This window comes from Pistacia vera, unplaced genomic scaffold (assembly GCF_008641045.1).
Source record: "Pistacia vera cultivar Batoury unplaced genomic scaffold, PisVer_v2 Contig310, whole genome shotgun sequence".
NCBI lineage: Eukaryota > Viridiplantae > Streptophyta > Magnoliopsida > Sapindales > Anacardiaceae > Pistacia > Pistacia vera.
In genome coordinates, this window is record NW_022196125.1 from 892,335 (window position 1) to 964,423 (window position 72,089).

Sequence of the window (72,089 nt, forward strand, 5' to 3'; positions counted from 1 at the left end):
TTATAGTTCTATATATATTGATAAAATTGTTGTGCCTCCATAGTATATTATTATTACGATAATTAAATTTAGTAATTAAACCAAAATAAAATATAATTTTATAGAATGCCTAAATGTTTTTATATTCATTTATACACATAAATTAAGCACTAAGAGAATAAAATTAATCCTCTTTAAAAATGAAAAATCTTCCCTGAAAAACAGATATGCGATGTTGAAGTAAAACTGTAAAATTTTATAACTAAAACTTTCAAGTTTCAACATTGGATTCTTAAAAATAAATACTTAATTAAATTTATTATGGTTGACATTATTATGAGAGGGGGCTTTGAATTTGGATGTTCTAAAACTTTAATTACTGAAATTTTATCTTTCCTTTGAAGAATATCTTTAAAAAATTTTAAGTTCATTTGGGCCTCAACTATTATATAAATGAATTTATCCATAATTAAAAATCATTTTAGAAATTATAATCAAAATATTAATAGAAATTAGAAAATACAGAAGAGCTGCTAGTTCCACAAATTTCTTAAAATAATAAATAAATTGGTCTTCTAAATGATTTAAACTAGTTTTCTTCACATACAAAATGTAGAAGTAATTGCGCATAGTTTTCTTATTAATTAATAGTTTAGTTACCATTTGTTTAACAACAAATTAACCATCTTTTGCCAATTGTAAAAAGAAAATTCAGGAAATGTGTTTCTGAAAATTTATTATTAAACCATAATATTATCGTAAGAACAAGTCCAGCACAAATATAGGATTATTGACCAAAAAAAGGCTCCAAAAATTATCTGAAACCACAAAAAAAAAAAAAATGTACCTAACTTACCACCAATATTCCTAGCTCCCTCCTTTCTCTCTCTCTTTGCGTTTGTGTGTTGTTTGAGTATGCCTCTCTCTCATCGGCCTTCTTGTTCTTGGATCTCAACGTTCACCAATGGTGTCACCAAATGCTAAAGCCAAGCCCCAAAGCCCCACTGCGCTGATGATGACTGTCAAACCACCACAACCGCCTCCTCCACGCCAACCTGTGTCCCTTGTACAACCCTCTGAAAGGAAGAAAACAATCTACTAAAGTATTTCGTATCTTCCGCTCTGTTTTTCGATCATCCCCATCGTTGCACCAACCATGTGTAAGATGTCGGTTACTCCTGGAAGCTATCTGAAGGTCAACGAAGCAGCTCAACCAATGGCAAGAAGGTTACCGGGACATTTTTGGGTACCGTAAAGGTAGGGTAAGTTTTTCTATTCAAGAAAACCCTAAATGTCTTCCTTCACTAGTTCTTGACTTGCCATGCAAACAAATGTTTTGCAAAAAGAAATGGGCACAGGTATGGTTAAATAGCCCTAGAGTGTGACAAGCGGCCCGAAAAGATAAGACCAAGCTATTGGAAAACCATTATGGACCACGTATTGTAATGGGAAAAAACTGGTTATGGAGTCAAGAGAGAGGCCTTAGAGGATGATTTGCAAGTCATGGAGCTCCTGAAGCCCGTCTCCATGGGTGTCGGGTCTTGCCCGGAAATTGCAGGTGGAAGGCTCGGACGGTGAGCTAGCCTACATGCGAGCCCATTTCGAACGGTCGTGGGCTCTAAGGATTCAGAGACTTATTACATGCTAAGCCCAGAAGGGAATATGGACCTGAGCTTAGTATATTTTTCGTGAGGATTTGACACATGAACGGGTTAATCTATCATTCAATCAAACGATAATTAGGTTTGACACGTTTTAGTCGTCGATTCGTAAACGTCATGAGGTATCCTCTTGAAAGCAATGGAGATTATTGCCAAGAGATAATAGTGATTGTAATTTGTAAATGTGTAGGTCATGGGAAGACTAGAGCAGAAAATTGATGGATAAGACACCCACAAGGTGTATTAAAAGATGACAAAACAAATTGACGGCCTACTAATTGCTAATTATACTGATATTGCTTAATTGTCATTAATTTTTGTTTGTCAAAATAAACAATAACCCACTACTTTTTTGGGTACTAATTGTAGCTTAATTAATCACTATTATCAAAGGAAAAAAAATATATATCAAATTCCTTGCTTACAAAAGAATTCTTGTTTAACAATTTCAGAAGTTTCACAATTAATTGCATAATTATTATCATTCTTTTCTTTTTCTTTTTCTTTTTCTTTTTCAGTATTTTAATTTCATGTTCTAATCGAGTGATTGCTTCTCAGTTTGCTACCTAATCATTTGATAATTTATTTATTTGGATTTTTGACAGTGATAATTATCTTTTTTATAGTTTTATCTACCATTTATGTAATATTATATAATACTTCTTATTTATTTCATTTGTACAGTTAGTTTTTTGCAGTATTTCTCTTTTCACTATCAAATCCATATTGTTCTAATTATTGATATCGATTGTATTATTTGTCTATTTACCCACTGTAGCTCAACAGTGAAGGCGAACTAGAGGATTGTAAATGGGTAAAATTCATAGTCCCAGTTTTGATTTTTCGATGAACGCAAATAGCGTATTTCTAAGATTTTCTTTGATGGTCATGATGATATGTTGTTGTAGGATAATTCTCTTGAGAATTAGTCGATGTGCACGTAATCTGATCCGAACACCTTATTAAAAAATATAATAAATAAATTCGTGAATGTCCACTATGTTTTTTTAAAACATAGTTAGTTGACATAATTAAAAACTAAAATTCAGACAAAAATATTATGACTAAGACTTTCTAACATGTACGCTCATAATTAGCATATAGGCCCTCCCACCCACTTACATAATGACTAGAGCGCTTCAATTTTTCCAAATCGATAAGTATCCAATTAAAATTAAAATTAATGTAACACTTCTAAAATATATGATTATAATCCTATAAGCACATAGAGGCTGCAGCTTTCTATAATTCAGTGAAAGCGCTTTGTGTAAAAGCACTTTTTCCAGTGTCAACAGCTGGGAATTGCAGGTGTCCAGAGTATCATTTTATAAGTGCTTCCACGGCTTGATTTGCTGAAACCCTAAAAAGGAATTTCAATGGGGAAGCTTGCTCAAGATCTCAAAGAGGATTTTTCAACTTGATTGAAGCGGCTAAATGTTGCAGAAGTGCTTCTTAAGGTAAGCCCCTTTGTTATATCAATACTCATACTCTATTTTGTGCTTTGATATGTAATTTAAGTTTTATGTTCAACCGATTTGATATATTATCAGAGTCAAAAGCACTACAGTAAAAACAAAGATTTCTTAATGTTTTGATATGGTACGCATCAAATAATGTAAAACGGTTTATACGTTTTCGAACTAAATATTTTATATTGTTAGATCTTAATCAGGGCGGATCCAAAGTGTTAAAAAAAAAAAATTAAATACATTATTCTATTTACTTTGACTTTGGCCCACCCTTAATTTTTATCGTAAAATTTAAAAAATTGTGGCCCACTCTCAATTTTAGAACTGAAAGTCTTGGCCCACTCTCTCCTTTAGTGCTAAAAAACTTGCTCACCGCCCACCTTCAATTTTTTAATGAAACGTGTAAATTACAATCTTCCTTTGCAGTTGCAATTTGCAAACCCTCGGTAGTTAGTGCGGTGGTCATTGGCATCTTCCACAACTCTTGTGCTGGATTGGTCCTCTCCTTAATTCCTCTTCAAACAAAATTCTATCAGTTAATTTTTCTCTGGTTAGTATTTTTTTTCTTTGTGTATAGTGCTTTTTTGTTATTTGCGTGTATTAGTATAATGCATTGTGCATTGAATTTTTTATTGAGAAACCTTTTAGGAAAAAAGGGGACGTTTTTAGATTCTAATATTTTTGTGATAGGTAAATGATTTTTTTTGTGATCCCAAAATTTGGAAGAAAATAATATATAGATAATAGAAAAGAAATATAGATAGAATCAAGGAGGGTTTTATTTTTATGTATTGTTTAAATCTTTAAGACTTTAAGTTGATGATAAAAGACTTTAGTTGGAAAATTTAGAATTTCTATAGTTATTATAGAATGCAGTTAGTGAGTTAATTTATTTCTTTATATTTTATATATTTTATTTCTTTGTATTTAGATATGGAAAAATATTTTAAAAGAAAGTCATTGCTGAGGCATCTCAACTTTGTTCTGGTGTCAATGATCATGAAAACCCAACCTTTTTCAAGAAAAATTGCTTCAAAGTTGACTTGGAAATCTTCCTTTTAATCCTGGATTTCGACCAAGAATTACGTTTTATCATCCAATGTTCGAGACCAAGTCGAAAGCTTATCTACAAAGGGTCCTTGTCAACCTCGTAACCATAAGTTTCCCAAATCAAAATCTAGTGATCATGATGGATTTTCCAATGTTCTTGGTTTGACAAATACCTTACTGGTTGGAATATAGTATTAAGAATGATGCTGCATATTGTTTATGTTGTCATCTTTTCAACCAGATAAAGGTGAGCAAAGTGGTGGTGATTCTTTTATTCTTGTGGTTTCGCAATTGGAAGAGACTTGAAAAATTTAAATATCATATTGGAGGTCCTAACAGCTATCATAATCAAGCTATGAAAAATTGTCAAGCTTTGACGAACCAAAAGCAGCATGTAAGTACAATTATAATAGAAATCTGACCAACAGCGAGAAGATTATCGTATTCGGTTGAAAGGATCAATTTCTGCTAGTCGGTTTCTTCTTCGGCAAGGATTGCCTTTTCGTAGCCATGATGAGTCTGTTAATTCAGAATGCGGGAACTTTTCTTGAACTTTTACACTATACAGCTGAGCAAAATGAAGAATATAGATTAGTCCATTGGAGAATGCTCCTGGACATGATAAATTGATTGCCCCTATATCCAAAAGATATAATCAATGCATTTGCAGTTGAAACCGTCAACAACTAATTAGTGATCTTGGAGATGCTTTTTTTTCTATACTAGTTGATGAAGCTCGTGATGTATCTAACAAGAGCAGATGGCAATTATCTTACGTTATGTAAATAAAAGGATGTGTTGTTGAGTGTCTATTGAGCATTATGCATTCACGGATACACTGCTTTGTCACTAAAGATGGAATCGAAACATTGTTCTCTAAATACAATGGAGCATATCAAGATTACTGGACAAGGTTATGATGGTGCAAGTAATAGCAAGGTCAGTTTAATGGGTTAAAAGCACTTATATTGAAAGATAATGAATTGCTTTCTATGTGCATTGTTTTGCTCACCAACTTCAATTAGCACTTGTACGTGGCAAAAAGGATACAAATATTAAGATACTTTTTTGAAAGTTTCTTTTGTGATAAATATTGTTGGATGGTCACCTAGACGTAGGGATCTTCTTATAGAAACAGCATTGAAGGTGAAAAAAGCTATTGAAAGTGGTGAGCTTTCAACAGGCAAGGTCTTAATCAAGATACTAGTCTTAAGCGACCAGGGGAAACCGGTGGGGTTCCCATTATGGGACTTTATTGAGCTTGATTAATTTGTTTTCATCTGTTATGAAGTGCTTGAGGATCTTACTGAAAATTCTGATAATAGAGTTGAAGCAAGTGATTTTGGTGGATTATATGACTTCTTTTTGATTTTGCTTTTAACCTGCACATAATGAAAAACATTTGGGAATCACTTTGAACTTTCACAAGCATTGCAAAGGAAGGATCAAGATATTATAATAGCTATGTCTTTGTTTCACTTGTCAAAAAGAAGATTATTGTTGATAAGAAAACGGATTGGATATCTACTTTGATGAAATTTCTCATTTTTGCATTGCTCATAATATAGATATGCCAAATATGCAAAGAGAAATTTGTTGCCGAGGGAGATCGCGGCGTAATGTTCAAGAGATGACAAATTTATTTCATTATCGTGTTTAGTTGTTCTATGCCATAATATTTTGCAACTTTCAGAGCTTGACAGTCGTTTTAAATAAGGGTAATACAAAATTACTTATTTGCATGGCCTCCCTAAATCCAAGTGATTGCTTTCAAGCATTTGATAAGGGAAAATTAGTTTGTTTTGCTCAATTTAATCCACTTGAATTTTCTTCTACTGATCTTATGACACTTGAACTTCAACTTGATAATTACATTGATGATATGCGCTCAAATAGTGATTTTTCAGAACTAAATGATATTACCACATCTTGCTCGAAAATGGTTGAAAAGAAGAAGCACCTTATTTACTCATTGATATATTTGCTCATCACATTGGCTTTAACCTTACCAGTTGCAACTGCAAGTGTAGAGAGGGCATTTTTCTGCTATGAAAATTGTGAAAACTCATTTACACAATCGATGGGAGATCAATTCTTGAATGATAGTCTAAATTCCATACGTTGAAAAGATATATTTGACAGTGTTGATAAGAGATGGTCATGCAACGATTCCTCAATATGAAGCCTTACCGAGGACAATAGTAAATGTAATTTTTTTTTTTTTTTTTTTTTTGTGTGACAATATTGACTAAAAAAATAGAATACGAATGTTTATAACAATTGATTTTTATTTGGCCCACCCTAGAATAATTTCTGGATCCGCCCCTGATCTAATATTAAACTTCTATGTATACTAGTTTTATTTCTTTTTGGGGTATAATAATAGTTTAAATATTTTTGGATAAAATAATTATTTATCAATGTTTTGTTCTTTTGATCTATACTTCTTCTTAGAAGCAGAATTAAAGATGAGGAAGGACCCCATTTTGAAACTGTAGAGGTAAGTGTATTTTATTTCGGAATTTAAAGGTATAACTTCAATTGAAAATTCTGAGATACAAGCGTTGAGCATTCTGATATTGTTAAACCAGGATCTGTATTTTTTATGTCAGTTATTCACTAAAAGACAATATTTTCACTATAAAACGGTTGTATGAACAGAAATTCGGATTTAAAAAATATATATAATATATTATTCATAGGACGTTTGGAGCAGAGAATAACGTTAAAGTTTTTATAGTTGATGATTAATTTACAGAATGTAGAAGTGAAAAGCAGCGGAATCAATTGAAAGCAGCAAGGGGTCCAAAACGTCCACTGTGCCCACAAGGTCCTCCTGCTCAAACCAATTGAGATCATTTATTTTTCCTGGAAGATTTACCATGCACTATTTTCCAAATTATCATGAAATAAAGAAAATAATTTTTTTTATTCATTAATTTTGGTTTATATGATTACCATCTCTACTCTAGTTATAGACTAAGAATTTTATCGAGTTTTTATTAACTTTAAATTAATCATTGTTAGATTTAAATTTAAATGGATACAATTTTATTTGTTTGTCTATTGAGGGGAATTAGATGTGTTTTGAAATGAGAAAGTGTGGTCAATCAAGTAGATATTATATACTTTGAGTTTATTCGGGATGAATTTAGCTTTGAGTTTCACGAAACCTTTTTTCATAGAAAAAAACCAAACTACTTGTGTTAGAGAATTCAAAGCTTCTTACTTGACTTAAGCTTTGGTCCGTTGTAAAATTGGATTATACAACTCCTCAGCTTATAAAAACTAGTGTCTCTGTGACATCGTTACAAAATGCTATTAAGTCAAATCTCACTTAAAATCAAAGGTAATAGTCTAAATCTACACGTGTAATATTTGCTCGAATTTATCTTATTATTATAATATTAAATATATAATGATTGGTTTATCAATGTATAAACGTATAATATTTGTACAATGTGCATTTGAAACTACATGTATACGAAATTTATTTATTTTTTTTTTTTTATTATTTATAGAAACCGTATCTATACAAAGTCCACAAACATTTCTTTCATCAACCGGCTATTTATCACATACAATAATTTTCCACCCATCACTTTTATGTTAAAAGCAGCCTGGCCAATCATGACTTACCCTTTCCCTTAACAACAACGTCAACGACTCATCTCTAGCCAGGTGTTCACCGGCCCCGCCACCTCCGTCGATCCACCTCTCACAAACGCTAGCCGACGACGGTGTATTCTTCAACTACCACGAAGAACCAACAAAATCAATTCATAAAATCCAAAAGAATCGCCACGTGTTGTATAAATTCTCTGCTTTTAGATAAAGCATTTATAAATTTTCTTAAGTTTAATTTTATAAATTTATTTTTTATTTTAATTGTAATTTTTAACTCTATCAATTTTTTAATTATTACATCAACAAATTTATTTCAGATATTATTTTATATTTTCATCTTTTATTTATCTTTAAAAAGTATATTTATTTAAATTTATTTCTATTTCCCAAAAAAAAACACAAAATACAGATATTTAATTATTTACATAAATAAAAATTCGAAAACAGAAAAATAAAAACATTTTATTGTTCATATTTCAGACATTATTTTCTAAAAAATGAGTATAAAATAATTGATAACACCTTAATTTGAATAATTTCTAATTTCATCCGAAAATAAAAAATAAAATAAAATTTACATTTATTACATCAACCATCATCTCACAAATAGTAGCCGGCGGTCTTCATAAATCACCACGAAGAATCCAATAGAACTATTCACAAAAAGCCCAAGATTCTCGGAATCTCTCCGTAATAACAAAATCAAAGCTCCTCTCTCTCTCCTCACTCCTCCCTATGCTTCAGTGGCGCGTGTGATCCACTGCCAACTGGGTTCCCAGAAGCCCGCAGTCTCAGTCAAGAACAGCAGCCGGTGGGTCCGGTTCAGATCCAGAGACTCAAAGTGGGAGAAGCTGAGAACGGGAACAATAAGATCGTTTTGCAGCAGCCGTGTGTGCACGTTGAGATCGTACGTTCGGATAAAGCGGAGTGATGAAGATGAAAAAGGACGGTGAGATGAAGTTTTCGCCGTTTTTCGAAACGTTGTCGGTTATATTGGAGCCGAAGAAGCAGACTTTGAGATCATCTCCGCCCGCCTCGCGATGGTTAATTCCGTTTAATTTTTTGCGAAAATCTTGGCTGTTGGATTGATTGACTTTGATCGGTCAACAAAACATTGGCATAGGGGTCTGGTATAATTGTATAACATTATATTATTGAGGCAAAGGCGCGAGAATTACAGTTAAAGAAGTTTTTTTAGTATTGTTTCTTTAAAAATTTGAAGTTTTTCCATCTAATATTGGATTTTAAATTACAATAAATTCTATATTGTAATGATTTATTATTATTATTATTATTAAAATTAGAATAAGCTTAAGTATATATGGTTTGATCCAAGACTTTTGGGATTCATGTAGGATTCCTTTGATTTGGGGGCTTTAGTCATATCTTGTGAATCTTTGGTTAAATAACAAAATTAATATTTTAATTAATGGTTTATACGTAATTACAAAATTTCTACTAAATTTCTCAGAGTAATGTTACATTTACACCACTTTTTATATAATTTTCATTACATCATGATATGATATAACAACCTCACACAAATTCTATTATAATATTAAAAATTCAAAATATAAAAATTTGTGTAGTTTTGGCATATGTCTTATCATGATATAATGAATATGGGTAAAAGAGTAGTGTAAATATATCATTACCTTTCAATATTATTTTGTTAGTTAATCAAAATTAGTTTCTTATTTTTATTATTTTGTTAGTTACAAGTCAAAATTGTATTCTTATTTTTTTTTTCTATTATCAACAAAAGTACGATATTTTTTTCGAGCGTTATGGATTAATTATCTCTTCTCTTAGATTGTATTTGTAGCAACAGTGACAGAAGAGGCGTGACTGGGATTCCTTGTTCGGAAAGATAGATGTTCAAGGATTGACAGAGCAGGAGGAGTGTGTTTGGGAGCTATAACATTTGCTGCCATTTTTGCCTGGTTCTCGAGCGCTCGAAATCGAGTGGTCGGATCTTTTCTCTAAGCTGCAACACTTTCATGATTCACTAATCGACCAGATTGTTGATGGTTTGTTTTACGGAACGAGATCAATGATTGGTCGGATGACATTGAAAACCCTAATATAACATTAAAAATTATCTAATTAATCAACTATGTATATATATAGAAAGATATGAGTTTCCCGTTTTGAAGGTTGTCTATAATATAGTATTGATATCCACACATACCTACTGCTAGTGTCCTTAACCGTAAGATCTCTTGTAAGTGTATCAGAAGTTTTAAGTCTCAGTGAATGATGCTTACATCCAGATTGGGAAGGTTTTGGGTTCGAGAGATGATGCTTATGTCAAGATTAGGGAGATTTTGAGTTGTATTGGGAAATCGGGTTAGGCGTTAAGAAAAAAAATTTATCGTATGAGATATATATTATATACTTTGTTATGAACTCTTAATGCTTGCAATTGAGATAATTATTTACTACAATGAGGAACTCTTACCTTGCGTAAAGTTGTCAGAGTAAGATAACATCTGTTTTTGAAATCTAATTACGGTTGGTTTGGCAATGATATGTGGTGTATATATAATATATAATATATATATTATATATATTATATATATATATAAGATTTTGGTTCTTCGTTTTTTAAGGTTTGTATCATATTGTATCGTTATCATGTGTTTGAACAAAATAATGTTTTATTCCAGATTGGAAGACTTTAATCTTTATGCTTCATGTTGAACTTTGAAAAGCTTGTGAGTAATGAGATTATAACAATTTTATGGGATCTACAAATATTTGAAATTAATTTCAAGGGCCGATCCAATACAAAAGATAAGTAGAAATGGAATTAAATTTGAGATATTTTCGTATTAAATATGGAAAATGACCAAAGATAGAGACAATCATATTTCATAATAATTTTGGAAACCCACAGTTGAAAATCTAGTAGAGTAAACGACATGTTCCCACCCAAAGATTAGCGCAATTTCGTTCCCCCCCTGGTTTCATTCAGTCCAATTCTCACCCTTCAATTAACAGAAATCATTTAATCAACGTTTAAAGAGTAAAATGATAATTTAAACTGCATTAATCTTAAATTAAAAATGAAAATTTAAGTTAACCCTTTACATCTCAAATTTCTTTCACAAGCCCCCTTCCACCCTTTCATCTGGCCGAATCTGACCCTTTCTTTTTCTTCTGTCCTTGTCGTTTGCTCCTTACAAATCTGGAATAATCTCAACAGTTGAGATATTAACACTATATCTATAAAAACATATATATAAAATAATTAAAAAGGAAAAGACACACTTCCATGGCAACATAACCATGAAAATCTGAATGGTATCATGTAAAAATTGAGAACTTAAATTACATTATTCATCCATAAAAAAGAATTCTGTTGTAGCCTTGTTAAGTACAATTTTTTCTGGCCGGATTTGCACCGTTCTCGTGAACCATCTCCACCCATTCAACCGCCAGTTCCGCTTGATCTAACCAGATTCCGCCACAACCAAATCCCCCCAACACTTCCATCTGAATCCTCACATCACCCTCACCAAAACCCTCCTCTTTTATTCTCTAATACCTCCAATTCCACTCATCTTTCCGCATTCCAACTCTTTGCAAATCGTCAATTCTTGTGTTTGATCTGTGGTTTGCTGTTTGAAGGGTTTTTGTGATGTGATGGTTGTCGTCGTCGGCATTCCCTGTCATTTCCAACCTTCCCATAGCCAACCCGCCCACCACCTGTTTGACAAATCCTCACCCAAAGCCACCACCCAACCCTCCCAAAACATTTTCCATAAAATTATTTTCTTCCTCAAGCCATCGTATAAATCTAACCTTGTGAACAATACCACTATCTTACTCTCAAATTTACGAGAAGAACAAATAATTTAAGAAATAAATGCGAGATTTTAATTCTTTTTTAATAGAGAATTTACATAGAACAGATGGTGTGCATAACAGGAATCATACTACAGAGACTTGGAATGCGAGGTGGCGGAGTTAAGATGAATTTGGGAGAGGAAAGATCAGTGAAATTGGAGGTATCAGAGATAAAATTCAAAGCGTTAAAATCACAGCAAGTCGAGAGAGAGACAATAGGAGGTTTTGTTAGCACAGCATGAGTCCATTGTGATTTGGGAAAATTAGGAAATGATGGGTTGATTGGATTTACTAAACTTCATATTATATTTTTATTAATTTGGCTGGATGGTGATAGTGGCTGGGTGGCGGTGGCGGCAGTGGCTGGTGGTTGGAGATGGGATGAAGTGACTGGTTCAGGAGGGGGTGTTGTTGAATAAATTTAAAAATAAGATGGTCTATAATTCTGCTAATTGGGGTTAAAGGTATTATTCCATCAAGAGTAATTTAGTAATAGCACTTATTAGATCCCAAAAATCAATGACAGTTTGTTGATTTAAAGTTGTGAATTTGGAATTTATGAAACCGCACGTAGATTCTCGAAACTTTGGGTGGGAACATGTCGTTTACTCACTCTAGTAACAATGAAAAAGACAAGAGTATATCACTTTATTTGTGTAATAATTATATTTAATTTTAATATTGTTTTCATAAGAGAGTTCATTGATTTTCTTTTATTTCTTTTTTCGAAAATATTTGCCCTTGATTGTATCTATCAATGTTATTGGGTTAATTCAATACGGCAACCCTCATTTCGATAGGATATTTTTTTTTATGTGAGAGTCTTTATTATTGCAAATAAAAACTATATTTACGATATTCAATTATTACACAAACCTTAATTTTTATTTTACATAATAAAAAAATTACTTTTTTTCTATGTATCTTCATTTTGTAATCCATTTTTTTCAGGGGCAGAACCAGTTTTGTTTCGGAGAGGCTGCAATTTTTTTTTTCAAAGTAAAACTATTATATTATATGAAAAACTTTTATAATATGACAAATATCATACAACTATTAGGGGATCCAACGAGTCTTACCCTTCCAAATTTGTTTGTTTCATTGTGAAGAAATGCTAGTTATTAAATAAAGTAAATGAAGGGTACATTCTAATGAAGTAGATCAGTATTGAAATTGTGCTCTACGGTGCTTTAAAAAGTAAAAATCCTCAATTATTGAATCTTAATTAATATTCTTAGTCTATTTCAATATAGACATTGACAATCATGCAAATGAATTCATAATTCTAGTTTAATAAGAATTGATATACGAATTATATTATAATATAAGAGTTTAAATTCCTATTCGATATGGAATAGTATGAAACAAGAAATTTGGAAATACATGAGATTTTTTAAAATAATTAAATAATTTAAAATATTCAATAAGTTCTTAGAAGTAGAGTATAGTATAATAAATTATTGTAGCTAAATGATTTTTTTTTTTTTTTTTTTTTTTTTAAGAAAAGATTAGATTGTTATTTCTATTTTATAAAACAAGATGAAATATCATCACAACCCCTACTTTTTTTCGAAGTAGTCACTTAGGCGATAAATTTTCCTTTTTAATCAAGCTCCCCCTTTAAAATGCATCATATCTATACTACCCTGAATATGTTATGCAACGGAAACATAAACTCTAACGCTAGCTATTGAATATATAATAACAAGTAAAAAGTATAAATAATGCCAAAATTAATATAAAAATAAAGAATACAGGAATTAACGAGGTTCGATATTAAAACCTACGTACCTCGGGCGCTGTAAAGAAAACTCCACTATCTCCAAACACTATTACAAACTTTTGGGCAATACAACAAATACCCAAACAAAGGGGAGATACAACAAAACTTGCAAACTAAAGGGTCCTTAAAGAAAGAACCCTAAACAAAAAGTATAATGAAATTACAACTTGGATTCTAATAACAATGGTTTAGGACAACTTATATGTATTAGGCCATAATGTTAGTTTGTCCCACATTGCTTAGGAAGAAAAGTAGAAAACTTTTGAGGCCTATATATAAGGATTGTTATTAGGCATCCTAATTGTATCTATTATACTTCTTTTGTTTAGGATCTTTCTTTAAGGACCCTTTAGTTTGCAAGTTTTGTTGTATCTCCATTTGTTTTGGGTATTTGTTGTATTGCCCAAAAGTTTGTAATAGTGTTTGGATATAGTGGAGTTTTCTTTTGTAGCGCCCGAGGACGTAAGTTTTAATACCGAACCTCGTTAATTCTTGATATTCTTTTATTTTGCATTTAATTTTGGCTATTTATTTATGCTTTTACATTCACCCTCACCCGTCTTTCTTATAGCCATTTATATGGTTTTTCCTCCTCCAGAACAATATCTAAGATCCTGCTGATACAACTATCCATTACCTCACTCTGCCACAGACGCCAAATTATTTTGGCCATCAATTTTTCAACATCATTTTTTGCATTTGAAACCGTTATCATCTTTACTGGTGTGGATGTTGGTGCCGCGGATGGTGATCCTCGACGATGAATCCTCGGACGATGATGCCATTTATGCCTTACTCAATTGGCTTGGTAAACAAATTCACAATACCAAGCTCCACTAATTATTATATTCAATAGCTAACCAACAAATCAGCAATAGTCCTAGGTAGTAGTAAGTGCTGAAATGATTAAATATGCACCAGGAAAATTCCCAGGAAACAATGGGGGGTCACAAAGGTCCCACTTAAAATCCAGTTTCCTTAGACTTTTATCGTCTTTTTGACAGAATTTTCCTAGACTTGCTAATAACAATACAAATAGCTACTCACGTGTCCTAAACCTTGGCTCTGATACCAATTGTTATGCAACGAAACATAACTCTAACGCTAGCTATTGATATAATAATAAGTATAGTAAAGCATAAATAAATAGCCAAAATTAAATGCAAAAATAAAGAATACCAGGAATTAATGAGGTTCGGTATTAAACCTACGTCCCCGGGCGCTGCAAAAAAAAACCTCCCCTATCTCCGAACACTATATATAAATTTTGGGCAATACAACATACCCAAAACAAGAGGAGATACAACAAAACTTGCAAACTAAAGGGTCCTTAAAGAAATACACCAACAAAAGAAGTATAATGGAATTACAACTTGGGATGCCTAATAACAATGTTTGTTCCTTATATATGGCTTCAAAAGTTTTCCACTTTTCATTCCTAAACGTGGGACAAACTAACATTTTGGCCAATCATATAGTCCCTAAACCTTTTTTTTCATTATCACCTTCTACCCATGTGATTTGCTAAATGAGCAATTTTTCCAACAGAATATTCACTTTGTTAAAGATCAAGAGGGTAAAATTGTATTTTCAGCTTTGTTGAACAAAGAAAAAATAACATAAAAATTGTAATAAGAAATAAAACACAAAATCAAGAAAAATTTAAAATATTACTGTGGTATATCACCATCTAATGAATTTATGTCATTTGTGAATTTCTCCTCTCCTATGTATCTTTAAATTAATTATTGGGCTGCGTGGGGGGCTGTGGTTGAGTGGCCAAGGGGTGGCTGTGAGGGCGGTATGGGGAGAGTGATGGCTGCAACCTGCAAGGGTGAGGGAACTAGGGGTGCCTCTCGAGAAAGGGAAATAGAGACAGAATGTTAACAGAGTTTATTGTCTGAGTCACAGTTTGCAAAATCTCAATCCCCAAGTCAGAACTCTATTCCCAGATTTTTTGAACATATAACTGAATTGACCATAGAAAGATTTATAGGACCAATTGTTGAATGGTGATATCATGCAAGAAATGATGAAGTTGGCAGAAAAATTTGAACTGCATGTTTACCGCCGTTTAGTCTCCCACTGTTCATGCAGAAGCAGCTTTTGGGTCCTATTTTGGATTGATTCAGTGATGCGTTTAGTGTATTAGGTTTGGCTAAATGTATATTACTTTATGCCTGTACTGTATTGTTGGTGTATTGTGTTTAAAATTGAAATTTGTAAAACCATTAGTGAAACAGTGCGGGTGTTTCGTATAAGTTTATCCCTGTTTTTTGAATAAAAACAGAGCATCATTTTCCCAGTCCGGTTCTCTTTCTTTCATCTGTTTCTCTTCTTTGTTTTCATGCAAAACCAACACCAATTTACAAAAGAATGAATGATAAGTGCCTATAAAAAGCGCCAAAAAGTAAATGATTTCCTTTTTAACCAATCTATAATTACATGGACGTGATAGCGCTAAAACATGAAGATTTTTGGTATAGCAAATGATTCACGTTCAAACAAGTTTCGTGGTGATGCGTTCAACCTCTTGGTGAACACCCACCCTCTCGGTGAACCGACTCACCCTCTTGCCACTCCTCCCATTTTTCTTCTAAGCCTCACCTTCAAGCATTCTGACAACCTGGGACATCTTAGTCTTTCCGAGGAGGAGCCCTGTGTGCAAAGAAGTGCAAGTTGGACGAGCGGCTCAACTTTAATATCAATGTGTTGTTCAGCAGGTCAGGATCAACAAGCATGTCCAATTTCTTCTCTTTTAGGAATCCTCTAACCTGATAATTATGCAGATGCATGTCAAACCAAGTATAGGAAAATTTCCAGTAAAAGCAAGAACCTTTACGATTTCTATAATGGAATACTGATTTGACAGTAGACTCTTATACCTAAGCCTATGAAGCTTGTGCTTGAGTTAACGCATAGAGTACTTACCCAATCAACAGCATGAACATCATCAGCTTCTGCAAGCCTAGCAAGATCTAATGGCCTACGCCCAGTGATTAGCTCTAAAAGCATACTACCATAAGCAAACACGTCAGTTTTCTCTGATGACTTCCCCGTGGTGAAATACTCAGGAGCAATATACCCAATGGTGCCATGTGCAGTAGTAGTGACTGGGTATCTTCGTAATCCATAGGTATTGCCAAACCAAAATCACCGACAACAGCCTCAACTCCTCATCCAACAATATATTTGAGGCTTTCACATCACGATGAATGATCTTTGGATGACAATGATCATGTAAATATGAAAGGCCCTTCGCAGACCCTAGTGCGATTCTCTTCCTAGTCGGCCAGTCAGTGGTGGTACTGATGGTGGTCGCTCTGCAGGAACATAACAAAACAACGTCATAGTTAGAGTTGAAATTTTAAAGTAGTAAAACAAAGCAATGTTATGTGAATAGCATACCACGTGATGATGCATGGACGACAGGGAGACTGAAGCATTCAACACGCAATTGTTAGTATAAGTTTGCGAGAGAAGAATTCATCTGGTTCCATTGGATTAGGTTGTAACACCTCAGCCTATTGTCAAGATATTGTGATTACCCACCTTTCAAATAATTGGTCTTAGAGCGTGTCCCCTTTGATTCCAATCCATGACTTCATTAGAAAAGGAATCAAGGGTACCAATTGAAGTAGCTGATTGATACTCCTGATTTCTTTCCAAGGATGAAGTCCTAGGTTAAATCAAGAGGAATGCACTTTAAGCCTCACTATTTAATAGGTGGGTAGGAGAAAATTTCACAATATCTTGACAGTGGCTCATTGTTATATAGATTCTCATCCATGGTTTGTGAATATACAATTTTTTTAATTTTCTGCAGAAAGAAGAATATTTTACATCCAACAAATCCTCAACATGAATGATTGGTGTTCCCCGGCAGATGCAACTTGTCTTCCTCTTTCAGGAACATCTCACAGTACAAATGCAATTTAAATGATGAGGAAGAACTATTAACAATACCTCTAGGCGTGATGCAACACTTCCATTAGCCATACATGGATAAACAAGCAGTCGCTCTGTTGGATCCATGCAAAAACCACGTAAAGGCAGGAGATGCCGAGGCACTACCATGCTATTTATCTTCACTTCTGCTTGAAATTCCAGCTCACCATCACGTGTTCGGTTTTTTTTAAGTCTTTTCACTGCCACCACTGTGCCATCAGCCAACCGTCCCTTATACACCTTACTAAATCCACCTATGCCCAGGATGTTCTCCTCGCTAAAATTATTTGTTGCAACTTGTATTCTAGCAAAGAAAATCTTTTCAATTGTCCTAATTGGACTTCTGGATCTTTATACTCTGTGAAAAACACACACCAAGTAAAAATGCAATCCAAATCAAACATAAGGTGAGTTTCTTTTGGAGTCAGACACTACCAGCTACATCAAAGAAATATCCTGGTGGTTTTCTTTGCCGCCAATATGCAAACCAACAGCAAGAGCAGCAAATAGTAAAGCAGCACCACGGCCACTCCCCCGCAATTGCTGCAGTTGGACTATTTTCTCCTGAAATGACATCGAGAACAAAAGAGTTCAGTCCTGTGATGCATGTCTGCAGTCCCATATTCATACAAAGTTTCCGGTCAGATCACAGATGCATTTTTTTTTTTTTTTTTTTAAATTTTTTAATGAAAACTGAGAAGATATAAGTAAACCAAAAGAAGAGTTGAATTACCACCAGGTTGATGCTAACAACAGAAAATATCTATTTTCATAATAGCATTTATAACCAAAAAAAAATGATAATCTTACAAAAACAAAGTCACTAGTGGTACAAGAGACGACCTGAGAGAAAACCGTTGCAGGTGGAACAAATGAGTGGTGGAGCAACTGGTGGAGATCCAGGGCAAGGCTTCCCGTACTGGCCCGCACAGATCTATTTATTTGCAAAACTGCAAGGGCAATCAGCAATTATGTCATTACTGCACCATTCATCCAGGCCAAAAAAACAAAAAAACTGTCATATCCTTTATCAATGAAAAACCTGATGGGAGTAACAAGCGAAAATGACCACTATCTGGAACAGGCCCTGACAGGCGGTTGTTTGATAAGTCTCTGCGGCCAACATTGGAAAATTAATGTTATATCATATAGCCAAGTTAGTACTGATAGGCAAAAAGGATTACGAAGAATAGAGAAAATATATTACTTAGGCACTCACAAAACTTCCAGAGACATAATAGCCGTCAAGGACATAGGAATTGGACCTGACAGGCTGTTATTGCTGAGCCGGCTATCCTTAGACATAACCAAAAACAATTTTTAGGTTCTAATATATATGAATAACGATTATTTATGAATAGCAGATTCAGCACATACACACATGCGCACACACAAAATGTTAAAGATTAAGTGCCTCAATTTTGTAGTGGATATATGCAAGGTTCTATGATATTGATGTGATCCAGAATGCCTGAGAGAACACAAGTAATTTGCAAGCACACCTTGAAATGCAAACTATCCTCTTAAAGTAGATCCAACAACTCTGGATTAGCAGGCCAGTACATTGACTATTCTTTTAAGAGCAAGCTGTATATTTTCCTGGGATCCACTAGCTAGCTAGTTGTGAAAGTATTCTCACAAATTAACCAGTTAAAGTTCCAAATTGACCTTTACAGTAATGAAAGGTTCACAACCTAAAACACTTTCTTAGCAGTCAATTAATGCATAAAGGTATTTTACATGATATTCTGGTCTACTAGAATTTGATATCCATATCTGTACATAAGATCTGTTTTTGTTTTAACCATGGTAATGGTAAAGTTCAGTATATATGTAGCTCTCGTTTAGAGAACCTCACAAACTTCTCCAACCAAATTGGAAATTTCATTGACAAACTTCAGTCACTCAACAATCAACTCACTTCAGTCAAGCTAACAAGTTCGAACTCTTATCAAACACTCAACATATCCAGAACGTAGTGTGAATTGGTTGACATTTCACTTTTACTAATCTTCTTCATGTACAATAAAAAAAACAATTTGTATATATCTACACATATGCCACATATTATGCACAAAGTTGCAGCTGCTGAGCAAGCAATAAGCTTTCTAAGAAAGAACTAAACAAAGTTAACAACCAAGAAAATGAATGATCTCAAATAAATAATAATCTTAACTTCAGGGAAAGTGATCATACAGGAAAAGCAGTTTCGTCAGCTTGCCCAATGAGTCAGGAATAGGACCAGTGATACTGTTCAGGTAAAGATCCAAGCTCACCAAATTTGTCAGATTCCCAAGAGCACCAGGAATTTGTCCAGTTATGTTGTTACTAAAAAGTTTCCTGTCATATGTAAGATCCATAGAAGGAAAATATTTGCATTAGTACACAATTTTGTAGCGAATTTTTATGTAATAATGTTAGAGATAAACTAAGTTAATAGACAGGCACGAAGTGGAGAATTTAAGTATGAATGACATTAGAAATGTGAAGGAAAAACTAAAGGTAAAATGTGTAGAAATGTTTTAAAAGAACTGTTGATGCACATGAGACTGCATCAATAGGAGCAATCAACAACTTTTCTGCTGAAAAATTGAACTTCATAGAATCATTGCAATCCAGGAGCATGAAGACATTTTAATTTTGAAAGAAAGCAGAGTAAGCAAGTGCTGAATCTTACAGCATAATTATTTTCTTATGGCAAAAGTGATGTCCTGAATCACGAGGGGAAAAAAAATTAATTTTGTGGGTATAACCTAATTTGTTGGATATGGCGGGTTAATGGGGAAGAGGTCAGCCAAAAAGGCCTACGGGCAGTGGAAGGCACAACACATAAGAGTAAATGCAAGCAGAATTAGCTGATATAAAATCTCTAAGAGTAGTGATCAGATGACCAATAGGATACAGGGTAATTCCTAATAAATGGGAAACTAAATCAAAATGTCTGGATGCCCACTCCTGAATCAGAAGATACAAATTAGATTACAGTCTCACATAAAAAGGGTGCTGAAAGATTGAGAGGCTTGTATAAACCAGCAGGCTCGAAACCTGTTAGAGAATACAAGAAGTAGTTCTGCATATAGTTAGCAGTTAGCTGTACAATGATATTGTATATAAGGGTACATTCCAGAGTACAACAAACAGTGGAGAAAATAATAAAACAGAAGAATTATTTTGTTCTCTGTTTTTTCTCTGTTAACAAAATTTATAAGCTAATATTTTGTGTTCCAAACGTCCAACTGGTGCCAAACATGTATGTAAATCCTAATTGGATTCAACAATATAAAGGATGGACCAATGGAATAGAGGAAATAGATTTACGCACTAGGGCAACTAATTAGGTATTGAGGCTTGAGCTTCAGTTAGCTGAGTATCAGTTTATCACTGGCTTTTTACCATGATTGTTGTTATGTTGACATTACAAAAAAGCTATCAGCAAAGGTTTTATTCAACTGAAATTATTTTCAATGTAACGAAAAGCACTAAGGCAACCCCATTTATGACTTACAGGTACTGTAAATTTTTTAGCTGGCCAAGTTCTGGGACCAATTCACCAGATAATGCTGCATTTCCAAGATCACTGATAGAGACAAAAAGATATTTGAGGAACATCATGACACTCATGCTTTCTTGTTCTTAAAAGAGATGTTAATTAATGGAGTTGCTTACACTCTTGTAACGCTGTTTCCACTGTTACATGTAACATGAAACCAAGTGCATGGATTCCCAACCTTAGGGTCCCAACTCTGCAGAACATTGTTAGGATCTAGTAAATTCGACCGGAGGCTATACAAAGCATCACCTGCTTACACAAAAAGCCGCAACTACATAATTCAGCTTAAATTCTACAAAGAAGGCCAGTTAATATCATATTTGGGGCAGAACAGAATAGGGCCGGTCAAAATAACATTTTGATTAGCCAAAAGAATTTCTGAATATCAAATGCAAAAGCAGCAGTCAATCACAAATTCTCAGCCATTAACGTCTTTAAGCTTACAATGAAATAATACACGAGTAGCAGCCCCATGAATCCATTGGGTATAACTCACCTTAAAACTGGCTTGTAAGGGGAAACAACCCAAGGGTTGACAAACATTAAATTACACTAAATTCTTTCAAGCAAATACAACACCAATAACAACAAAAAATAACACAAAGCAAAAGTGAAGACCTTCCATGCTTGCAGAGGTGTTTGATGAAGAATGAGCCACCAGGATCATCCAAACCTGAAAAAGAACAAGTATCTTTGACAACCTTACTCTAGACATAACAAAAACAAAGTCACTAGTGGTACAGAGACCTGGAGAAGAAACCGTTGCAGGTGGAACAAATGGAGGTGGTGAAGCAACTGGTGGAGATCCAGGGCAAGGCTTCCCAATAACTGGCCCGCACAGATCAAGTTATTTGCAAAACTGCAAGGGCAAATCAGCTATGTCATTACTGCACCACATTCACAGGCCAAAAAAAAGGCTGTCTAATCCTTTATCATGAAAAACCTGATGGGAGTAACAAGCGAAAATGAGCCATATCTGGAACAGGCCCTGACAGGCGGTTGTTTGATAAGTCTCTGCGGCCAACATTGGAAAATTAATGTTATATCATATAGCCAAGTTAGTACTGATAGGCAAAAAGGATTACGAAGAATAGAGAAAATATATTACTTAGGCACTCACAAAACTTCCAGAGACTAATAGCCGTCAAGGACATAGGAATTGGACCTGACAGGCTGTTTATTGCTGACCGGCTATCCTTAGACATAACCAAAAACAATTTTTAGGTTCTAATGAATAACGATATTTATGAATAGCAGATTCAGCACATACACACATGCGCACACACAAATGTTAAAGATTAAGTGCCTCAATTTTGTAGTGGATATATGCAGGTTCATGATATTGATGTGATCCAGAATGCCTGAGAGAACACAAGTAATTTGCAAGCACATTGAAATGCAAACTATCCTCTTAAAGTAGATCCAACAACTCTGGATTAGCAGGCCAGTACATTGACTATTCTTTTAAGTGCAAGCTGTATATTTTCCTGGGATCATCGCTAGCTAGTTGTGAAAGTTTCTCACAAATTAACCAGTTAAAGTTCCAAATTGACCTTTACAGTAATGAAAGTTCACAACCTAAAACACTTTCTAGCAGTCAATTAATGCATAAGGTATTTTACATGATATTCTGGTCCTAGAATTGATAATGGTATCTTCGTAATCCATAGGTATTGCCAAACCAAAATCACCGACAACAGCCTCAAACTCCTCATCCAACAATATATTTGAGGCTTTCACATCACGATGAATGATCTTTGGATGACAATGATCATGTAAATATGAAAGGCCCTTCGCAGACCCTAGTGCGATTCTCTTCCTAGTCGGCCAGTCAAGTGGTGGTACTGATGGTGGTCGCTCTGCAGGAACATAACAAAACAACGTCATGAGTTAGAGTTGAAATTTTAAAGTAGTAAAACAAAGCAATGTTATGTGAATTAGCATAACACGATGATGATGCATGACGACAGGGGAGACTGAAGCATTCACACGCAATTGTTAGTATAAGTTTGCAGAGAAGAATTCATCTGGTTCCATTGGATTAGGTTGTAACACCTCAGCCTATTGTCAAGATATTGTGATTACCCACCTTTCAAATAATTGGTCTTAGAGCGTGTCCCCTTTGATTCCAATCCATGACTTCATTACTGGAAAAGGAATCAAGGGTACCAATTGAAGTAGCCTGATTGATACTCCTGATTTCTTTCCAAGGATGAAGTCCTAGGTTAAATCAAGAGGAATGCACTTTAAGCCTCACTATTTAATAGGTGGGTAGGAGAAAATTTCACAATATCTTGACAGTGGGCTCAATTGTTATATAGATTCTCATCCATGGTTGTGAATATACAATTTTTTTAATTTTCTGCAGAAAAGAAGAATATTTTACATCCAAACAAATCCTCAACATGAATGATTGGTGTTCCCCGGCAGAATGCAACTTGTCTTTCTCTTTCAGGAACATCTCACAGTACAAATGCAATTTAAATGATGAGAAAGAACTAATTAACAATACCTCTTAGGTGTGATGCAACACTTCCATTAGCCATACATGGATAAACAAGCAGTCGCTCTGTTGGATCCATGCAAAAACCACGTAAAGGCAGGAGATGCCGATGCACTACCATGCTATTTATCTTCACTTCTGCTTGAAATTCCAGCTCACCATCACGTGTTCGGTTTTTTTTAAGTCTTTTCACTGCCACCACTGTGCCATCAGCCAACCGTCCCTTATACACCTTACTAAATCCACCTATGCCCAGGATGTTCTCCTCGCTAAAATTATTTGTTGCAACTTGTAATTCTAGCAAAGAAAATCTTTTCAGCTGTCCTAATTGGACTTCTGGATCTTTATCCTCTGAGAAAAACACACACCAAGTAAAAATGCAATCCAAATCAAACATCAAGGTGAGTTTCTTTTGGAGTCAGACACTAACCAGGTACATCAAAGAAATATCCTCTTGGTTTTCTTTGCCGCCAATATGCAAAACCAACAGCAAGAGCAGCAAATAGTAAAGCAGCACCAGCGGCCACTCCCCCAGCAATTGCTGCAGTTGGACTATTTTCTCCTGAAATGACATCGAAGAACAAAAGAGTTCAGTCCTGTGATGCATGTCTGCAGTCCCATATTCATACAAAGTTTCCGGTTCTGATCACAGATGCATTTTTTTTTTTTTTTTTTTAAATTTTTTAATGAAAACTGAGAAGATATGAAGTAAACCAAAAGAAGAGTTGAATTACCACCAGGTTGATGCTAACAACAGAAAATATCTATTTTCATAATAGCATTTATAACCAAAAAAAATGATAATCTTGACNGCCAGGTTTTGTTTAAAAGACCAAAATAACCATAAAATCATGTTAATTAACATAATTGTCCTCAATAAAAAATAATAAAGACAAGAACAGCATATTTTAATCAAATTGTTAAATCAAACTATGAAATGTTAAAATATCAAGTTTAATATAATTTAACATAATCCAGCATTGTATATCTTAGAAAATATCTTCTTTATTGTTTCATTATAGATATAATTGAAACTGTACTCTTTTTAGCGTATCATGTAAACCATATTACAAGATAATATATAAATAAAATATTTATATTTAATAAGTACTTTTTTACGTCTGCAAATTTCTCAGGTCGGCAAAATCTTATTATTCTTGTAATGAAATAAGGGTAATGCTATGCGTAATAACGGATTTTATTAACTAGTGTACTAACCTTTATTAAAATTATATATGGTATCCGTATTATGCGTATGGTACTCGTACTATGCTTTAGATTAATACACTGGTTAGTAAAACGCAAAGTATTATTGATGAAATAATGTATTACTATTTCTCGATATGGCATCACAGCAGTTTCTTTTCGTCAGCCAATTTACATATTTTCTTTTGCAATTTCGAAAATTCCAAATTAATCAAAAGAAATATATCAACATGGCAGGACCATCAGCAACCTGAATTGATGGAAAGAATACAATCATTCACCTACTCCTGATTTGGCCTTTACGTTATATTTATCAATTGGAAAATTTTTTTGGCCAAAAGAAAATTGCATGTTTGAATTGAATAGATCGCTTCACGATGATCCATCAATAACACTAACATGCTCTAACATATTCGGATAGATTTAATATTTTGACACTTCTGATGAGCTGTTCATCTTTGTTGATCCAACGATAATGAGTGATGCTGAGTTGATATTAAATGTAACTTCTTTAACCAGTTATCTTATTACTATTAAATTAACAAAGATAAAACTTACAAGGATTGTCACTGTGATTTCAATCGTAAAATTCTCTTAGATATTTAAAATTGCTTCTAGCTAAATTAATTTTGTTTGATATATGATGAAATTTAGGTTGCTGGAGAAGTTGAAATTCATTTTCATTGAGGGATTAGAGGATTACTTTTCGTCTTTCAAAGACAGATGCAGGGTAAGTAAAACAATTTTTTTTTTTTTTTTTTTTTTTACTCTTTTACGTCAATTAATAAGTATTTATCTTTTACGTGTATTGTTTACTATTTTCAGGATTATGTGACAACTCGTAGTATTCTAAGGATATTTTCAGGATTATGTGACAACTCGTAGTATTCTAAGGATGCTTGCAAAATTCAATGTTTCTTTCTGGCTTCATGTTATGGATTTTTTGTATTTTATGTTGTTTATATATCTAATATGTTGTGCTGCAGAGTATTTTATCTGCATTAGATATTGTGATTGATTATAAACAACTCCTCTGGAGTTACTATATTAAAAGACAAATTTGTACTGTTCTTAAAACAAGTTTGATTTAGTTTTTATCTTTTTATATTTATTAATAGTTGATAAATCATTTATTAAAAGTTGGTACGTATAGTTAAATAAAAAAATGTGAATGTATAATTTTTCTAATGTAGGACAAATTTTCCTATTTTTTTATTACTTCTTGTAGTAGTATTAGGGTTAGTGATGTAGGATAGATTTTCTTAAAATTAGGATTTTATTTATTTCCTTTTTTCTTATTTGGTTTTCTAATTTTAATTAGGATTTGAGTTAATTTAGAAAAGTTTATTTTATTTAATCTTTGTTTTCTGGTTAGTTTACTATAAATAGGCTTATTATCCTACAAACAATTGTCAATAGATTATTAATAAAATTTCTCAAATGGCTCCTTTTCGGAGTTATTTCGTCGTCGATTTGGCATCTTCTCATAGATTTGAGAGTTATTATTCATGGATTCAAACCGCTACGCTAGAAAGTATATAACATTTATTTTATTTCGTTGTATCATTTTAAAATAGAATTATATGAGAATAAGTTATAGTTTCTATATATATTGATAAAATTGTTGTGACTCCATAGTATATTATTATTACGATAATTAAATTTAGTAATTAAACCAAAATAAAATATAATTTTATAGAATGCCTAAATGTTTTTATATTCAATTATACACATAAATTAAGCACTAAAGAGAATAAAATTAATCCTCTTTTAAAAATGAGAAAATCTTCCCTGAAAAACAGATATGCGATGTTGAAGTAAAACTGTAAAAATTTTATAACTAAAACTTTCAAGTTTCAACATTGGATTCTTAAAAATAAAATACTTAATTAAATTTATTAATGGGTTGACATTATTATGAGAGGGGGCTTTGAAATTTGGATGTTCTAAAACTTTAATTACTGAAATTTTATCTTTCCTTTGAAGAATATCTTTAAAAGAATTTTAAGTTCATTTTGCCCTCAACTATATACATAAATGAATTTATCCATAACTAAAAATCATTTTAGAAATTTTAATCAAAATATTAATAGAAATTAGAAAATACAGAAGAGGCTGCTAGTTTCACAAATTTCTTAAAATAAATAAATAAATTGGTCTTCTAAATGATTTAAACTAGTTTTCTTCACATACAAAATGTAGAAGTAATTGCGCATAATGTTTTCTTATTAATTAATAGTTTAGTTACCATTTGATTTAACAACAAATTTAACCATCTTTTGCCAATTGTAAAAAGGAAAATTACAGGAAATTTGGTTCTGAAAAATTAATTATTAAAACCATAATATTATCGTAAGAACAAGTCCAGCACAAATATAGGATTATTGACCAAAAAAATAGGCTCCAAAAATTAATCTGAAACCACAAAAAAAAAAAAAATGTACCTAACTTAACGACCAATATTCCTAGCTCCCTCCTTTCTCTCTCTCTTTGCGTGTGTGAGTGTTTGAGTATGCCTCTCTCTCATGCGGCCTTCTTGTTCTTGGATCATCAACGTTCACCAATGGGGTCACCAAATGCTAAAGCCAAGCCCCAAAGCCCCACTGCAGCTGATGATGACTGTCAAACACCACAACCGCCTCCTCCACGCCAACCTGTGTCCCTTGTACAACCCTCTGAAAGGAAGAAAAACAAATCTACTAAAGTATTTCGTATCTTTCGCTCTGTTTTTCGATCATTCCCCATCGTTGCGCCAACCATGTGTAAGATGTCGGTCACTCTTGGAAGCTTATCTGAAGGTCAACGAAGCAGCTCAACCAATGGCAAGAAGGTTACCGGGACATTGTTTGGGTACCGTAAAGGTAGGGTAAGTTTTTCTATTCAAGAAAACCCTAAATGTCTTCCTTCACTAGTTCTTGAGCTTGCCATGCAAACAAATGTTTTGCAAAAAGAAATGGGCACAGGTATGGTTAGAATAGCCCTAGAGTGTGACAAGCGGCCCGAAAAAGATAAGACCAAGCTATTGGAAGAACCATTATGGACCACGTATTGTAATGGGAAAAAAACTGGTTATGGAGTCAAGAGAGAGGCCTTAGAGGATGATTTGCAAGTCATGGAGCTCCTGAAGCCCGTCTCCATGGGTGGCGGGGTCTTGCCCGGAAATTGCGAGGTGGAAGGCTCGGACGGTGAGCTAGCCTACATGCGAGCCCATTTCGAACGGGTCGTGGGCTCTAAGGATTCAGAGACTTATTACATGCTAAGCCCAGAAGGGAATAATGGACCTGAGCTTAGTATATTTTTCGTGAGGATTTGACACATGAATGGTTAATCTATCATTCAATCAAACGATAATTAGGTTTGACAGGTTTTAGTCGTCGATTCGTAAACGTCATGAGGTATCCTCTTGAAAGCAATGGAGATATATTGCCAAGAGATAATAGTGATTGTAATTTGTAAATGTGTAGGTCATGGGAAGACTAGAGCAGAAAATTGATGGATAAAGACACTCAACAAGGTGTATTAGAAAGATGACAAACACAAATTGACGGCCTACTAATTGCTAATTATACTGATATTGCTTAATTGTCATTAATTTTTGTTTGTCAAAATAAACAATAACCCACTACTTTTTTGGGTACTAATTGTAGCTTAATTAATCACTATTATCAAAAGGAAAAAAAAATATATATCAAATTCCTTGCTTACAAAAGAATTCTTGTTTAACAATTTCAGAAGTTTCATAATTCATTGCATAATTATTATCATTCTTTTCTTTTTCTTTTTCTTTTTCTTTTTCAGTATTTTAATTTCATGTTCTAATCAAAGTGATTGCTTCTCAGTTGCTACCTAATCATTTGATAATTTATTTATTTGGAATTTTTGACAGTGATAATTATCTTTTTTATAGTTTTATCTACCATTTATGTAATATTATATAATACTTCTTATTTATTTCATTTGTACAGTTAGTTTTTGCAGTATTTCTCTTTTCACTATCAAATCCATATTTGTCTAATTATTTGATATCGCTTGTATTATTTATGTCTATTTACCCACTGTAGCTCACGGTGAGGGCAAACTAAGAGGATTGCAAATGGGTAAAATTCATAGTCCCAGTTTTGATTTTTCGATGAACGCAAAAGTAGCGTATTTGACCAGGATTTTCTTGGATGGTCATGGTGATAGGTTGTTGTAGGATAACTTCTCTTGAGGATTAGTCGATGTGCACGTAATCTGATCCGAACACCTTATTAAAAAAATAATAATAAATAAATTCGTGAATGTCCACTATTTTTTTTAAAACATAGTTAGTCGACATTAATTACTGTCGACTGTCATTAAAAACTAAAATTCAGACAAAAAATATTGGGAAAAGTTTTTTGAAAAAAGTTAAAAAAAAAGTTGAATTGGGCGGGTATTACGATGTAGGATTTACAAATTGTAAAATACCCCCTATGTTTGTTTTTTTACAAAACACCCCTTATAATAAAACATTAAAAGTTAACAAAAACACCCCCAATCCACCCTCAAATACGGACAGCCGGCCACCACCGNACAGAAATTCGGATTTAAAAAATATATATATATATATATATATCAGGACGTTTGGAGCAGAGAATAACGTTAAAGTTTTTATAGTTGATGATTAATTTACAGAATGTAGAAGTGAAAAGCAGCGGAATCAAATTGAAAGCAGCAAGGGGTCCAAAACGTCCAACTGTGCCCCAAGGTCCTCCTGCTCAAACCAATTGAAGATCATTTTATTTTTCCTGGGAAGATTTACCATGCACTATTTTTCCAAATTATCATGAAATAAAGAAAATAATTTTTTTTATTCATTAATTTTTGTTTATATGATTTACCATCTCTAGCTCTAGTTATAGATCTAAGAATTTTATCGAGTTTTTAATTAACTTTAAATTAATCATTGTTAGATTTAAAATTTAAATGGTATACAATAATTTTATTTGTTTGTCTATTGATTGGAATTAGATGTGTTATTGAAATGAGAAAGTGTGGTCAATCAAGTAGATATTATATACTTTGAGTTTATTCGGGATGAATTTAGCTTTTAGATTTCACGAAACCTTTTTTCATAGAAAAAAACCAAACTACTTGGTTTAGAGAATTCAAAGCTTCTTACTTTGACTTAAGCTTTGGTCCGTTGGTAAAATTGGATATTACAAACTCCTCAGCTTATAAAAACTAGTGTCTCTGTGACATCGTTACAAAATGCTATTAAGTCAAAATCTCACTTAAAATCAAAGGTAATAGTCTAAATCTAACACGTGTAATATTTGCTCGAATTTATCTTATTATTATAATATTAAATATATAAATGATTGGTTATAATGTATAAAACGTATAATATTTGTACAATGTGCATTTGAAACGTACATGTATACGAAATTTATTTTTTTTTTTTTTTTATTATTTATAGGAAACCGTATCTATACAAAGTCCACAAACATTTCTTTCATCAACCGGCTATTTATCACATACAAATAATTTTCCACCCATCACTTTTATGTTAAAAGCAGCCTGAGCCAATCATGACTTACCCTTTCCCTTAACAACAACGTCAACGACTCATCTCTAGCCAGGTGTTCACCGGCCCCGCCACCTCCGTCGATCCACCATCTCACAAACGCTAGCCGACGACGTGTATTCTTCAACTACCACGAAGAACCCAACAAAATCAATTCATGAAAATCCACAAAGAATCGCCACGTGTTGTATAAAATTCTCTGCTTTTAGATAAAGCATTTATAAATTTTCTTAAGTTTAATTTTATAAAATTTATTTTTTATATGTAATTGTAATTTTTAACTCTATCAATATTTTTAATATTACATCAACCAAATTTATTTCAGATATTATTTTATATTTTCATCTTTTATTTTATCTTTAAAAATGTAATATTTATTTAAATTTTATTTCTATTTCCCAAAAATAAAAACACAAAATACAGATATTTAATTATTTACATAAATAAAAATTCGAAAACAGAAAAATAAAAAACATTTTATTGTTCATATTTCAGACATTATTTTCTAAAAAATGAGTATAAAATAATTGATAACACCTTAATTTGAATAATTTCTAAATTTCATCCGAAAATAAAAATAAAATAAAATTTACATTTATTACATCAATCCATCATCTCACAAATAGTAGCCGGCGTGTCTTCATAAATCACCACGAAGAATCCAATAGAACTATTCACAAAAAGCCCAAGATTCTCGGAATCTCTCCGTAATAACAAAAATCAAAGCTCCTCTCTCTCTCCTCACTCCTCCCTATGGCTTCAGTGGCGCGTGTGATCCACTGCCAACTGGGTTCCCAGAAGCCCGCAGTCGTCAGTCAAGAACAGCAGCCGGTGGGTCCGGTTCAGATCCAGAGACTCAAAGTGGGAGAAGCTGAGAACGGGAACAATAAGATCGTTTTGCAGCCGCGTGTGTGCACGTTGAGATCGTACGGTTCGGATAAAGCGGGAGTGATGAAGATGAAAAAGGACGGTGGAGATGAAGTTTCGCCGTTTTTCGAAACGTTGTCGGATTATATTGAGAGCTCGAAGAAGAGTCAGGACTTTGAGATCATCTCCGGCCGCCTCGCGATGGTTAGATTCCGTTTAATTTTTTGCGAAAATCTTGGCTGTTGGATTGATTGACTTTAATCGGTCAACAAAATCAGTGGCATAGAGGTCTGGTATTAATTGTATAACATTATATTATTGAGGCTAAAGGCGCGAGAATTACAGTTAAAGAAGTTTTTTTAAGTATTGTTTCTTTAAGTAAAAATTTGAAGTTTTTCCATCTAATATTGGATTTTAAATTACAATAAATTCATATATTGTATGATTTATTATTATTATTATTATTAAAAGTTAGAATAAGACAATAAGTAATATATGGTTATGATCCAAGACTTTTGGGATTCATGTAGGGATTCCTTTGATTTGGGGGGGCTTTTAGTCATATCTTGTGAATCTTTGGTTAAAATAACAAAAATATAATATTTTAATTAATTGTTTATACGTAATTACAAAATTTCTACTAAATTTCTCACGAGTAATGTTACATTTACACCACTCTTTTATATAATTTTCATTACATCATGATATGACATATACCACAACCACACAAATTTTATTATAATATTAAAAATTCAAAATAATTAAAAATTTGTGTGGTTGTGGCATATGTCATATCATGATATAATGAATATGGTGTAAAAGAGTGGTGTAAATATAACATTACTCTTTCAATATATTATTTTGTTAGTTACAAGTCAAAATTATGTATTCTTATTTTTTTTTTTCTATTATCAACAAAAGTACGATATTTTTTTCGAGCGTTATGGATTAATTATTCTCTTCTTTAGATTGTATTTGTAGCAACAGTGACAGAAGAGGCAGTGACTGGGAATTCCTTGTTCGGAAAGATAGATGTTCAAAGGATTGCAGAAGCAGGAGGAGTGTGTTTGGGAGCTATAACATTTGCTGCCATTTTTGCCTGGTTCTCGAGCGCTCGAAATCGAGTAGGTCGGATCTTTTCTCTAAGCTGCAACACTTTCATTGATTCACTAATCGACCAGATTGTTGATGGTTTGTTTTACGAGAACGAGATCAATGATTGGTCGGATGACATTTGAAACCCTAATATAACATTAAAAATTATCTAATTAATCAACTATGTATATATATAGAAAGATATGGGTTTCCCATTTTGAAGGTTGTCTGTAATATATAGTATTGATACCATACACATACCTATTGCTAGTGTTGTTGGTCTGCTTAACCAGTAAGATCTCTTGTAAGTGTATCAGAAGGTTTTAAGTTCAAGTGAAATGAGCTTACATCAAGATTGGGAAGGTTTTGGGTTCGAGTAAGATGATGCTTATGTTAAGGTTAGGGAGATTTTGAGTTGTATTTGGGAAATCGGGTTAGGCGTTAAGGAAAAAAAAAAATTATCTATATGAGATTATATAGTTATATACTTTGTTATGAACTCTTAATGCTTGCAATTCAGATTAATTATTTACTACAATGAGGAACTCTTACCTTATGTAAAGTTGCCAGAGTAAGATTAACATCTGGGTTTGAAATCTAATTTTGGTTGGTTTGGCAATGATATATATATATAAGATTGGTTCTTCGTTTTTTAAGGTTATGTATCATATATTGTATCGATATCATGTGTTTGAACAAAACAATGTTTATATCAAGATTGGGAAGACTTTAATCTTTATGACTTTATGTTGAACTTTGAAAAGCTTGTGAGTAATTGAGATTGTTACAATTTTATGGGATCTACAAACGTTTAAAATTAATATCAAGGGCCGATCCAGTAGCAAAAGAATAAGTAAGAAATGGAATTAAAGTTGAGATATTTTCTTATTAAATATGGAAAATGACCAAAGATAGAGACAATCACATTTCATAATAATTTTGGAAACCCACAGTTGAAAATCTAGTAGAGTAAACAAACTGTTCCCACCCAAAGATTAGCGCAATTTTGTTTCCACCCCTGGTTTCATTCATTCCAATTCTCACCCTTAAATTAACAGAAAATCATTTAACCTAACGTTTAAAGAGTAAAATGATAATTTAAACTGCATTAAATCTTAAATTAAAAATGAAAATTTTATGTTAACCCTTTACATCTCAAATTTCTTTCACAAGCACCCCTCATCACCCTTTACATCTGGCCGGATCTGAGCCTTTCTTTTTTCTCCTGTCCTCCTTGTTTGCTCCTTACAAATCTGGAATAATCTCAACAGGTGAGATATTAACACTATATCTATAAAAACACATATATAAAATAATTAAAAAGGAAAAGAACACTTCCATGGCAACATAACCATGAAAAATCTGAAATGGTATCATATAAAAATTGAGAACTGTAAATTACATTATTCATCCATAAAAAAGAATTCATGTTGTAGCCTTGTTAAGCATACAAATTTTTCTGGCCGGATTTGCACCGTTCTCGTGAACCATCTCCACCCATTCAACCGCCATTCAAGCTTGATCTAACCAGATTTCGACACCACCAAACCCCCCTAACACTTCCATCTGAATCCTCACATCACCCTCACCAAAACCCGTCTCTTTTATTCTCTAATACCTCCAATTCCACTCATCTTTCCGCATTCCAAGTCTTTGCAAATCGTCGGATTTCTTTGATGTTGATCTGTGGTTTGCTGTTTGAAGTGTGTTGTGTGTAATTACCTGGTCGCTGGCAATTCCCTATCATTTCCAACCTTCCCATAGCCACCCCGCCCACCACCTGTTTGACAAAATTCCTCACCCAAAGCCACCACCCAACCCTACCAAAACATTTATCCATAAATATATTTTCTTCCTCAAAACCATCGTAATAAATCTAACCTTGTGAACAATACCACTATCCTAGTCTCAAATTTACGAGAAGAATAAATAATTTAAGAAATACAATGCGAGATTTTAATTCTTTTTTAATAGAGAATTTACATAGAACAGATGATGTGCATAATAGGAATCATACTATAGAGACTTGGAATGCGAAGGTGGCGGAGTTACAGATGAATTTGGGAGAGGAAAGATGAGTTGAATTGGAGGTATTTGAGAATAAAATTCAAAGGTTAAAATCATAGCAAGTCGAGAGAGAGAACAATAGGAGGTTTGTTAGCACAGCATAAAGTCCATTGTGATTTGGGAAGAAATTAGGAAATGATGGGTTGGTTGGATTTACTAAACTTCATACTATATTTTATTAATTTGGCCAGATGGTGATAGTGGCTAGGTGGCTGTGGTGGTAGTGGCTGGGTGGCGGTGGCAGTGGTGGCGGTGGCGGCGGTGGCAGCAGTGGATGGGTGGTTGGAGATGGGGATGAAGTGATTGGTTGAAGAAGGGGGTGTTGTTGAAATAAATTTAAAAATAAGATGGTCATTTTAATTCTGCTAATTGGGGGTCAAAAGAATTTATCCATCAAGGGTAATTTAGTAATAGCACTTATTAGACCCCAAAAATTAATAACAATTGTTGATTTAAGGGTGGGAATTTGGAATTTATAAAACCAGGGGTGGGCACCAAGATTCTCGAAACTTTGGGTGGGAACATGTTGTTTACTCAATCTAGTACAATTGAAAAAGATAAGAGTATATCACTTTATTCGTGTAATAATTTATATTTAATTTTAATATTGTTTTCAATAAGAGAGTTCAATTGATTTTCTTTTATTTCTTTTTTCGAAAAAAATTAGCCCTTGATTGTATCTATCGATGTTATTGGGTTAGTTCAATGAGGCAACCCTCATTTCGATAGGATATTTTTTTTATGTGAGAGTCTTTATTATTGCAAATAATAACTATATTTACGATATTCAATTATTACACAAACCTTAATTTTTATTTTACATAATAAAAAAATTATTTTTTTTCTATGCATCTTTCATTTTGTAATCCATTTTTTTCAGGGGCAGAACCAGGATTTTGTTTCGGAGAGGGCTGCAATTTTTTTTTTCAAAGTAAAACTTAATTTTATATATATGAAAAACTTTTAATAATATAATAAAGATCATACACCTATTAGGGGATACAATGAGCCTTACCCTTCCAAATTTGTTTTTTCATTGTGAAGAAATGCTAGTTATATAAATAAAGTAAATGAAAGGGTACATTGCTAATGAAGTAGATCAGTATTGAAATTGTGCTCTACGGTGCTTTAAAAAGTAAAAATCCTCAATTATTGAATCTTAATTAATATTCTTAGTCTATTTCAATATAGACATTAGACAATCATGCAAATGAATTCATAATTCTAGTTTAACAAGAATTGATATACGAATTATAATTATAATATAAAGATTTAAATTCCTATTCGATATGGAATAGTATGAAACAAGAAATTTGGAAATACATGAGATTTTTTAAAATAATTAAATAATTTAAAAAGTCTCAATAAGGTTCTTAGAAGTAGAGTATAGTATAATAAATTATTGTAGCTAAATGATTTTTTTTTTTTTTTTTTTTTTTTTTTTTTTTTGTTTTTTTAAGAAAAAGATTTGATTGTTATTTCTATTTTAAAACAAAGATGAAATATCATCACAACCCCTATTTTTTTTCGAAGTAGTTACTTAGGCGATAACTTTTCCTTTTTAATCAAGCTCCCCCTTTAAAATGCATCTATACTACCCCGATATTCACTTCGTTAAAGATCGAGAGGTAAATTGTATTTTCAGCTTTGTTGAACAAAAAGAAAAAAAATAACATAAAAATTGTAATAAGAAATAAACACAAAATCAAGAAAAATTTAAAATATTACTGTGGTATTATCACCCTCAATGAATTTATGTCATTTGTGAATCTCTCCTCTCCTATGTATCTTTAGATTATTTATGGCTTGCGTGGGGGGTTGTGGTTGAGTGGCCAAGGGGTGCTGTGAGGGCGGTAGTGGGGAGAGTGGTGGCTGCAACCTGCAAGGGTGAGGGAACTAGGGGTGGCTCTCCAAAAGGGCAAAAAAAAAAGTAGTAAATAATAACAGAATTTAACAGAGTTAATATTGTCTCAGTCACAGTTATTGCAAAATCTTTAATCCCACAAGTCAGAACTCTATTCCCAGAATTGACCATGCAAAGATTTAGGACCAATTTACAAAAGAATGAATGATAAGTGTCTATAAAAAGCGCCAAAAAGGTAATTGATTTCCTTTTTAACCATTCTATAAGATTATCATGGACGTGATAGCTCTAAAACATGAAGATTTTTGGTATAGCAAATGATTCACGTTCAAACAAGGTTTCGTGTGGATGCGTTAACCTCTTGGTACAGCCACACCCCTCGGTGAACCGACTCACCCTCTTGCCACTCCTCCCATTTTTCTTCTAAGCCTCACCTTCAGCATTCTGACAACCTGGGACATCTTAGGTCGTTCCGAGGAGGAGCCCTGTGTGCAAAGAAGTGCAAGTTGGACGAGCGGCTCAACTTTAATATCAATGTAGTTGTTCAGCAGGCAGGATCAACAAGCATTCCAATTTCTTCTCTTTTAGGAATCCTCTAACCTGATATTATGCAGATGCATGTCAAACCAAGTATTGGAAAAATTTCCAGTAAAAAGCAGAACCTTTACGATTTCTATAATGAATACTGATTTGACAGTAGACTCTGATACCTAAGCCTATGAAGCAATTGGCTTGATTAACGCATACAGTACTTACCCAATCAAGCAGCATGACATCATCAGCTTCTGCAAGCCTAGCAAGATCTAATGGCCTACGCCCAGTGATTAGCTCTAAAAGCATACTACCATAAGCAAACACGTCAGTTTTCTCTGATGACTTCCCCGTGGTGAAATACTCAGGAGCAATATACCCAATGGTGCCATGTGCAGTAGTAGTGCATGGGTATCTTCGTAATCCATAGGTATTGCCAAACCAAAATCACCGACAACAGCCTCAAACTCCTCATCCAACAAATATTTTGAGGCTTTCACATCACGATGAATGATCTTTGGATGACAATGATCATGTAATATGAAAGGCCCTTCGCAGACCCTAGTGCGATTCTCTTCCTAGTGGCCAGTCAAGTGGTGGTACTGATGGTGGTCGCTCTGCAGGAACATAACAAACAACGTCATGAGTTAGAGTTGAAATTTTAAAGTAGTAAAACAAAGCAATGTTATGTGAATTACATAACACGATGAGATGCATGACGACAGGGGAGACTGAAGCATTCACACGCAATTGTTAGTATAAGTTTGCAGAGAAGAATTCATCTTTTCCATTGGATTAGGTTGTAACACCTCTTTCAAGATATTGTGATTACCCACCTTTCAAATATTGGTCTCAGAGCGTTGCCCTTTGATTCCATCCATGACTTCATTACTGGAAAAGGAATCAAGGGTACCAATTGAAGTAGCCTGTGATGCTCCTGATTTCTTCCAAGTGAAGTCCTAGGTTAAATCAAGAGGAATGCACTTTAAGTCTCGTATTTAATAGGTGGGTAGCAGAAAATTTCACAATACTTGACAGTGGGCTCAATTGTTAATAGATTCTCATCCATGGTTTGATATACATTTTTTTTAATTTTCTGCAGAAAAGAAGAATATTTTACATCCAAACAATCCTCAACGTGAATGATTGGTGTTCCCCCAGAATGCAACTTGTCTTCCTCTTTCAGGAACATTTCACAGTACAAATGCTATTTAAATGATGAGAAAGAACTAATTACAATACCTCTTAGGGTGTGATGCACACTTCCTTAGCCATACATGGATAAACAAGCAGTCGCTCTGTTGGCATGCAAAAACCACGTAAAGGCAGGATGCCGATGCACTACCATGCTATTTATCTTCACTTCTGCTTGAAATTCCAGCTCACCATCACGTGTTCGGTTTTTTTTAAGTCTTTTCACTGCAACCACTGTGCCTCAGCCAACCGTCCCTTATACACCTTACTAATCCACCTAGCCCAGGATGTTCTCCTCGCTAAAATTATTTGTTGCAACTTGTAATTCTAGCAAAGAAAATCTTTTCAGCTGTCCTAATTGGACTTCTGGATCTTTATCCTCTGAAAAACACACACCAAGTAAAAATGCAATCAAAATCAAACATCAAGGTGAGTTTCTTTTGGAGTCAGACACTAACCAGTACATCAAAGAATATCCTCTGGTGTTTCTTTGCCGCCAATGCAAAACCACAGCAAGAGCAGCAAATAGTAAAGCAGCACCAGCGGCCACTCCCCAGCAATTGCTGCAGTTGGACTATTTTCTCCTGAAATGACATCGAAGAACAAAAGAGTTCAGTCCTGTGATGCATGTCTGCAGTCCCATATTCATACAAAGTTTCCGGTTCTGATCACAGATGCATTTTTTTTTTTTTTTTTAATTTTTAATGAAACTGAGAAGATATGAAGTAAACCAAAGAAGAGTTGCATTACCACCAGGTTGATGCTAACAACAGAAAATATCTATTTTCATAATAGCATTTATAACCAAAAAAAATGATAATCTTGACAAAACAAAGTCACTAGTGGTACAAGAGACTACCTGGAGAAGAAACCGTTGCAGGTGGAACAAATGGAGGTGGTGAAGCAACTGGTGGGAGATCCAGGGCAAGGCTTCCCAATAACTGGCCCGCACAGATCCAAGTTATTTGCAAAACTGCAAGGGCAAATCAGCGATTATTCATTACTGCACCATTCACCAGGCCAAAAAAAAGGCTGTCACATCCTTTATCAATGAAAAACCTGATGGGAGTACAAGCGAAAATGAGCCATTATCTGGAACAGGCCCTGCAGGCGGTTGTTTGATAAGTCTCTGCGGCAACATTGGAAAATTAATGTTATATCATATAGCCAAGTTAGTACTGATAGGCAAAAAGGATTACGAAGAATAGAGAAAATATATTACTTAGGCACTCACAAAACTTCCAGAGACAATAGCCGTCAAGGACATAGGAATTGACCTGACGGCTGTTATTGCTGAGCCGGCATCCTTAGACATAACCAAAAACAATTTTTAGGTTCTAATATATAATAACGATTATTATGAATAGCAATTCAGCACATACCACATGCGCCACCACAAAATGTTAAAGATTAAGTGCTCATTTTGTAGTGGATAATGCAAGGTTCTATGATATTGATGTGATCCAGAATGCCTGGAGAACACAGTAATTTGCAAGCACACCTTGAAATGCAAACTTCCTCTTAAGTAGATCCAACAACTCTGGATTAGCAGGCCAGTACATTGACTATTCTTTTAAGGCAGCTGTATATTTTCCTGGGATCCACTAGCTCTAGTTGTGAAAGTATTCTCACAAATTACCAGTTAAAGTTCCAATTGACCTTTACAGTAATGAAAGGTTCACAACCTAAAACACTTTCTTAGCAGTCAATTAATGCATAAAGGTATTTACATGATATTCTGGTCTACTAGAATTGGTATCCATATCTTACATAAGATCTGTTTTTGTTTTAACCATGGTAATGGTAAAGTTCAGTATATATGTAGCTCTCGTTTAGAGAACCTCACAAACTTCTCCAACCAAATTGGAAATTTCATTGACAAATTTCAGTCACTCAACAATCAACCACTTCAGTCAAGCTAACAAGTTCGAACTCTTATCAAACACTCAACATATCCAGACGTAGTGTATTGGTTGACATTCACTTTTACTAATCTTCTTCATGTACAATAAAAAAACAATTTGTATATATCTACACACATATGCTACATATTATGCACAAAGTTGCAGCTGCTGAGCAAGCAAAAGCTTTCTAAGAAAGAACTAAACAAGTTACAACCAAGAAATGAATGATCTCAAATAAATAATATCTTAACTTCAGGGAAATATCATACAGGAAAAGCAGTTTCGTCAGCTTGCCCAATGAGTCAGGATAGGACCAGTGATACTGTGTAAAGATCCAAGCTCACCAAATTTGTCAGATTCCCAAGAGCACTAGGAATTTGTCCATTATGTTGTTACTAAAAAGTTTCCTGTCATATGTAAGATCCATAGAAGGAAAATATTTGCATTAGTACACATTTTGTAGCGAATTTTTATGTAATAATGTTAGAGATAACAAGTTAATAGACAGGCACGAAGTGGAGAATTTAAGTATGAATGACATTAGAAATGTGAAGGAAAAACTAAAGGTAAATGTGTAGAAATGTTTTAAAAGAACGTGTTGATGCACATGAGACTGCATCAATAGGAGCAATCAACAACTTTCTGCTGAAATTGAACTTCATAGAATCATGCAATCCAGGAGCATGAAGACATTTTAATTTTGAAAGAAAGCAGAGTAAGCAAGTGCTGAATCTTACAGCATAATTATTTTCTTATGGCAAAAGTGATGTCCTGAATCACGAGGGGAAAAAAAAATTAATTTTGTGGGTATAACCTAATTGTTGGATATGGCGGGTTAATGGGGAAGAGGTCAGCCAAAAGGCCTACGGGCAGTGGAAGGCACCAACACATAAGAGTAAATGCAAGGCAATTAGCTGATATAAAATCTCTAAGAGTAGTGATCAGATGACCAATACGATACAGGTATTCCTAATAAATGGGAAACTAAATCAAATGTCTGGATGCCCACTCCTGAATCAGAAGATACAAATTAGATTACAGTCTCACATAAAAGGGTGCTGAAAGATTGAGAGGCTTGTATAAACCAGCAGGCTCGAAACCTTTAGAGAATACAAGAGTAGTTTATACAGTAGTAGTTCTGCATATAGTTAGCAGTTAGCTGATATTGTAATAAGGGACATTCCAGAATACAACAAACAGTGGAGAAAATAATAAAACAGAAGATTATTTTTGTTCTCTGTTTTTTCTCTGTTAACAAAATTTATAAGCTAATATTTTGTGTTCCAAACGTCCAACTGGTGCCAAACATGTATGTAAATCCTAATTGGATTCAACAATATAAAGGATGGACCAATGGAATAGAGGAAATAGATTTACGCACTAGGGCAACTAATTAGGTATTGAGGCTTGAGCTTCAGTTAGCTGAGTATCAGTTTATCACTGGCTTTTTACCATGATTGTTGTTATGTTGACATTACAAAAAAGCTATCAGCAAAGGTTTTATTCAACTGAAATTATTTTCAATGTAACGAAAAGTACTAAGGCAACCCCATTTATGACTTACAGGTACTGTAAATTTTTTAGCTGGCCAAGTTCTGGGACCAATTCACCAGATAATGCTGCATTTCCAAGATCACTGATAGAGACAAAAAGATATTTGAGGAACATCATGACACTCATGCTTTCTTGTTCTTAAAAGAGATGTTAATTAATGGAGTTGCTTACACTCTTGTAACGCTGTTTCCACTGTTACATGTAACATGAAACCAAGTGCATGGATTCCCAACCTTAGGGTCCCAACTCTGCAGAACATTGTTAGGATCTAGTAAATTCGACCGGAGGCTATACAAAGCATCACCTGCTTACACAAAAAGCCGCAACTACATAATTCAGCTTAAATTCTACAAAGAAGGCCAGTTAATATCATATTTGGGGCAGAAGAGAATAGGGCCGGTCAAAATAACATTTTGATTAGCCAAAAGAATTTCTGAATATCAAATGCAAAAGCAGCAGTCAATCACAAATTCTCAGCCATTAACGTCTTTAAGCTTACAATGAAATAATACACGAGTAGCAGCCCCATGAATCCATTGGGTATAACTCACCCTTAAAACTGGCTTGTAGGGGGAAACAACCCAAGGGTTGATAAACATTAAATTACACTAAATTCTTTCAAGCAAATACAACACCAATAACAACAAAAAATAACACAAAGCAAAAGTGAAGACCTTCCATGCTTGCAGCGGTGTTTGATGAAGAATGAGCCACCAGGATCATCCAAACCTGAAAAAGAACAAGTATCTTTGACAACCTTACTCTAGACCACACAACATGAAACCTCCTTTTTCCACAATTTTTAACCAAAACCACACCACCACGCCATTTGTTTTGGAAAGATGGTCTCATCTCATGCGCAGTGAAATTGCAAGGAAGTTCAGCTCAATAGTTCAAAATTGGGAAGAAAAAAAACATTAAAAGGCTCTTACTATATTTTCCCACTTCATATTAATAATTGAACTGGGATAATGATAGATCACAGAAGTCACAAACCGATTCATGCACATTTTGGCAGAAGATAGAAGCGTGGCAAACAAAGACTTACATTTCATAATTATATTGGAGAGTGGAGACCCACGGCTAGTACGAAAACCATGGATATTTTCAAAGAAATTGTCGAGTATATCACCTTATTTGTATGCTGATTCATATTTAATAGTAATACGTTATGCTTTTATAAGAGAGTTTTGATTTTTTTTCTTTCTTTATTTCAAATTCTTCTTAAAAGATTTTATTTTTATTATTTTGATGACCCGAGTTGTTCAAAGTAACTCACGTCTTCCTCTATTAATCTCTCAAAACTCGAAAACTATTAATCAAATAAAAGTTCTAATAACTACTAATTAAAGAGGAACTTGAACTCAAGATACATTAGTTCCTATCGAGCTATTTAATTATCTTGAGGTAATTAAAATGCAAACAAAAAAATTAAAACACTTTCTTAAAAGATTTTAGCCCATAATTGTACCTATTGGTAATGTTATTGTGTTGATACCATAATTAATCCTCGTTTCCATCATTAAAGAATTTTTGAGTGGGCCACTAGCCGCCATTCATATGATGAGTGGATCTGCCAATCCATTGGAGTCATGGAACGGAAGTTACGGATATTTTTTTTTATGCATTTAACAAAATAAATCATTAAGAATAATACTCCACTTATAAAGAAAATGATAACGTTAACAAAAGAAAAATTAAACATAGGTTAAAATTGTTGGTATGCTATCAATCACCTCAAAAGTGCAAAATGTTAAATTATCTTTAAAATTTACATATGAGTAATTCATGATAAGTGTTTATGTTGCTGAGATTATACATATTTATAGAAATATAAATAAAATATTGATAAAAGAGGTTTTTATAGTAGCTCGAATGCCTAAAACGAATTCTATATCTAATGTTATTTTATTATTCTCTGACTGTTTTTCTGATATTGCTTATAACGCAGACAAAGAATGGAGAAATGTTTTGTTTACAAATAAAAATAATAAAACTCAAATATTTATATAGCTCTCATATCTCTAACTAACCCTTTTTTTTCACGAAAAAATATGTTCATTTATACCTTTGAGGTCAAAATGAGTGTTTTTACAAGTTCTCTTGATACGTGAGGACCACTCCTTAATCCTTATTTTAAAATGAGATAGGAATGATATAAAATATCTCTTGGAGACGGTTTGGATTTTTGACAACTAATACTATCTTATCTTTAAGTATTTGTTAAACTCTAATGCTAAATTAGTGGGTCCTTTTTGGCACAAGAAATATTGTTTATCAATAATTTTTACTATTTTTTTCTATTTTCATCTTTTATTTTATCTTAAAAAATATGTAATAGTTATTTAAATTTTGTTTCTATTTCCCAAAACAAGAAACACAAAAGACAGATATTTATGTAAATAAAAATTTGAAAACAGAAAAAGAAAAACATTTTTATTGTTCTTATTTCAGATATCATTTTCTAGAAAATGAGAATAAATACTTTTTTATTTTCATTTAATTTCGAAACAAAAATTGACCAATAAAATAATTAATAACACCCAAAAACTCTCATTTTCTAAATTTTATCCAAAAATAAAAATAAAATTTACATTTATTACATCAACCCATCATCACACAAATTGTAGCCGACGTGTCTTCATAAATCTCCACGAAGAATCTAACAAAACCATTCACAAAATGCCCAAGATTCTCGGAATCTCCCTGTAATAATAAAAACCAAAACTCCTCTCTCTCTCTTTCTCCTCCCTATGGCTTCGGTGGCGCGTGCGATCCTCTGCCAACTGGATTCCCAGAAGCCCGCGGTTGTCAATCAAGGACAGCCGCTGCTGGGTCCGGTTCAGATCCGGCGACTCAAAGTGGGTGAAGCTGAGACTGTGAATAATAAGATAGTTTTGCAGCCACGTCTGCGCACCTTGAGATCTTACGGGTCGGATGGATTGACGAAGATGGAAAAGGACGGTGGAGATGAAGTTCCACCGTTTTTCGAAACGTTGTCCGATTATATTGAGAGCTCGAAGAAGAGTCCGGACTTCGAGATAATCTCCAGCCGCCTCACGATGGTTTGATTCTATCTATTTTTTGTAGGGAAAATATTAACCGTTGGATCTATTGACTTTGATCGGTCAACAAAATCAGCGGCATAGAGGCGCACGGGAATTATAGTTAAGAAGATATAGTTATATTTCTATTATCAAAACAAGTAAGATATTTTATTTTATCACCACTATGGATCAGTTATTCTCTTCTTTAGATTGTATTTGCAGCAACAAAGTGGTAGAGGAGGCGGTGACCGGAAATTCCTTATTCAGAAAGATTGAAGTTGAAGGGATTGCAGAAGCAAGAGGAGTGTGTTTGGGAGCTATAACATTTGCTGCTATTTTTGTTTGGTTTTCCAGTGCACGAAATCGAGTAGGTCGGATCTTTACTCTAAGCTGTAACACTTTCATTGACTCATTAATTGACCAGATTATCGATGGCTTATTCTACGAGAGTGACATCAGCGATTGATCGTATAATATTTGAAACCCTAATATATATAACAAGTCAAATTTATCTAATTAACCTACTATGTATATATTTCATATACGAAGATATGGATTCCCCTTTTTGAAGGCTACATGTAATGTATAGTATAATTTTAGTTGTGAAATCTCTTGTTGTAATGTCAATTGTGTGGTAATGCCGGAAAAATTTACCACGCAAAAATTAGAAACAAAATAAATTAGTCGCTAATGTGATATTTCGGCAACAAATCAAATTAGTCGTAAAATATTAATTTTAGACGCCAAAGGCGAAAATATATGGGTCTCAGATTTTATTCCTCTTTGATCGACCGATTGGAATTTAATTACTAAATATGGGATATTTGCAACTATTTTTGCCTAGTTGCAAAAAAATTGGTTGCAAAAAATACCTTTTCTTGTAATGTCGTAAGTGTATAAGAAGGCTTTGAGTTTGAGCAAATTGATGCTTTAGGTTTGAGCGAAGCTATGCTTACATCAAGATTGGGGACATCAAAATAATTATTGAAATGAGATTTTATATTATGCTTTAATTACTACATTTATAGACTTTGTGATGAACTCTTAATGCTTGTAGCCGAGATTAATTGTCTATTATGATGGGGATAGTTTCATTTGGTTTTGGCAATATTAGGTGTTTGTTGTTATTGTTGATCTGTTTAACACGTAATCATGGATACTTTAAAGAAATAGACAAATTTATCACATTATTCATACGTTGATTTATATTTAATTTTAATATTGTGGTCAACAAGAGAGTTCAATCAATTTTTTCTTTTTAAAATTCCTTTTGAAAAAAATTAACCATTTATTTTATTTATAGATGTTATTGAGTTAATTCAATTAGACAACCCCTATTTCCATAGCATATTTTTTTTTTTTTTTAGAAAAAAAAATTTTTTTTTTTTTTTAAATTTCAAATAATAACTCCATTTAAGATATTCAATTAGTGCAAAAACCCCGATTTTTGTCCATTGTTGGGAAGGGAAATGGTGCAAATATGTGGTGGCCTGCCACTGGCCATTGTTGTACTAGGTGGTTTATTATCTGAAAAGAGTGCACAAAAATATAAGACAATGACAATCATAACATCATTTTTTCTTGTAAGTATGATCTTTATGTCACAACATAATTTTTCTTGTACGTATTTGTTGATGAGACAATCATGTGGAGTATAATTAAGAACATTAATAATGTAAGAAGAAATATGATTAAAATACAAGCATAACATCATTTTTTTTCTTGTAAGTATGATCATTACAAAGAAAAGGTTCATATTCAAAGTTTGATTTTTTTTTTTTTTTTAACTATATATCGCTTTTAATTAATTAAATGTCGCTTCTCCAGTAAAATTATTAAAGGGAGAGATAGTGAGATAATTAAAAAAAGATCTGGTGGCTGGCATCCAATTAATGTTTATCCTGAAGGGAATGGAAATTGATTGATTTAAGTTGAACCCCACCTTTTACATAGTGCGTTAAAATGCCTTAGCAAAAAGGACTCACACTGGGAAAAATATTGTGGCTACTCTTTTCTAAGTGGATAATACAAACAACTTTCATAACGCCATTAAGATATGGTTGAATCACCTGTATGTAGACCTTAGTGTCTCCTCCTCCATCGCATTACCTAATATATTCTTACCTTATGTAAAGTTACCAGACTACGATTAACCTCCAGGTTTGAAAAATATAGTTTCGACTGGTTTGGCAAAGGCAATGTATATATATAGAAAAGATTTTGATTCTTCTTTTTTTAAAGTTATGTGTCAGGTGTTCAATATCGTTGATCTATTTAACAAATAAGATATTTCGTAAATATATAAGAAAGTTTTAGATTAGAACAAAAAAATGTTTATGTCTAGATTGGGAAGAGCTTAATATTCATTTTATAATCTTTTTTTTTTTTTTTCACAAACGAAACCAAGATTTTATTTCGGCGAGGGCTGAAATATTTCTTCATTTTTTAATCCATTTTTTTGATGAGCGAAACCAAGATTTTATTTCGGAGAGGGCTCAAATATTTTTTCAAAAGAAAAACTTAAGGTAAAATTGTATTTTCAGCTTTGTTGAACAAAAGAAAAAAAGTACACAAAAATTGTGATAAGAAATAAAACACAAAATCAAGCAAAATAAACAAATGATTACTTAATTAAATGATTAAAAATTTAATTAATTAAATATTACATTATAGTTAAATAATTAATTAATTAAATAATAACATTATTACATTAAATTATATTATGATCACTTAATTAATTATAGTATTACATAGTTAAATGATTACTTAATTAGTTATAAATTTATAACATTACATTATAAACATTAGTAATTTATTATATTATTACATTATTTAATTAAATGATTAAAAATTTAATTAATTATAATATTATATTAAAGATCTATAGTCTGATTACTTAATTCACTATAACATTACATTATAGTATGATCACGTAATTAATTATAACATTACATAATTAAATAATTACTTAATTGATAATGAGTTATGCCATTATATTATAAATATTAGTAATTACTAATTTACTACATAAACATTAGCACAATACTTAATTAAATGATTAAAAATTTAATTAATTATAACATTACATTAGAAATTTATAGTACGATTACTTAATTAGTTAATTACATAATAATTAAATGATTACTTAATTAATTATAACATTATATTATAAAAAAATTAATTATAATATTATATTAAAGATTTATAGTATGATTACTTAATTCATTATAGCATGATTACATAATTAGTTATAATATTACATAATCAGATGATTATTTAATTGATTAAGATTTTATATTATAAATATTAATAACATTATATTATAAACAAATGATTGCTTAATTAAATAATCAGAAATTTTATTAATTAAGTATTACATTATAATTAAATAATTACTCAATTAAATTATAAAATTATTATATTACATTATATTATGATCACTTAATTAATTATAAAATTACATACTTAAATGATTACATAATTAGTTATGAATTTATAATATTACATTATAAACATTAGTAATTTACTATATTATTATATTACTTAATTAAATGATTAAAATTTTAATTAATTATAACATTACCTTATATATTTATAGTATGATTATTTAATCAATTATAACATTCCATTATAAACATTAGTATATTAATTAAATGATTAGAAATTTAATTAATTACAATATTAAATTATAGATTTATAGTATGATTGTTTAATTCATTATAACCTTACATTATAGTATGATCATATAATTAATTATAACATTATATAATTAAATGATTACTTAATTAATTATGACATTATATTATAAACATTAGTAATTTACTAATTTACACAATACTTAATTAAATGATTATAATTTTATTAATCATAACATTATATTATGAATTTATAGTATGATTACTTAATTAATTATAGCATTCTATTATAAACAATATTATAATACTTAATTAAATTATTAACAATTTAATTAATTATAATATTACATTATAATTAAATAGTATATTACTTAATTAATTATAACATTACAATTTACATTGTAGTATGATTACTTAACTAATTATAACATTACATAATTAAATGATTACTTAATTAATTATGACATTATATTATAAAAATTAAACATAAGTAATTAATTAAATTATTAGAAATTTAATTGATTATAACATTACATTACTGTTAAATAACTACTTAAATAATTATAAGTATTTATAACATTACATTATAGTATGATTACTTAATTAATTATAACATTACATTATAATTTAATAATTACAACATTACTATATTACATTTATAAACATTATTAATTTATAATATTAAATTTTCAGGTTATGAGGTACATTGGATACAAATGAATGAGTAATCAAAATTTGTTATGGGTGTATTTGTAAACTTTTAAGGTATTTTTGTCATTTTTTAAACTAATAGGGGGGTCATTATTTTTACAGGGTACCCGGGAAAGGAACCGGAACCTGCATTTTAGGTTTCGGTTCCTTGAATTGAAGAACCTGCACTGTACGGTTCCGATTTCGATTTTGGTTCTGGTTCCCTCGAAAAATACAGGGTACTCGGAACCGCTCACCCCTAACCCCACCTTTTACATAGGGCATTAAAATGCCTTAGCAAAAAGGACCCACACTCGGAAAAATATTGTGGCTACTCTTTTCTAAGTGGATAATACAAACAACTTTCATAACCCCATCAAGGTATGGTTGAATCACCCAAATGTAGACCTTAGTGTCTCCTCCTCTATCCCATTACCTAATTAACTCTTACCTTATGTAAAGTTACCAGAGTACGATTAACCTGCAGGTTTGAAAAATATAGTTTCGACTGGTTTGGCAAAGGCAATGTATATATATAGAAAAGATTTTGATTCTTCTTTTTTTAAAGTTATGTGTCAGGTGTTCAATATCGTTGATCTATTTAACCAATAAGATATTTCGTAAATATATAAGAAAGTTTTAGATTAGAACAAAATAATGTTTATGTCTAGATTGGGAAGAGCTTAATCTTCATTTTTTAATCTTTTTTTTTTTTTTTCACAAACGAAACCAAGATTTTATTTCGGCGAGGGCTGAAATATTTCTTCATTTTTTAATCCATTTTTTTGATGAGCGAAACCAAGATTTTATTTCGGAGAGGGCTCAAATATTTTTTCAAAAGAAAAACTTAAGGTAAAATTGTATTTTCAGCTTTGTTGAACAAAAGAAAAAAAGTACACAAAAATTGTGATAAGAAATAAAACACAAAATCAAGCAAAATTAAGAATATTACATTGGTATTATCACCTTCTGTTGTGTGTGATTTTTCCATTGAGTTCGGGCCTTCGCGAGGATATAGCTTGACCCAGAACTAGTTCAGCAATGATGATTGATTGACCCAGCATAAGTTAGTCGCGAGCAATCCGAGCAATCATTTAATCAATCCCCAGATTACTTAAGATCTCATATATTACGGGAATGACTAGATTAACAGTGATCATTGCCCAATCACAACTCCTAATTGTGAGAATATCAGAATTGCAATTCAGATCAATTGTAATCCCCTTAATTTCTCTATTTCCTTTATACAAATCTTATATATAAACCCCCTCAAACGATGAGGAAGGGGTTACGAATTTTACATAGGAATTATATTATAAGCTCTCACGACAAATATAAAAACAGTGGACGTAGGCTTCAGAATTAACCTCCTCGAACCACTTTAAAACTCTCATTGCCTTTACTTTATTGCATTTTTATATACATTGTTAATTATTCTTAATCACAGACACATCAGTTCCGATCTCGACAAAGTCAATCAGATCTCGTTGGTTGGTGCAGATTTCTCTATCAACACCTTCTAATGAATTTATGTTATTTGTGAATTTTTTAAATATTCTATACCTTTAAATTAATTATGATTGTATTTATTAAATATAATAACTGTTGGGCTGCGGTGGTGGGTTGTGTTTGAGCGGCCAAGGGGCGACTGTGAGGGCCGGAGTGGGGAGAGTGATGTCAGCAAGGGTGGGGGATGGGTGGTTCTCGAGAAAGGAAATAAAAGAGGAAAAAAAAATAGTAAACAAATAACTGAATGTTAACAGAGTTAATCCATAGTAGTTGTTGGAATGTGGAACACTTCGTAGCAGTTGACGAAGATTTTTGGGAGAATTCTATGTAATCGGTTGATGGTGTTGTACTGATAAAACATCATAGGGTAGAGCTCCCGCCTAAATACTCAATTGATGGTGTTATACGCTTTAGCATTTACGTTCTTAAAATTGCAGTAAAACTATCTCATCCGTAGATCTAAATAATTTATGTCGATCCAAGTAAATATAATATGTTTTTATGTGTGATATTATTTGCATATTATTGATGTTCTTTATTTATTTGGTGTGTTTTTAGCATATTATTGCTGTTCTTTATTTATTTTTCACTCTTACATATTTCTATTTTCTAACATGGTATCGGACAAGATTCTAATTTTTAACCGTAGTAAGTGATTGATTTTAAATAGTTAAGGCCTTAAGGGGAACTTTGATTAGAAATTGCAAAAGTCACTATCCAATCGGTTATTTAGGAAAGAACAGGGGTAGAAAGAGCCTTTCAACATTTTTTTTTTCCTCCCCATTTTGAACTATTGAGCTGAATTTCCTTCTCCCTTGCAATTTACCTAGACGAGAGATGAGACCGTCTTTCCAAAACAAATGGTGTGGTGTGTTTTTGGTTAAAAATTGTGGAAAAAGGAGGTTTCATGCTGTGTGTTCTATGGTAAAGTTGTCAAACATCATCAATGGAGAAATGGGTTCTTATTCTTTTTCAGGTTTGGATGATCCTGGTGGCTCATTCTTCATCAAAGACCTCTGCAAGCATGGAAGGTCTTCACTTTTACTTTGTGTTATCTTTTGGTGTTATTGTTGTTGTATTCGCTTGAAAGAAATTTGCGTAATTTAGAGATTTAATGTTAGGATCCGACATCCACCATATCAGTGGATGATTTATCAACCCTTGGGTTCCCTCCCCTTAAGGGCGAGTTCTACCCAATGGGTTCATGGGGCTGCTACTAGTGAATTGTTTCATTGTAAGCTTAAAGAAGTTAGTGGCTGAGAATTTGTGATTGACTGCTGCTTTTGCAATTGATTGTCGGAAATTCTTTTGGCTAATCAATATGACCCTATTCTCTTCTGCCGCATATATGATATTTACTGGCCTTGTAGAATTTAAGCCGATTTACGTAGTTGCTGCTTTTTGTGTAAGCAGGTGATGCTTTGTATAGCCTCCGGTCGAATTTACAAGATCCTAACGATGTTCTACAGAGTTGGGACCCTACAGTTGGGAATCCATGCACTTGGTTTCATGTTACATGTAACAGTGAAAACAGCGTTATAAGAGTGTAAGCAACTTCATTAATTAATATCTCTTTTACGAACAAGAACACGTGAGAGTGTCATGATGTTCCTCAAATCTCATTTTGTCTCTCTCAGTGATCTTGGAAATGCAGCATTATCGGGTAAATTGGTCCCAGAACTTGGGCAGCTAAAAAATTTACAGTACCTGTAAGTCATCTTTAGTGGATAAATAATCTATTTACTTAATCAACTTAAAGATTGGCAGTTCTAGTATTCCTTTCCGTTCTTTATGATTGCCTTGGTACTTTTCGTTACATTGATAAGAATTTCAGTTGATTGATCGGATTCTTTGCATAAAATCTTTGCTGATAGCGTTTTTGTAATGTCAACATAACAACAATCATGGTAAAAAGCCAGTTATAGACTGATACTCGACTAATTGGAGCTCAAGCCTCAATGCCTAATTAGTTAGTCTAGTGCATAAATCTATTTCCTCCATTCCATCCTTTATATTGTTGAATTCAATTAGGATTTACACACATGTTGGGCACCACTTGGAAGTTTGGAACTCAAAATTTTAGCCAATATATTTTGAGCCTGAAGGTTTATACGAGCCTTTCACTATTTCGCCACCCTTTTTATGTGAGACTGTAATCTAACTTGTAGCCTTGAGAATCTTCTAATTCACGTGTGGGCCATTTATTAGGAATTACCCTGTATCCTATTGATTATCTGACCACTACTCTTAGAGATATTATGTCAGCTGATTGTGCTTGAATTTACTCTGTGAATTGTGCCTTGCACTGCCAGTAGGCCTCTTTCACTGACCTCTTTCCCACTATCCGCCCTTAGCACCTAGTTAGGTTATAGCCCACTAAATTTTTTTTTATTCCCCCACGTGATTCATGAATTGCTACTGATGACACTAATATGAAAACAATTATGCTGTAAAATTCAGCACTTCCTCACTGTGCTTTCTTTTGAAACAAAAAATGCCTTCATAACCCTGGCTTGGAGTGATTCTATGTAGTTCAAGCTTATGCATTTACGCGCATGCCCATAAGTATGGCCAAAAGAAGTAATCATTACATCAGTATCGATTATGTTGGATTTTCGTTGATGACGTTCTTGTATTAATTTTGGAAGAGGTAAACACCTATTCAGATTTAAGAGTATGTCTCTGAGTAACTCACAAAATGGGATATGTCTTACGTGTGTTTGTATCATGTTTTGGCTAGTCATAATATAAATTTATCTCATCACTGTTCTCAATTTTTCTTCAGAAAAGCTATTGATTGCTCCTCGAGGTGAAGTCTTGTGTGCATCAACAATTCTTGAAAAACATTTCCAGACATTTGACCTTGAGTTTCTCCTTCATCTTTAGAATGTCATTCACGCTAAAATTCTCCACTTTGTGCCTAGCTATTAACTTTTTATATCTCTCACATTAATACACAGAAACTCAAGTTGAAAAATATGACATATTATTTTTGCCTTTTTATGGCCTAGTTGTTGCTGTTTACTACAAAGTTGTGTACTAATGCAAATATTTTCTTTGTATAGATCATTAAAAAAATATTTACATATGACAGAAAGCTTTTTAATAACAGTACAAATGGACAAATTCCTAGTGCTCTCGGGAATTTGAAAAATTTGGTGAGCTTGGATCTTTACTTGAACAGATTCTTTGGTCCTATTCCAGAGACGAAACTGCTTTTCCTGTATAATCTCTTTCCCTAATATTGAGATTATTGTTTATTTCAGGCCATAAACTTTGTTTAGTTCTTTACCAGAAGATTTATTGCTCTCTAAGCAGCTTTATGCATAAATATGTAGCATATGTGTAGATATGTAGTAATTGTTTTATGTTGTGAAGAAGATTAGTAAAAGTGAAATGTCAATCAAGTCTTGGTAATTCTGCAGTGAGACTAATATTGTAAAATTCACACTACATTCACGATATGTTGAGTGTTTGATTTTAAATTATTTCCAACATTTTTATTAAGTGTTTGAACCGTTAGCTTAACTGAAGTGAATTAATTGTTGAGTGACTGAAGTTTGTCAATGAAATTGCCAATTTGATAGATTTTGGTTAGAGAATTTTTGTACAAGAACTATATACATACTGAACTTTGCCATTGCCATGGTAAAAGCAAAAACCAATATTATGCTGAGTTATAGATATCAAGTTTCTGTTACTTTAAAGGTCAATTTAGAACTTTAACTGGTTAATTTGTGAGTATACTTTCACAACTAGCTAGCTAATGAATGCCCAAAAATGCTATATCCATCGAAAAAATTGCACCGAAACAGGTGGAGCTTCTTTTCTCTGCCAGGAAGCCAAAAATGCTATAACCAAACTATAAAAAAAAAAAAAAAAAAAAAATGTCTTTCACGCTTTCACACAACCCATGTGCTTTTTTGACGCTACTTCTTCTTCTTCATGGCCTTCCATGGCTTTTTCATTGACTCCCTCCATCAAATCTGTTGTGCTTTTTTGATGCCACTTCTTCTTCATGGCCTTCCATGGCTTCTTCATTGACTCCCTCCATCAAATCTGTTGTGCTTTTTTGACGCCACTTCTTCTTCATGGCCTTCCATGGCTTCTTCATTGATTCCCTCCATCAAATTTGTTGTGCTTTTTTGACGCCACTTCTTCTTCTTCATGGCCTTCCATGGCTTCTTCATTGACTCCCTCCATCAAATCTGTTGTGCTTTTTTGACGCCACTTCTTCTTCTTCATGGCCTTCCATGGCTTCTTCATTGACTCCCTCAATCAAATCTTCACTTGGGTCATCTAAATCTGCCTTTTTGTAGCATGGGTTCTCTTTGCAATCCATAACTTTTCCTGGTTTTGGGTTGTGCGAAAGCGTGAAAAGCTGTAGAGAAAGAAGAAGTAGAGGAAGGCATAGAAGAAGCCATTGGTTATGGCTTTGAAACAACGTCGGGTGAGTTGCAGAAGGTTATGGAAGATGAGAAGTTAGGACTTGAAGCTTGAAGCTTTTTAATTAGAGTAGGGACGCCCGTCCAAAAAAAAAGGACGGCCGTCCATTCCTTATGGACGGGCGTCCATTACATATGGACCGCCCGGTATGGATGAGCGTCCATTACATATGGACAGCCATCCTTACACAATGGACGGGCGTCCATTTGGAATGGACGCCCGTCCATTCCATATTTTTTTTTTAAATTTTTATATTTTAAAAAAAAATTAATAACGCGTTGAATGGTCTGAGTCAGGAGACACGTAGGCCTGTACAAACTTTCGGTGTAAAAACCCCGGTGTCTATAGCATTGTTGATGAATGCCATCTTACTGACTGGAAAATATACAGTTGGGGCTTCCATGTATTAGAGAATATTCAAGGTACTGGCCTGCTAATCCAAAGTTGTTGGATCTACTTTAAGAGGATAGTTTGTAGATGTTGAAAGAGACCATCCTCAATTTGCATTTATCCATTACAAAATTGAAGCACTTAATCTTTAACATATTCGTGATGGGGTGTGGTTGAGAGCATTATTTTAAAACCCGCACTGGAGGACAACCTGCTTCACTGCCCGGGTAACTGGTCAACCGGTCCTACCGGTTAGACTGGCTGGTTGGATCGGTGACATCAGCACTGCAAAAAAAAATCTTTTTTTGAAAAATTTCAGATTTTGAATAAGAGAACACCAATGTAATTACTACCCAATTCAAATTCAATAATAATTCCAACATGATTTAACTACAATCCAAAGTATCCAAACATGATGTGTTCATCCATTACAAATTAAATGAAAAAATACACAATAATCAATAACAAAACATTCAGTGCAAGTGTTTTTTACATACAAATTCAGTGAACAAATTATGCATAAATAAAGACGGAGGAAAAATATCTTTACAAAAGAGAGAGGCGTCGTCTTCGTCAATTTTGAGCAAGAGAAGTGATCTCGTCGTTGATTCCAGTGAAAGAGGTAGGCGGTGTCGTCGAGCAAGGGAGAAAGGAGGTGCGTCGTCACCGAAATCCAGCGAGAGAGGTGCTGCTGTCGCCGAGCAAGGGGGAAGGAAGGTGCGTCATCGTCGAAATCTAGCGAGGGAGGTGCTGCCATTGTCGAGCAAGGGTCCAAGGGAGAATGGAGTTGAGATTCAGTTGAGAGATTGAATTGAGACTAAGTGCAGTTACTTTGAGAAAGGAGTTGAGATTTTAGAGAGTTGAGAGATTGAAGAGAGTGGAGTCGCATGAAAAAGACTTGGATTTAGGGTATTTTTCATTTTAAATATTGACCTAGTTTACCAAGCGATCCAATTCGACCGGGCGGTTTATACTGTTCATCTGGTTTAATAGCGGGTTTAAATGGTTTTTTTAATTAATAGTGGACTTTATATTGATTCGGACCGGACATACAATTGGGTCCCGGTTGAACCGGTTGGATCGGCGGGTCTTGTCTGGCTTTTAAAACAAAGGTTGAGTGGCGAAGAGGCGGTTGTGAGGGTGGGAGTTGGGACAGTGACAGCTGTAAGAGCCAAAAAAATGGTAAATAAATAACCAAATGTTAATTTTAAAATAATTAAGGGGAACTTTGATTTTAAAATGCAAGTGTCACTATCAAAGTGATAATCTAGGAAAGAATAGGGGCAGAAAGGGATTTAAGCAAAGCCTTTTAACTTTTTCTTTTCTTTCCAATTTTGAAGTATTGAGCTGAATTTCCCTTCTTCTTCCTTGCAATTTCACTGGAAATGAGATGGGAATGGGACCATCTTACCAAAACAAATGGTCTGGTGTGGTGTGGTTTTTGTTAAAAATTGTGGGAAAAGGAGGTTTCGTGTTGTGTGTATCAAACATCATTAATGGAGAAATGGGTTCTTGTTCTTTTTCTGGTTTGGATCATCCTGGTGGCTCATCCTTCATCAAAGATCTCTGCCAGCATGGAAGGTCTTCACTTTTATTAAAAGAAATTTGTGTAATTTAGAGATTTTTGTTGTAACATCCCCTCCCACTATCAAGATGTTTTGATTTTCCTCTTTCGAGCACGTCCCTCTTGATTCTAACCTAGGACTTTATCCTTGGAAAGAAACCAACATTCAACATTAATTTCAGGGGAGACTATTGGGTTGGTGCAGGATTTTTTGGTTCTACAGCTTCGTTTTTGTTCTTTGTAGTATTGGAAATTTACAGATTTTTGGAGTTTTAGCTTCTTGCAGTCTCTAGGACATTTTTCCAGTTTGTGTAGTTTTTTATGTGTTGGATCTGCAACTTGGATATGCTCTTGAGGTGTTCTGGTGCTACAGCTTTGTTTTTGTTCTTTGTAGTATTTGGGTATGTTGGTTGTTATTGTGTGGTGGGTGGCGTTGGTGCATGGCCAAACAAAGGATTCTGGAGAGTTTTGTTTAGAGATGCAGCAGCAGAAAACTGCATTTTTGTAGTTCCCAGAAGTAAGTTTGGAGCTGTGCAGTGCAATGTTTTGTTAAGTAGATTGGCTGTTTGTGCAGTGTGTTCTGGAGTTGCAACTTCAATGCTGCATTTTGCTGGCTATTAGTGCAGTGTTTTCGGGGCATACTCTTTGTATAGATGATCTTGCAATCTTTTTGTGATATGTAAATACTAATCCATATTTGGAAGAAGCACCAAAAAATTCAATATATGTATATACACATAATTATATTCATAATAAGTTACTTTTTATTTTTTGGGGGTAAACCCAATAATTTTATACAAGAATAAAAGAATTACAACCTGGGAAAGGGGACTCCCCTTTAGAACCAAGAACCTTGGGCATTCCTAAGGGGCAAAACTACAAAAGTGAGAACAACCAAGGAAAGGCATTCCTTATACACAAGAGACCAAAACCAGAAAAACAGGCCAAGCTTCAAAACTAGCAATCCACACTGTACAAGCTGGAAGGAAATCTCAAAAACAAAAAACGCACAAACAACATGGACCACACAAGCTATAACAGACACCCCAAGACTTCACACAACACCAAAGGCAGAGAACAATTGTAGCAGCTTCAAAAACTGCACACACGCACAAGCTACACTAGTTGCAAAATCTCCTGGAAATAGCAAACAGAAACTGCAAAAACTGCTGCATCTTCGACCAAGCTATAGCACTTCCTCGGCAACAACACAATTGCAGCATAATCCTGCAAATTACTGCATTACCCGCCACAAATCCTATAACCAACAACCAAAAGCTACACAAACTACAGAAAACTCGCAACAGCAAACGCACACTGGACAGCCTATACAAACTGCAACAACCTTCTAGAAATTGCACACACTGCATTACCCACCACAAATCCTATAACCAACAACCAAAAGCTGCACAAACTGTAGAAAACTCCCAGCAGCAAACACACACTAGACAGCCTATACAAACTGCAACAACCTTCTAGAAATTGCACACACTGCAAAAAGTGACATCTCTCAAACCTGGACAGACTACCCGAAATGCAGCAATCTCCTGGAACCTGCAAAATTTGCCACACATTCAATGAAAAGCTCTCTATATATTAACATAAAAAGGGTCAAAACAGTAGGTTGATCTATTCAAAACATTTAACTACATTTGCTACACACACAATGAAAAGCTCTCTATATATCAACATAAAATCTCTCAATTTATATAAATGCAAACAATTACCATCGCATAGCCAAAAAAAAAAAAAAAAAGTGCACAACTTAGTTGACAAAAGTAACATCCATTGGGGAAACAGAAAGAAACACACAAATTGCAAGAAAACTCAACATAAAATACAACTTTTAGCCCATACAATTGAATGTGAAACAAAACTTAAACCTTTAAAGAACGCATTAGAACTTACAGAAACACAATTGACTTTTATTTGAAGCAGTTTAGCCTAATTATAAACTAAAAACCTTCATAAAATATCACCAGGACACCAATCAACAATATGTACTTTATCTATAAGATTTACAGTATAACAGTCATACTGTAAATCTATAAAAGTGTTCTATGTATGTGTTAGACCGGTCGTCACGGTCACAAAATTAAACCTAAGTACCGTAGTTAGCGGTAAGTAGGGTCGAATCCACAGAGAGCAAGACTAACGACCTAATGTATATTTGAGTTAACGAAAGAGAAATTGGCAAAATGATTGATTAAAACTAAGGAAACTAATTACTTGCAGGAAATTAAAAGCATTAAATAAATTGCTAACTAAAACACAATATTAAAAGCGTTGTCGCTACGGGTTCGGTTTGACTCAAGACCAACTCTCACAATTCCTCTCCTCGCTCTTCAATTTCCTAATCCTACAAGGCTAGGCAAATCAATAGAAATATCTCCCGGCAATCTAGGCATAATCTATCCTGTCTCCCCGTCCTTTTAGTTACAGATCGATTGGTTAAAGACTATCATTGACTAACCGAAAAATGCTAAACCCTTAAACACCACTAGTTGGTACAATGTTAACAAGTACAACCTATCAACCTGTATCAACCAATCAACTAATTACACAATAAATGCATTCCTAGTAGAAATGATATTAAACGCTACTACAACTTGATTGCAATCAGTACTGAAGCAATTTAAAGTCATAAGCAACATTCAATAATCTCAAACCGACATTCAATTATGCAAAAAGTTATATATCAATAACCGTTCTCAATGGACATTATCAATTCAACACGTCGAGTATCGGAATAATATTAAAGTATCGCAAACAAACTGAAACGAAAACAAATATAATCTGAATACAAGAAACTTAACCAAATATCCAACATTCGGGCTCATCTAACTAGTCGAGAGCTGATGAGGAGATCAGTGGAGTCAATCTCGATCTCGCCTACACCGTAATGGACAACCGGGAACTCAGCCGCTCATGGTGGTGATGATGGAGGCTGAAACAGTGGAAACGGAGCTAATCATGGCGAAGAGGAGGTAACCGACAGTGATATGATGCGAAGAAGGGCCGAAAACGACCAATGGACAGCCCAAAATATGAACAGCCGCGATTCGTCGGAAAACGTTAATTTTTCGGCGGGTCTCCGAAAAACGGTGGCAGAAATGGGATCCGAAGGTTCCGATGGAAAGCTCTAGTGATGGGGAGTTCAGATCAGGTCTTGGGGAGTTGAGAAGTCATCGGAAATGAGCAGGATCTGGCCTGGAAGATGAAGAGTCACGGCGGCTAAATCGCGGATTCTGGTGGTTTTCGCGGCGGCTGAAGCTAGAAAAGTGTAGATCCGGCTGTGGGGAAGGGAGATCGACCCTTGGGGAGCCGAATTGTCACTGAAAAATGGCCAAAACTGGCCGGGAAGACGAAACGACGCTGTGGTGGAAGGCAAAGCGTCGCGGTGTTGGTGGGAGATGAATCGTCGCCTGAGGGAGACGAAGGGTCGCCGGAAAACTGGGTGAACAGCCTCCCTGGAAAACGCAATCTGCACTTTTCTTTTATAGAACAATTTATAAAAATTTTAGTCCCTACATAATTGAAAAGTGACAAGATCAGCCCCTTAAAACATGACATTTTACCCCCTAAACAGCATAAATGAGACAAAATCACCCTTAATCCATAAACCACAACCTAATATCAACTCATATACTTTCCAAAATCATTCCAAACACGTTAAATTCATAAGAAAAATATTAGGAAGCGATTTTCGTGAATAAATTCATAAATTCTTTAATTATCTCAATATACTTCAATTTAATCACACATGGGGTATTTTTATCACCAAAATAGAGTCACTTTCATGACTTAAACAGTATGATTGTGTGTGTTACCTTATCAAATGTAGTTAAATGTTGACTGCAAAATACATACTCCCAAAATACATACAAGAACCAAAATACATACTCCCAAAAACCTCTTTAGAAAACTTTGATGTTTTAAACAAAGTTGGCTCAACTGCTGCTGTATTTATGCCATAGCTGTTATCTAAATCTTCATAACCACAAGCTCCACCTATAACGATCATATATTTTTACAAATATACATATAAAAAAAGATTAGAAATAATTATAGTATTGGCTTATAAAAGCTAAAAGCAAACCCTTTTTTTTTTTTTCTATCAAGAATTTGTTAGCTAGAGCTGGAGTTTAGACAACAACCAATCAAACAAGCAAACCATATATTAATATTGGCTTGTAAAAACTAAAAGCAAAAAAGCTTCATAGAATTCCTATTTTTTTCCCTCTATTCTGAGACACTAAAAGGATTTGGGGCTAGTGGTAAAATGAATAATTATGTTTTGAATTAAATTTATTTAATGATTATAATTCTTAAAAGTGCTCAACATTTCTGAAAGTTTATGCTTGTTATTTATTTTGGAGTAACACAAGGCCAATTGTCAACGATTTATTCTTACAATCTTTTGCAGTTTCACTAAATAACATAAGCTGCAGATATATTTCAGGAGTGGCGATGATAAACTATAGTTTTTCCAGAGCAAAGAATGAAAAAAGACAAAAAAATAACGTTATAAAAGATTAACTTTCTCTATTTGAAAAAAAATAAACATATGTTTTGAAAGGATCTGTTGTAAATAAGTTGTTGGTGGCAAAGTTTATTGAAAATGTTACAGTAGAAAATAAGAGGGTTTGGTTTGTACTTTATCTGCGTCTAGTGAGGCATGGGGGCATCTAGCAAGGCTAGGCATGGCGTGGCGACATCTGGCAAGGCAAGGCATGGCGCGGCCATTGGCGAGGTGAGGCATGGCATGGCGGCATCTGGTGAGGCGTGGAAACAATGATTGTAGTTGGTTTGGCGAGATGTGGCGGCTTCCGGTGAGGCATGGAAACGACGGTTAGTCTCTGGTTTGTCGGCATCTGGTGAGGCGTGGCGCGGCGGCGTTTGGCGAGACATGGAAAAGAAGATTCGGGTTTGGTTTGTCGGTGTCACGGCGTGTAATGAATTTGGGATGGGATTTGAGAAATTTTTGGGAAATTTTGAGACATTGACTATGAGATGAGCGGTAGAGAATGAGGAGATTTGCATTGCATTGAATGAATTTGATTTAGGGAGTCGATTCAGGAAGTGAAATTTGAAAAAAAACAAATATATAATTTTTAAGAAAACTGACGTGGCAATTAAGTGATGTGGCAGATGAGGTGTCTTTTACCACATCAGTTAGTACTTAGGGTTGTACAATCTCATTAGTGTAGATAACATTGCTCTTGCTTTTTATACTTAGCCATTATAAGCAATCAAGATAATACGCACCGTTTTTACCTTCTTACCCTTTTTTCTAAAATACAAAACAAGCATAAAAAATTAGAACAAAATATAGAATGTTTGACAAAGATTAAATGATTTACACTCCTCAACATCTCCCATAAACTGGACTGTGATACTTTTAACAAGACTTCTGTACTCCTCAACATCTCCCTATAAACTGGATTGTGGTACTTTTAACAAGACTTCTACACTCCTCAATTCTGCACTCCTCAACATCTCCCCATGAACTGGACTATAGAACTTTTTTAACAGGACTTTTGCATTTCACAACTTTTCTATATACCGAACTTGCACAGCTTCTTTATATTCTGAACTTGCACAGCAGAGAACACATTCAACTCTCATAGAGTATTACGTCTCATGCACAACTCACTACACAGCTATATAATATAGCACTACATTTCAGAATCATCCTTAACACACTATATTTTGACAGAATCTGTCACAGCACACTACATTTCAAAATCTGTCATAGCAGAGAACACATTCAACTTATCTCTAAAAGCATCTCCAATGGTGCTTTTCATTTTAAAGAGCATATTTCACATAAATAAAGAGTATTGTCATTAATTTCTAAATATAAAGAACAAAATTTGTATTCAAATCCAATAGACTCTTTAAATTAAACTTAATAAATAGGAGAGGGACTTAATAAGAGTGAGAATTAATAATAAAACACATAGAAACTTGTAATTTATTAAATAAAATTTGGATAGAGAGTGAAATTTGACTTTCTAGATGTAGAGAGTTAAACTCTCTCTTTAATTTATATTTAAAGAATAATGAGCCTATTGGACTCTTGTTTTTATGGATAAAATCTTTATAATAAAGAGTTTGAGTCATATAAAGAGACTTTTGGAGATGCTCTAAGTAACTGAAACTGATGGCAGGGTAAAGCTTTGGTTAATACATCAGCTACTTGAAATTCAGAGGCCACATACTAAACTACTAACCTCTTTTCAGCAACTAGTTCCCTCACATAATGAACATCAATTTCAATATGTTTAGTCTTAGCATGAAAAACAGGATTTGAGGATAGTGCACCTGCACTCATATTATCACACCATAGTACAGGGATTTTGTTTATTTGAATGTCAAGCTCCTAAAATAAGTGTTGAATCCAAGCTAACTCAGTTGCAGCTTGGCTTAAAGCTCTATATTCAGCTTTTGTGGATGATAATGAGACAACCTTCTGTTTCCTAGAGCTCCACTACACTAGATTTCCACCAAGGAAAATACTATAACCACTTGTGGACTTTCTATCACTAACATCACTTGCCTAATCAGCATCTGCATACCCTTCCAACAGTAAGTGCTGACTTCTTTTAAACCTTAAACCATATTGTATAAATCCCTTGCTGTACCGAAGGACCCTTTTGCATGCTATCCAGTGAACAGTTGTAGGTGTTTGAAGAAATTGACTTAGTCTATTGACTGCAAAAGCTAAGTCAGGCCAAGAAAGGATAAGATATTGCAAACCTCCAACTATGCTTCTGTACAAGGATGGTTGCTCAAAACTGGACCTTCTTTCCCTAGCTTCGTGTCTGTACCATGGGAGATTGACATGGCTTACAATCTAGCATTCAAACATTGGTTAGTAAGTCTTGAGCATACTTAGTCTAGGTGAGAAGTAATCCTTCATCATTTCTTTCAACCTCTAACCCAAGAAAAAAACTCAAAGAACCAAGAGTCTTGAGAGCAAATTTCTTGTTTAGATCGCCAACAATTTGAGTGATGAGAGCTGAATTATTTCCAATAATAAGGATGTCGTCTACATACACTAGTAGATAAATGACATGAGCTTCTGTTTTGTAGAAAAACAAACTAGTGTCTAAGACTAAACTTTTAAAACCCCAATCAGTAAAGGCTTGCCTCAACTTATCAAACCAAGCTCTAGGAGCTTGTTTTAATTCATATAAGGCTTTGCGAAGCTTGGACACATGTTTAGGTTGAGTTGCATCAGTGAATCCCTCAGGCTACACCATGACCACATATTCAGAAAATTCACCATTCAAGAATGCATTATTGATGTCAATTTTTGGATATCCCACTGAAAATGGATAGCTAAGGACAATATAATCCTAATGGTGGCTGGTTTAATCACGGGAGAGAATGTATCAAAGTAGTCAAGCCCGGGTGTTTGTTGGAATCATTTTGCCACTAACCTGGCTGTATATTTCTATAGTGTTCCATCAGCTTTTAATTTGGTTTTGAAAACCCATTTACATCCTACTACATTCATGCCAAAACTATATAAAACTAACTTCCAAGTTTGATTTCGTAAAAGAGCCTGAAACTCTTCATCCATGGTTGTTCTCCACTCAGGAATTGTGAAAGCTTCAGAAGTAGACCATGGTTCAACTATAATATTAGCTACCGTGGAAAGATAAGCCTGTGCATTAGAAAGTGGTGCACCAGAAGTGTGAGACTGACTTTTTGACCTAGTGATCATAGGATGGCAATTGAGTGTGTGAGGATTGGAACAGGGTAACATGACTTCAAGTTGTATTCCAGGGAAGGTGATCCATTCCCAACCAATTTCAACAACACAACACAACACACCATAAATCCAAGTAAAAATTTGGCCAAATGCAATACAAAAACAACGTCACACTTAATTGCAATTTCGGACCAAGACAAGTAGAAACACTTCAAGCATAAAGGATTGCTCCACCAACTTGAAATGATTCACCACCAAATCCCCTTGCCAAGACTTGGATAAAGAATGCACAAAAAAGAACACAAAGTTCTCTCATATAGGCAATTACAAGGTTAAATAAGTAATTGACAAATACAATAAAAAGAAATTAACTTAACTAATATTAAAAGTCATTCATTCAAAAAGCAAGGCCATGCCTATTTAACGCAAAGAGACATGATTTCCTAATTCTATGATCTATGTCTTTAACCACCCCATTAGTTGAAATAAACTCACTTTATTAGATCAAAACTTGATCAATGATCCTAATCAAATCTACTAATAAGGGTGCAAGAGTTTGGGCCTTGAGAATCTTGCAAATGGATCCAATAAGGGTTCATATGGATCTTCCCCTTTGGAATGAGACTTGGGTCGGATTGGACAACTTTAACACTTGGGCTTCCTTCTCGGTGGGCTTGAGCTTCCATTGTTGAGCTTGGGCTTGGAATGGTTTGGGCTGAAATGTTTGGACTCTCTCCCTCCTTGGAACTTGCTTGGCCGAATTTCCTCCATGGCATTCCATATTCCACAATCCAAGTGTTTTAGGACTTGGAGTGACGTTCACCGAATTAGCAAGTGTTTTAGAACTTGTAATTCCTTGTCCACTCATGTTTACAAGTGTTTTAGGACTTGTAAATGTATCATCCTCCCCAGGTTGAGAAGGATTTGCCCTCAAATCCAAATCAAACTCCAAGTATGGGCTTAGATCCCCTACATTGAAGGTGGCCAAGACTCCCTTATACTCACTAGCCAACTCCACCTTATAAGCATTATCATTTACCTTCTCAATAACCTTAAAATGTCCATCTGCCTTAGGAGCTAATTTACTCTTTCTCTTACTTGGAAACCTCTTCTTTCTCAAGTAAATCCATACTAAATCCCCCGGTTGGAAAAGCTTAGGCTTTCTATGCTTATTTGTCTTATTCTTGATCTTTTCATTTGATTTTTCTATTTGAGCTCTCATGGTTTCATGGAGTTTCTTCATTTGCTTCAACTTCTCATTAGCATTCACACTTGGCTCAAAATCAAGGGGTATGGAAGTGAGATCAAAAGGGATAAGTGGGTTTACTCCATACAACACCTCAAAAGGAGTGTGACCCGTAGTAAAACTAGGACTCCTATTGTAGGTAAATTCAGCATGTTCCAATTGCAAATCTCAATCCTTTAAATGCTTACTCACCAAACTCCTTAGGACATTACCGAACACCTTATTCACCACTTTGGTTCGACCATTAGTTTGAGGGTGGTGTGAGGTACTAAACATCAATTTTGTCCCTAATTTACTGCATAAACTTCTCCAAAAATGACTCAAGAATTTTGTATCCCTATCCGAGACAATGGTTCTCGGAATGCCATGAAGTCTCACTACTTCTCTAAAGAAAAATTCGGCAATTTTGAAGACATCATGTGTGGTATGACATGATATGAAATGGTCCATTTTTTAGAACCTATCAACCACTACCATGATGAAATCTTTTCCCCTTTGGGTCCTAGGCAATGCAACCACAAAATCCATGCTAAGGTCCTCCCAAGGGTGCTCGGCTATGGGTAAGGGTAGGTATGGGCTAGCCTTGAAGTGGCTCTTAGCTCTTTGACGTGATCCACACCTTCTAATCAGAGCTTGAACATCCTCTAACATCTGAGGCCAATAAAAATATTCTTTGATGGTTTCTAAAGTCTTAGTAACCCCAAAGTGACCTGCCAACCCACCACTATGTGCTTCCTTCTTGATTAATTCTCTAAAACTACCCTCAGGGACACATAATCTTCTACCCTTGAACAAGTACCCATCATGCATAATATAATCTTCAAAACCAGGTTTCCACATTTAGTTATGCATGTTTTCATCTCCAAATCTACCTCATAACACAACTTCATTAATTCAAAGCCTAAAATTCTAGAATCAAGTAAAGAAAGTAAGGCATACCTTCTAGAGAGTGCATCGGCTACAACATTGTGTGCTCCTTGCTTGTAATTTAGCACAAATGAGAAAGATTGGATGAACTCAACCCATTCAGCATGTCTTGTGTTGCCCATTGATGAACCTCAAAGCTTGGTGATCCGAATGGAGGACAAATTGTTTTGGCCGAAGGTAGTGACTCCAATGGTCAAATGCCCTCACTATACCATAAAACTCATTATCATATGTGCTATATTTCCTCCTTGAGTCACTAAGCTTCTCACTAAAGTATGCTATTGGCCTTTTTGTATTGATTCAAAACTACCCCAATGCTAACACCACTTACATCACACTCTACTTCAAACACTTGGTTAAAATCCAACAAGGCAAGGATGAAAGCTTCACACAACTTCTTCTTAATCAAATCAAAGGCCTCATTTGTTGCCTTAGTCCACCCAAAAGATCTCTTCTTCAAACATTCAGTTATGGGAGCTATAATTGAACTAAAATTAGGTACAAACCTTTGGTAGAAAGAAGCTAAACCATGAAATCTCCTAACCTCCGTAATTGAACTAGGTTTAGGCCAACTATGAATGGATTCTACCTTGGATTGATCTACCTTAATGCCTTCTCCCAAAACCACATAACCTAAGAACACCAATTGCTTCATAAATAATTCATATTTTTCAAGCTTAGCATACAACTTTTTCTGCCTCAACAATCCAAGCACTAAGCTAAGGTGTTCTACATGACTATCCTCACATGTACTATATATCAATATGTCATCAAAATAGACAACCACAAATTTTCTAATGAAAGGCTTGAGTACCTCATTCATTAGCCTTATGAAGGTGCTTGGTGCATTGGAAAGGCCGAAGAGCATCACCATACATTCATACGATCCTCCCTTGTTCTTGAATATTGTTTTCCACTCATGTCCCTCTCTCATTCTAATCTGATGGTAACCACTTCTTAGATCAATCTTTGAGAAGATGGTTGCACCATGAAGCTCATCTAACATGTCATCCAATCAAGGTATGGGATATCTATATTTGATAGTTATCCAGTTGATGGCCCGACTATCAATACACATCCAGTAAGTGCCATCCTTCTTGGGTACAAGCAAGGCTGGAACCAAACAAGGAGTCATGTTCTCCTTCATAAATCCTATGGAAATCTGTTAGTGTATGTTAATGTATGCCCTAAAAACCATTTGTGTTGTCGGTTTCAGAGCTTTTTGTCTTGTGTTAATATATCATAAATAATAGAAGAAAGAGTTCTTCAATTCATATATATAAATTGCTTCCTTTATTCAGTCATGTATTTAAAATAAAGTATGTATATAAATTGTCCAGATGATTCATTTAATCGGTAAATGAATTTATCAAAAGGTTCCTTACGGAAGCAATATAATTTGGGCAACTATATTGCATAGTAGGCATACTAGATGCTTCTGAAAGATATCATGAGTTGATATAAGTACGGATGACGATGATAGTCATGTCACTAGGGCATTAGTATGGATTAGCAGTTGGTGAACTGTTTTTCGAACGTGACCAAATAACGAAAAATCACTTGGAAAAGCATGTAGTCAATGATTTATCGTTTGGTTATATCAGTACACGATGTGGTCATTTGACCTAAGACATTGTGGTCGGATCCGATACGGATGCTATGGTTCATACGGTGTATAAGTATGAGATTAGTCATGTTTCGTATGATAAAGCCTATTTGGTCATATGTTGTTGATATGCAGAAACGAATGATGGTCAAGAAAAGATCCATTTACTCGAAAATATAGGATCAGGAGTACCGCTGACTCCATCCGAATTCAAGTTTCTGGATGAACATCGATAAATGTCAAAAATTAGAATCTCTGGCCAGAGTCTATTATTAGTCATACGAAAGCAAGTTCGTGATGACAAGTTCTAGACATATTGATCGACGATTCAATAGAAGATCGAGTTTAGGATTTTGACTTTCCATGAATTCGTACTCGATCAAGATATATCAATGGAGGGACTTTACCTGCATGGTACATATAATCTGAAAAAGGTTCGATGAAGTATTTCTTCATCGTGGTTTAAGGACTATGGCACATTGCTAAATGTTTACTATAGTCATTAGGCCTTTGGACATGTTTCCGAATTCATCCAGAACTGACTCACGACTAATCCATGGTAGACCTACATGGTCACACCAATAGCCTTGAGAAGTTAGAGAAGGATAAGAGAGAGAAATGATTATCCGAAGAGGGCTAGCACGTTCCGAGGTTAATGATACGATTTCTATGGTAATAGTTACATAGAAAATTAGTTGTGATATTTTAAAGGTTAAAATGGTCAAGCAATAATTAATTGTATTTAATTATTATATCTTAAAGTGTTAAGATAAATGAGATGAACTAAAATAACATTTTAATAGTTAAAGGGCAAAAAGGTAAACTTACGGGTTGTTAATGTAAACTAGTTTAGTTTACATGGGCCCTTGAATAATATTGATTATTCAAAGGGAAAATTAATAAATGCTTGGGCTCTTTTTAGAATAAGATTTTATTGGGGCATGCAAGTGAAAAACAAGTAATTACAAAATGACCCATGTATATATAAATGCAAATGGTTGCATTTTAGATTAAGTGTTCATTGTTCACTCAAAAGAAAAAGAAAAACTCTCTTTTAGGTTCAGCCACTCTCTCTTTCTCTTAAGAAAAACTTAAGCTTTAAGAAGAAGGTATAACTTTAATTTATGCTTTATTTAAAATTTTTGCCTCCTATAATCCATATCTTAGCTTGCATGTCTTGTTTACATGTTTTCCATCAATTTTTCCGCCACCTCTTCATGGTATTTCTTCAAAATCAACTCCTCAACTTGCCTTTGAAGCTCTCTTGATTCTTTGGGATTACACCTATATGTTGGGCTATTGGGAAGAGGGGCACCAGGATCCAAATCAATGTGGTGTTCTATCCCCCTAAGTGGTGGCAAACCCCTTGGTAACTCACCAGGAAAAACATCCACAAATTCATCCAAGAGATGGTGAACTTTTGTGTGAAATTCAGGTTGTTTTCTCTCTTGGTTTGTCTCGACTATAAGGAGTGCAATGATAGGTTTGTGTTTTAGGAAGGCTTTCTATAATTGGGTGCTATTTAGGAAAAGTGTTTTACGGGTTGGTTTCTTGGATGGTGTTTGAGAAAGTGTTTGGGAAGTTGTTTGTGTGGGAGCTTGGACAACGGTTTGGGTGGGGGCTAATGGTGCGAGGGTAATGGTCTTCTTGTTGAGCTTGAATGAGTAGGTGTTCTTCCGGCCATCATGGATCACCTCTTGGTCATATTGCCATGGTCTTCCAAGTAAAATATTGCAAGCATCCATGGGGATGATGTCACAAAGCACCTCATTCGAATAGTTCTTGCCAATGGAGAATGGTACTACTACTTGCTTGACTACTTGGATGGTGTCTCCATTGCTCAACCATTGTAGCTTGTATGGAGAAGTACGATTCAAAACCGACAGCCCCAATTTCTCCACAAGTTTGGTGGAAGCAACATTGGTACAACTCCCACTGTCAATGATCATTGAGCAAACTTTCCCCTTGATAGTGCATCTTGTATGGAACAAACTCTCTCTTTGGTTCTCTTGAGGGTTTACTTGAGTATGTAACAACTTCTTGAGCACAAGCATCTCTCCACTATCGACTTCCTCAATAACCTCATTTTCACTCTCATCTACTTCCTCTTCTTCACTAGAATCCCTTTGACATGCATCATCAATCTCATTTATCTCTCTAAGAGTCATAACCCTTCAGTTTGGACAATTTGTTTGGAAGTGTTCATAACCTTGACACTTGAAACACTTCTTGTTCTTCAAATCAGGTCGTGGAACATCATTCTTCAGAAAACTTATTTTTTCCTTTGGTGCTTCATTGGCTTTGTTCTTATCATAAGCCGTAGGTGTCATATACGGTTTGGTGTAAGAAGGTAAACCCCTTTGGTAATTATTATCCTTAAAGAGCTTCTCGGGGGCCAAGGACTTCATGCTCTTCAATTGCTTCTCAATCTTTGTGGACAGCTTGCAAACATCCCCAAAAGAATGGAAAGTTTGCAACTTAATCTTATATGCAATGTCCTTACTCAAACCGCCAATGAATCTTGCAATTGTATGTTCTTTCTCTTCAGGAATATCACTTCTCAACATCAACCCTTCAAACTCCTGAATATACTCTTCAAATTTTCTATCTCTTTGCTTCAAATTATAGAGCTTAAGATAAAGGTCTTGCTTGTGATTTTCGGGTAAGAACATTTTCTTCAACACTCTCTTCAACTTCTCCCATGACCTAATTCTAGTCTTCCATTTTCTTTCTCTCTTCTTCCTTGTATTTTCCCACCACAAGGAGGCATACTCTTAGAACTTCAATATGGCTACTTTACATATTTTCTCCTCATCGTAGTCCTTAAACTCAAATACCCGTTCAATCTCATGCAACCAATCAATGAAGTCTTTTGGGTCAAGACTTCCATTAAATTCGGGTAAGTCTATCTTAATACACCTGTCATCATCAAATCTTCTCCTCCTAGGTGCCTCGGATTCACTAGATGAATCACTACTACCTCTTAAGTCTTTCATACATAGCGGTGTCCTAATAATGGTTCTTTGGCGGTAGTGTGGTCGACCTTCTCATTGGGGCGAATGTGGGGTTTCTGCAAGGGTGGATTTGGGTTGGGATAGGTAAGCAATGTCCTTAGACATGTTAACCATTAATTCCATCATGTTGGACATGTTCTTCTTTACTTCATCAAGTTCTTCTTAAATTTTTAGGTTGGCACACTCCAATGATGTTAGAGGTGAAGTTGTGGAAGAAGTGGCCTTGTTTGCCATGAGAATTGGGTGAGCTTTAGCTATTGTGAACAGTAACTTCGGGTGACCAGTAATTGTGTTTAGGGTTTGGTTAAGGGTTAAAGTTGGTTTGGTTGGGAAGGAATGAGTTTAGTTGACTTTGGAGGGAATATCTTAGGATTGGGTGAGGTGGCAATGGACTTAGTTAGAAAGGAACAAGATGTAAGGGAGTTGGTTAGGGTAATAGTGTTTGAGGAAAGAGAAAAAAAGGTTCAATCACTTGTAAATGAGAGGAAAAACAACTCAAGCTACAACACTTCCAAATCTGGCAACTCCAGCTCAATTTTCCGACCAACTACACAAATTCAATCCTAAGACAACTCTACTCCACTTCACAACCTAAGCTCTGATACCAAATAATCCATTTCCAACCAATTTCAACAACACAACACACCATATATCCAAGTTAAAATTCGGTCAAATGCAATACAAGAACAATGTCACACTTACTTGCAATTTCGGACCAAGGCAAGTAGAAACACTTCAAGCATAAAGGATTTCTCAACCAACTTGAATTGATTCACCACCAAATCCCCTTGCCAAGACTTGGATAAAGAACACACAATAAAGAACACAAAGTTCTCTCAAATGGATAAACCAATTTTCATATATTTCATAAGCTAAATGTTACAAGGAGAAAAGTTGCCCTTATATAGGCAATTACAAGGTTAAATAAGTAATTGACAAATGCAATAAAAAAAATTAACTTAACTAATATCACAAGCCATTCATTCAAAAAGCAAGGCCATGCCTATTTAATGCAAAGAGACATGATTCCCTAATTCTAG

At 34.0% G+C, this 72,089-nt stretch overlaps 2 protein-coding genes, 1 long non-coding RNA gene and 5 pseudogenes across 3 annotated transcripts; 5 read left to right on the plus strand and 3 right to left on the minus strand.

Annotated features, from left to right (window-relative positions):
• The first annotated feature begins 943 nt into the window (after positions 1–943).
• Positions 944–1,679, plus strand: LOC116136307 (annotated as a pseudogene).
• A 3,365-nt stretch (positions 1,680–5,044) lies between these two features.
• Positions 5,045–9,892, plus strand: LOC116136308 (annotated as a pseudogene).
• Positions 9,893–15,874: 5,982 nt separating this feature from the next.
• Positions 15,875–42,267, minus strand: LOC116136271 (annotated as a pseudogene).
• On the minus strand, positions 21,666–21,934 carry LOC116136275. The gene is made up of 2 exons (XR_004129017.1): positions 21,863–21,934; positions 21,666–21,778 (listed from the first exon to the last, which is right to left on the minus strand). It is a non-coding gene; the product is annotated as an uncharacterized LOC116136275 (long non-coding RNA).
• LOC116136270 (protein MIZU-KUSSEI 1) lies at positions 27,192–27,941 on the plus strand. The gene has a single exon (XM_031421991.1). The coding sequence runs from the start codon at positions 27,192–27,194 to the stop codon at positions 27,939–27,941; it is 750 nt and encodes a 249-aa protein (XP_031277851.1).
• LOC116136273 (stress enhanced protein 2, chloroplastic) lies at positions 30,797–32,766 on the plus strand. Its single transcript, XM_031421992.1, has 2 exons — positions 30,797–31,247; positions 32,012–32,766. The coding sequence occupies exons 1-2, from the start codon at positions 30,930–30,932 to the stop codon at positions 32,279–32,281; spliced, it is 588 nt and encodes a 195-aa protein (XP_031277852.1). The 5' UTR covers positions 30,797–30,929; the 3' UTR covers positions 32,282–32,766.
• Positions 36,169–42,386, minus strand: LOC116136272 (annotated as a pseudogene).
• A 1,569-nt stretch (positions 42,387–43,955) lies between these two features.
• LOC116136274 lies at positions 43,956–45,002 on the plus strand (annotated as a pseudogene).
• Positions 45,003–72,089: the final 27,087 nt, after the last annotated feature.

Bases quoted from the DNA above. Each gene is read 5' to 3' on its own strand.
- LOC116136270 (XM_031421991.1), top strand. From the start codon at position 27,192: ATGGGGTCACCAAATGCTAAAGCCAAGCCCCAAAGCCCCACTGCAGCT.
- LOC116136273 (XM_031421992.1), top strand. From the start codon at position 30,930: ATGGCTTCAGTGGCGCGTGTGATCCACTGCCAACTGGGTTCCCAGAAG. The intron at 31,248-32,011 runs GTTAGATTCCGT...TCTCTTCTTTAG, and splicing joins TCTCCGGCCGCCTCGCGATG to ATTGTATTTGTAGCAACAGT.